The 72,089-nt window shown below is 39.4% G+C and overlaps 1 protein-coding gene and 1 long non-coding RNA gene across 8 annotated transcripts; one reads left to right on the plus strand and one right to left on the minus strand.

The window, feature by feature from the left end:
• Window positions 1-2,500: 2,500 nt before the first annotated feature.
• On the minus strand, window positions 2,501-26,515 carry LOC108496134. 6 transcript variants are annotated; one of them, XR_001874332.1, is made up of 6 exons: window positions 26,352-26,515; window positions 25,364-25,423; window positions 19,577-19,680; window positions 13,439-13,477; window positions 3,654-3,713; window positions 2,501-2,730 (listed from the first exon to the last, which is right to left on the minus strand). It is a non-coding gene; the product is annotated as an uncharacterized LOC108496134 (long non-coding RNA). The 6 variants fall into 6 exon arrangements; XR_001874331.1 differs by lacking the exon at window positions 2,501-2,730 and having other exon boundaries at window positions 3,578-3,713; XR_001874335.1 differs by lacking the exons at window positions 2,501-2,730; window positions 3,654-3,713 and adding an exon at window positions 6,501-6,546.
• Window positions 26,516-26,535: 20 nt separating this feature from the next.
• Window positions 26,536-35,969, plus strand: LOC108496133 (fas-binding factor 1 homolog). Of its 2 annotated transcripts, none has more exons than XM_017812563.1 (19): window positions 26,536-26,718; window positions 27,035-27,059; window positions 28,219-28,312; window positions 28,448-28,807; window positions 29,466-29,543; window positions 29,844-29,938; window positions 30,262-30,349; window positions 30,779-30,836; window positions 31,306-31,398; window positions 31,602-31,702; window positions 32,008-32,189; window positions 32,468-32,586; window positions 32,704-32,826; window positions 33,205-33,378; window positions 34,111-34,287; window positions 34,466-34,603; window positions 34,696-34,795; window positions 35,124-35,227; window positions 35,803-35,969. In XM_017812563.1, exons 1-19 carry the CDS (start codon window positions 26,716-26,718, stop codon window positions 35,869-35,871), a joined length of 2,181 nt encoding a protein of 726 aa, XP_017668052.1. In that variant the 5' UTR covers window positions 26,536-26,715; the 3' UTR covers window positions 35,872-35,969. The 2 variants fall into 2 exon arrangements, with proteins under 2 accessions (XP_017668052.1, XP_017668051.1); XM_017812562.1 differs by having other exon boundaries at window positions 26,537-26,718; window positions 30,259-30,349.
• The last annotated feature ends 36,120 nt before the right edge of the window (window positions 35,970-72,089 follow it).

Raw genomic sequence — 72,089 nt, forward strand, 5'->3', positions numbered from 1 at the left:
GGAAAGAGGAGTTATGGAAGAAGTCTTATCATCTCTTGTTGGAGGGTCATAGAGACTTAAGAGGTCTGACATCTCACAGGATGACACAAAGGTCAGCACATTGACTTTTTGTTGTTGTTGTTTTAAATATTTACCTAATAAAGGACTCTATTGATCTCTGTGTTTCAGGGAATACTCTGTACCAATAGCCTGGAAAGAGAGAGACAGAATGAGAGAGAGAGAAAGAGAGAGAAATGGAAAATATAACTGTTTTCAGCAATGACCACGATTCCAGAGTAGCACTCAGATTCCACTCTTTGCTCAAGTAAATGCATCACATAAATTTTAATTGAAATAGCACAAAAATCCAGCATGCTTCAGATCATTACACAATTATTCAAGATACATTTTACTTTTCACCAATTCTGTACACCAGTCAGTATTTATTGTAAAGAAGCAGTGAGCCTTATCTGGACTACTATGCACCAAAATGATGGACAGGTTCCACATATTCTATCAAAACAGGGAAGTCCTGTCAAAGGATGAGTAATTTTGAGCAACCCAGAAACAGTCCTTTATGGAATTTTATCAGAAAGACTATGGGCTCTTGCAGAGTCTGGATCTAAATTTTGGTTGTTGATACCTATACACGTAACTAATTTGGGTGAAGCAAAAGTTACCCATTTCCTAATAAATCTACTATAAACCTTAACTTGTTCTTTGCACTGAGAGAGACTTACAACTGAGGATGTATTTATGGAGGTATTCAGGCATTTTAGAATGCAGATGGACACTTAGGGAAGCCAGTCCTGTATTCAAAAGCTCCTAGATACCAAACTTCCATTGCAATTACATGTCTCAAAATCACTTCTCCAACTGAACTTTTACTGAGCTTCATTTAAAATATGTACTTTTTTGCTGTTGTTGCAGTAAAAATCACTATACTGCAAACAATACTTTTCTGATAACCATTCCAGAAGATGGAAAATAATATATGCAACATTGCCTAGCCAGCTGAGCTTGTAAGATTCTTATTTGGGAAAGAGCGAAAAGAGCGAACTATCCTTATTTTCTCCAAAAAATGGTCTCTTGTCATTTTTGCACTCTTATAGAAAATGGCTTTACCTGTTTATGACTCCTGCCTGAAAGTGAGGTAGGAAGAGAGCATAATTTTCTATTTATGAATACTCCTGTAAATGATATCACTATAATACCCACAGAATTTGATACAGTCATTCAAGGTTTTCCTGCCACTCTTTTACTTCTTCGATGGTTATTTATGCAGGTAACTTCCATTGTATATAAAAAATAGAATCTATTATAATTCCAAGTTGTTTGGGAGGTAAACAGAAAAGCGACAGCCGGAAAAGACAACACATAATATTTTGATTTTTATTAGAGATTAAATTTATTTGCAAATATAGATTCCCCTCAAGAAATGATAGTTATTTTCTTGCTTGTGTTTTTATGTAAATCTGAAATAATCAATCATCTTTAAGCAGCTTGCATTTAGGGACATTTGTTGTCATGTTGCTTTTACATTAAATCTTCATATATTGTTTTACAAATATGACTTTCAGGATATAAGATTCATTGTAATAATATGACTATTTTTCAAAGGCATTTTAGATTCTAATATGAAGGTAGTATGTCAGGATTGACTAGGAATCTGCCCAAATTTGAAGGAATAATTTTTCACTGTGTAAACTTAAAGAATGTTTTCCTAAAGAGTCTCTTTTTCACAGGCTTGACGAGCAGCATTTTGCATCTTTTACCACCAAAACTGAATAGAATTTTGCTAATAATATGTGATTGATCTTACTTTTACTTGATGCTTTAATTCTGCCAGAAGGAGGGACATTAGGGGAGAAGAGATATTCTCCAAGTGTATTTCCTTCATGTTGCAGCTGGCAGTGTGGAAAGAAGAAAGCCTTATTCCTACTGACATACTACAGTCACTGTTCAAGAAAGGAGAAATGTTTTTCCCTTCAGTTAACACTGTCCTTAATAAATTAATCTGCAAAGCTAAAGACATAGTTTTGGCAGACTGGTGGTCCATCCCTATTCTCTGAAATCACAGACAAGACATTTTTAAAATTCTGAGGTCCTGGGTACTTCAGTCAAGAGGTGAGTGAAAAAACCACCAAAACACCAAAACATAAAAACATTGATAAGGAACCTGTATATCTCAGAGTTGAATATTTCTTTCAGATGAAAGGTAGTATGGACATAAGACCTTTTTTTTAACTATAATAACATATTTAATTAGGCAAGTATTCTTGACAAAGATTATTACAAATCCACCTACTAATTTATCTGATGAAAATGTTCTTAATGTCTTTATTTAATTTCATTACATAGCTTATTTCCTGGCCAAGCAAACTAATATGCTTGCACAATGAGCTATTTTTTTGAAACCTTTCCCAAAGGAGTTCAAAATCAGCCCAAGCATATCTTGCTTGTATCCAGAAATTGAAGAACTCTACCTAAGAATTCATTTATTCAGGAAAATCTGCTCTTTTCTAATTACAAACAGGTGCCAGACTTCATAAATTTGGTCATTATTCAGAATTCAATTTCTGGGATTTTGGATCACTCCAGTCCTCCACCATTTGTTGCAACATTAAAATCTGCTTTGGCAGCAATGGAACAGGGCCAAGTCTAAAGTACAATTGATGTGTACTTCAGATTGCTCACTGAAGTGTTGGGAGTTGGTTATCCTTCACACCTCCCTAAGTCAGATGATTGTTCCTGTGGATTAAGTGAAAGGGGATAAGTATTACATAGGAAGGATATACAGAATGGTGCAAAACAACATTTTTTTTTCATTTCTTATCCAGACAATGAGGACCTGTTTTGAGGACTAGCTGTGTTGCGACCTGCCTCTGAGGCGGGGTAACTGAGGTTCTCCTTAATAAATTCCTTGGGGTGAATTACTGTGAAACAACACTGTGGGTTGTGGGTCTCAGTATCGCTCTTACTCTCCTAACATCAGTCCATAGTTTTGTAGTTGTTTGGTGGTATTGGGAGTTCCCAGTTGTTGTCCAGAGGTTGTTAAGTCCTGCACTACTTCCAGGCAAATCAATTCACATGCATTCTGGTTGCAGGATCTGGGACCAGACCATATTTGCTTTTGTAATTATTTGGTGTGGATTTTCAATGCATCGAGTAAACTCCAGATTAAAAACAGAAACTGAAGATAATCAGCTTCAATTTCCTTAGGAGAGTTATTTTGAGTTTCCCATAACTCTGTATGCATTCACTGGAAACATGCCACCTTATGCACACTTTTCAATATATGACCAGTTGTGGGGGTTCTAAGCATATGGCATTCTCCCCTCTCCATAGGATCCTAGCCTCCTGCCCAGTATGCTGCCTTCTGGGTCAGGGATCATGGCTCTCAATTATCACATATGGTCAGGAAAACTCCTGCTCCCCAATATCCCAGATAAAACAAGATTAGATACCTTTTTGGATCAACCTGAGTGGTCACATTTCTTTTAAATTAGTCATTAGCTCTCAGAGAGACAGTGTCTGTCTACCCACCCTCCTTTGAAAACAGGCAAATTTTTCTCTGGAGGAAGACCTCGTACATATGTAGGTGCTCTGCACCACCAAAGGATCCTGTCCAGGATGTCAGGAAAATGTTGTGACCCATCTCTGGGGTTCTTTACCACTTAGGTTCTTTACTAAAGCATCCCTTGGAGTGGATTCATATCTTCATATATGTGGTCCTGTAGGCATGAGCACATAGATGAAAAAGAAATCAAAACCAAACAGAGCAAAACAAAACAACAAAAAAACCCCACTCAAAACACAAAACATCTTAGGTATACGTAAAACCAATCACTTTCTGGGCTAAAGGTTATTGAATGCAATTTGCAAATAAGATACAAGGAAGAAAGTAAGACATTCAAATTTGTCCTGTGTTTATATTTCTGATGCAGATGCATATAGGGGCACACCTGGTGTATTTGCCAGTTCTCTAAGCTGGGAGACAATGGGCTTTCTGAAGACAACAGAGTTGAGATGAGGATTGCCTGACCTCACAGCAACCTTCACTGCAAAGCATTGACTGATTACTGCAGAAGCTGCCCAGGTGGGAGCATTCTCAGAGGAACCCTGGTCTCAATGTTGAGCCCCAAAGCTATTTATTTGTGTGACTTCATTGAATAACACCCTAAGTGGAAAGTCTGGAAAGTCCAACAACTATCCCAAGGAAATCCTGCTGCAAAACTAGCCAGTGTGTTTAAAGAAAATGCTCAGTGAATATGGCAATGGTACATAGACAGCCCTTGGTACATCTGATTGACTATGGCCAGTCTTCGCGAGCGAAGATTTGGGAAAGGTCATTGACCCTTCGAGCCTGCGCAGTGGATTTTTTAGGTGAGACACAGCGTGCGCTGAACTGAGCCCACCCTTTAATCCTGAGGTTCATCTGCCGGGGCCGAGCAAACTTGGACAGTGGCAGTGAGGTCCCCAGGACGTAGGTTTGTTTAGAGTGACCTTCTCTTAGATGGATTGCCTTACAAGGCTGACGAGCTCCAGATACTTAGGAGAGATCTTGCACCTAATTTAAGGCAATTAACATTATAAAAAGACCCAAAAGAATTAGCTGTTTCATTTTGCTTATTTTGTTTCATTATTTGTTTTATTGTTTTTTTGCTTTTTTTAATTTTTATTTTGCCAGTCTATGAGTGTATATGTAACAATATGTAATGAACATAAGAGTTTCTGGCCTACAGCGAAGAACATAGCCAAGAAGGCAAAATTAAAAATAAGAGTTTCTGGTTGAGTAATTTTGTCTATTATTTATTTTACCCAGGTAGACACAGAAAGAAAAAATCTGAAGATTTAATGAACGAATCTAAGGAATCACCAAGCAATCACTATGTATGAAGTGTGAAAGACTGAAATTATTTCTTACTATCTCTAGTACAAATAGAACAAAAAAAAAAAAAGAAAAAGAAGTGAAATTATATTAATTGACAGTAGAGTCTGGAGAGCAGCATTTAGAATATCTCCAGGTTATCACTTCACTTCACTGGGGAAATGGGGAGTTCCCAAATTCCTTCTGATTCTAGTAGCTTAAGATTCAGAGAAATGTCATGTATTATCAAGTTCAAATACTATTTATAATTCATTATAAATTTGATATTAGTATAGCCAAGCCTGAAATGTTTCTCTCACATTTTACAAATCCTTTAAGTTTAGCCTTCTTTTTAGAAGGAAATACATCTCAGAAGGTAGCATACTATTTGCATAGTATTTCAGAATAAAAAGTGTCTCAGAAGCTGTTCTAGAGAGCCATTGAACTCATTGCAGTAAAAGAACGGCAGTAATTACACTGAAAGCTGGAACATTTATTCAGAATGCAATCAAACTAGCAAACAAAAAGCATGCAAACTTCAAAATGAAGTAAACTTGAGTGAGTTCAGGACAGAAATCTCTTCTTTTCTTCACTTAACATCCAGTTGAAAACCAACACTACAACCTCAATAAAGTGAATGTAATTGGACGTGATTTCTTATTTCTGGCTGAAATAAATGGAATACATGTATGTTTATGCCCTTTCACATCTCACCCAGCCTCTTCCCAATAACACAAATGTCCATTGAGGTAACCATTTTAATGGTTAGCCAGTGATACTTTATTACACTGATACTTAACAGTGATGTTTTAGCTTCCAGCTAAATTAGAACAACTAAAAATTTAGTGGATAACAGCAAGAAAAAATATATATTAAAAAAAATATCCCAGAGCAAACATTATCTCATCCATTCTAAACAGATAATGGACAATCTTTTCCTTTTTTTTTCTTTTTTTTTTCTCCTTTTTTTTTCTTTTTTTTTTTTGATCCAGGCTCCACACATGTACAGAACACTTCTGAGGGGTTTTGCTCTGTGTAAACAGTGCCATCTAACAAGTCACATTTCCTCTGCTGAGAATGCTCATTCTCTTTCCATGCAGAACTGAAGGCAGCATCTCCCACATGGGCTAGTAAAAATGTTTGCAGAATTACGATGTGTGTTTTGTACACATCAGCTTACAGAACAGGAAAGATGCATCCCTGACATCAGCTTGTATTTTTCTGCCATCCACCTGAAGTTTCAACAAATTTCTGCTCTCCCTCCATATCTTCTCCATCTCTCCCCTTGGTGATGACTCTATAGATACACGTGTATTTAGTCCCTGCAATTGTGCGTTACTACCACTTCTTGATAAAGCTAATTGGCATTACTCCTGTGACCTTTAGTAATGACAGATAATGACAACGGAAAAGATTTTGGAAAGTAGTTAGGCACTGAAGGAATTAGTTATTTTTCTCTTTCCCCAATCATTAAGATCAGTGAAGAACAACAAATTTGGTAGCAGAAAACTGTGCAAATAGCAGACAACAGTGCTTGAGTTACTATAAGGGAAGGCTCTTTGCCCATAATTTATTTCCCCATACCAAATGAAACACAAAGGGAGCAGCACATGGAAAGGAACCATTGAGGTATTACTCTAAATAATGTCACCTGAGTGAAAATCTGTCCCTAGGATCTCCGATGCCATGGCTAGAAACTGAAAGTACAATAGTATTATGTCATTTCAGTTACTTGGAAGGGAAATAATAGTCAGCAGGACACTTTTTTATTTTTTGGTATCTCAATGAGTCTGCTTCTAGTGAGTGGAGGTTAGAAAAAACATATTCTGGGGTTCTTTTTCCTTCTCATGAGAAAATAGGTAAAATTTTTAAGGGAAAGTACAGCATTTAGAGAAGACTGAGATGTAGATGAGAAGCTTTGTGATTTGTTTTCTAAAGCTACATAGTAGTTTTCCAGAAGGAAGGATAATATCTAAGTAAGCAACAGTGAGAGAGAGGAATAATGTATTTGTAATAACTGGAAAGATTGCATGTTGTCTGTTTATGGAGATAGCCAAGATTATCTGTTAGGATTTTGAGAAAGTTCTTCCAATATGATACAAGTCATATCTTTAGAACCTCCCAGGCATATTTTGTTCCTCAGAAGTAAAAGTTACAAAAGACAAATATGCCTTTAATTGTGTTGAAAAGTGGAATTATGTTAAATTTGTAGGTCTTCTAGTTTTTAAAATGCATTATTTACATAGTAGAGAAAAAATTAATAATTGTTGAGACTATCAGGATTCAGTTCTAAGTAGTTCATGGAATCTAAAATATAATTGTAAATTTTATACAATTTATGGTCTGAGAATTAGTTACTAAATGATCTGAAGGAGAGTCCAGATTCTAGAAAACAGAGGAATTACATTGTACATTTCCAAGAAACAAAAAACCCTAATTATTTAACATTTTGGAAAAGAATGATGAAACCAATTTCAGAAATCAAATATTTTCATTATCAAAGTGATGCATTACAACCAGCTGCATGAATGGAATAAGTTATGTGTGTATTTATAAAACTCAGTTGGAATATGGATGATGAAGTCAACACACAAAAAATTCAACTTTCCAATAAAAGAATATTGTGGCTTTATTAATATAATAAATAAACCACATGACCTGGTTGGTTGGGGTTCCAGCAACCAAATACCTTTTTTGGAAGCGAACATCACCTTTTAGATGCACTTTAAACAACATGTGATTTGCTTAGCCAACCACCACGGGACTTGCCACTGCCCACGTGTGTTAGAGTATATTTTGGGGACTACCTCTCCCAAGATGCATCATCCAACATCCCTAAAACACGTTCCCCACAGAATATTGTCAAAACTCTTAAAATCAAGTTTTTCAAGTAAAAATATTTTTTATACTAGTTTACGTGCAATTCACACCTTATTAGGGCAGAATGTGGTACATCAATGGTTTTGAAGGTAAGTGCACCACTTTCTTCCTCATAATACATAATGTTATTTCAGTACTACAGAAAACTGAAGATCTGAAATATTAGATGAGGAATACAGTAAAACCTTGTATGTTTTAGGAGTGATTTAGATTCTTTAACTTCCTGCTGCTCCTTGGCCCACAGATCTATAGCCAAAAAAAGTTCAGCACCTGTGAGAGGTTTAATGTGCAGTTTGTAGATATCTACTTCATTTGACTACCCTGCAATAACATCTTAATTCTTCTGTACAGTACAGATTCATAAAATACAGAGAGGGCTGTTGAAACAGGTATTGGTCAGTTCCCCCACTTGTAACTCCTGTCTCCCTCCAAGACCTGGAAGACTGTGGCTTGTACCTTCTCCAGTCTCGAGAGGCAATGTCTGTGACCAAACTTACACAGGAGACAGCAACTTTCCTCCATCCACTTGTGCTGTGCTTCACATTCCCAGAAAGCAAATTTCTTGAATTTGTGAACTAAATAAGCTGGATTCTCAGCACAAGCTGCATGTGGTTAAGCAAAATAGCTGCCGGGCAATTGGTTTTACATGTGTAAAAAAAATTTTGAGAATGTAAGGATTCGATTCAAATTAATGAAATTATTTCCCTTTCCTTCACAGGGAACTTAGCAGCTTTCTAAAGCCCTTCCACGTGTAGGGCCAAAGAATTTTGACATATAAATAAACATATATGCATGCATGCATGCATAATAATTTAACTAGAATAAAACTATAATTTTGAATTAAGTTAGTATTAAGAGAAGTAATCAACAGTTAAATTTTTTTACCGAATGTGAACTGTTTTGTTTACAGGTTTTTTAAAGCCCTTAAAGTGAACAGTGGTCAAAATTCAAAGTGAAGGTCTTTCATCAGTCTATTTACTTTTTTTTTTTTCCTAACAAGGTATAATTTATTTCAGTGCAATATATTTTATGTTATAGTAAATAACATTTACTTCATTTGTGAAACCCTTTTTTGTTCTAATTACACAAATAGTCTCCACTACTAAACTTAACTAATGAAATTGAGTAAGATAGAAAGCACTGTTGGATATTTTGCTGAAAATCTGAGACATGGTTCCTTATCACTTTTTTTTAATTAGTATTTTTAGTGTATGTCTCTGTAAAGATAGAGATCTGAAACTTTACATCTTTTAATGAGGTGAGTAGCAAAAGCTATCTATCCAGGTCCATAAAAGTAGATATGCATGCAAACTGTACATCTACAGAAGTTGATTAAAAAATATTCTGTTTACTGCAGGGGCTTAAAAAGTGATCAAAAGCCAAAAGCAGTGGTTTGAGCATATCAGACTTTAAACAAGTTTAAAGTCATAAGAGAGCACCATTTAAAATGGTCCGAAGTGAATAAGAAATGTAATTTGTAGCAGTAATTAAGTAGGCAGTGTTTTAAAGAGAAGATAATATCTCAGCATATAACTGTACTTAGTAGATATATCAACACGTGGCTTTTGCCATGTGGTAGTAGAATAAGCTAAGTACTTCCCAAGTACAGAAGAACAAAACATATGGAAAAACCAAACCAAACCAAACAAAAAAAAACCTACCAAACACCCAACATCCCCAAAAAGAACCCCACAAAATCCCAGAACCTAGTTCCAGAAACAAAACCTTGGTATTTTGGGATTTACTCGTAATGAACAGGAAGGAATATTATTCTCTATACAATGGGGAGAACATTAGAAACAAAAACACCAAACTATATAAAAAAGTATTTCAGTCCTTCTTCCCTCACTGGTTAATGAGACATGTGGAAGAGTTCTGGTGTTGCAAAGGAGCTGTGTAAAGATTTTCTCAAAGGGACATCTTGGGAACTAGCTTGAAACAGTGGAATGAGAAATTTGCTGTGAAATAAAGTTTAAAATTGTTTTCAAAGGTTTTCCTTTCAATCTCTTGATATTATTGTCAAATTCATAGGAATAAGAATAAAGATAACCATTAGAAGGATGGTGACTAATCTGATTGCTTTCAACTCTAGCCAAGATTTCATGTTCCTCAGCAGCATATCACAGCATAAAAATATATAGTTCTCTATATCTCAGTGATTTTGTGCACAGACATAAGTATTCCAGAAATGTCTAAGAAGTAGTGTTTTGCTGCAGCCTACAACTAGCAGATCTAGTGTCTCACTCAACAAAATTTTTAATCTATTATTTTGAAAAGCAGCATTTACCATGCCTTATAACATTTTTGAAGGTGTTAGTGTTGAAAGCATATAGATCCAATGTCTCTGCTGATTACAGTTCTTCTGTCTCAAAGTCTTGCTTTCATTCTTAATTATGTGAGCAATAACAACCTCATTTTCTACTATTTCAATTGTTAATCTCTCTCAAATCATGCTGAAACATAAGATCACAGCAACATTACCCTCCTATATGTTCACCATACGTGCTTTTACACATAATGCTTCTGCTGGGTTAGGAACTAGCTGGATGGCCAGGCCCAGAGAGTGGTGGTGAACCGTGCTGCATCCAGTTGGTGGTCAGTCACTAGTGGTGTCCCCCAGGGATCAGTGTTGGGCCCAGTTCTGCTTAATATCTTTATCAATGATTTAGATGAAGTGCACCATCAGCAAATTTGAAGATGACACTAAGCTGGGGGGAGTGTTGATCAGCTGGAAGGTAGGAGGGCTTTGCAGAGGGATCTGGATAGGTTGGAGAGTTGGGCTGATTCCAACGGGATGAGGTTCAACAAGGCCAAGTGCCGGGTCCTGCACTTTGGCCACAGCAACCCCCTGCAGCTCTACAGGCTGGGCACAGAGTGGCTGGAGAGCAGCCAGGCAGAAAGGGACCTGGGAGGTTGGATTGACAGGAAGCTGAACATGAGCCAGCAGTGTTCCTGATCCTGGCCTGGATCAGGAACAGTGTGGCCAATGGGACCAGGGAAGTGACTCTTCCCCTGTACTCAGTGCTGGTGAGGCCATACCTGGAGTCCTGTGTCCAGCTCTGGGCCCCTCAGTTCAGGAAGGATATTGAGGGGCTGGAGCAGGTCCAGAGAAGAGCAACAAGGCTGGTGAAGGGACTCAAGCACAAGTCCTATGAGGAGAGGCTGAGGGAGCTGGGGTTGTTTATCCTGGAGGAGAGGAGGCTCAGGGGAGACCTCATCACTCTCTACAACTCCCTGACAGGAGGTTGTAGCCAGGTGGGGGTTGATCTCTTCTCCCAGGCAACTATCAGTAAGACAAGAGGGTATGGTGCTAAGCTCTACCAGAGGAGGTTTAGGTTAGATATTAGGAAGAAATTCTTTACAGAGAGAGTAATCAAGCATTGGAACAGGCTGCCCAGGGAAGGGGTGGATTCTCCATCCCTGGAGGTTTTTAAGGTGAGACTGGATGTGGCATTTAGTGCCATGGTCTAATAACCACCGTGGTGTTGGATCAAGGGTTGGACTTGATGATCTCAGAGGTCCTTTGCAACCTGGCTGACTCTATGACTCTGCGAAATACAATTAAAAAAACTGCAGATGTCATTTTAAGGTGCCTTTAGTAGGAAATAACAAATCTTTCAGTTTCTAAAGGTCCTCTAGCACCCCAGGATTCCTTTGGTCAAATTTTATTTACATGTCTCATTACCAATAGCTTTAGATTTCAAGCTATACTACTCATTCTAATAATTTCGCAGTGTTGTTTCTTCTTTTTAATTCTTTTATAATGTGAATTATGTTTTATAAGTAATATGTCCATTTCATGATGTTTTTAGAATATTACTTTCCTATGAGTCTTTTTATAGCTTTCATAATACAAGTTAAAATATTTTCAATGGTCACAAATCTTTGTAGAGCTGTCAACACAGACAATATTTTCCTACCTTTCAACGATAGACATAAATGCAGAAACTTATATATTACAAGAGAATTAAAACTGAGGGTAGGATTAGAGTATTTAATGTACTAAAATGAGACTTCTGCAAGTCCATTACACATTCTACTATAAATTCCTCTTAGATGTCATCTAAGTGACAATGCATTTAAAAATGTCAGATTTATTTCTTATGGACTTTTCATTCCAAACCTGAAGACAAAATACCTCATTTGTGACACTGGGTATATAATAATTGCAGTAATCAATTCTTGTGTATTCATTACATCAAAGTACAAGAAGTTACTTGTGCAGTGCAAGATTCCTGCTTGTGTTAATGTAACAGTCATGCCAAAGAAGAACTAGCAATACAGAAAAATAAACTGAAAACAGGATCCAAAATTGGTTTAGTCTGAATGTTTGAGATAAAGGAAATGTTGATTTACAGAATCAAATGTCTCTAGGGCATATGAATTACCTTGCAAGAATACTGCATGCATCTGAAGATTGCTACTCTATTATGCTGGGTATTTTAACATTCAGAAATGAATAGGAATCATACTCACTACATATAAAATAAAAATGATTTCATGCCAATGAGGTGTATTATTCTAGTTCACTATTCATTCAAAATGCTGATAAAACCTATTACCCAGAGGACTGAAAGAGCTCAAGAAATTGATATTGGTAAAAAGAAAATAAAATTGAAGATAAAGAAACTCATTTTTGTTTGTAGTTCAACAAGAAATTGCACTGCTTTCAAAATGAACCTAGGAGAAAAAGGTGGTGGATTTCAGATGCTTCCTGAAATGTTCACCATGCAAACCACTTTCCTTATTATGTAACAGAGAATTCATAGTTGTTTTTATTATCCACGGCCATTGCTGCTGAGACCTATGTTTAGTTTACCACCTCTTCATCTATAAATATGTGTGTACTCTGAATGCACATTCAAAGAAGAGCTTCGGTAGTTTAGTTTAGTATTTGACATACGTACTTTTTCAATGAAATTAATGTTATTCCTAAATTGCTTAAAGGACAAACGCTGAGAATTTATGCTATTTTCAATGATGTGGTAATAGTTTGCCAAGTTCTGCTTTAGTACATTAGTGTGAAAGTAACAATAAATGCATTCTTTGTGGAATTTGACTAGGATTTAAGGGGAGCACACAGTTTCTTCTATCTGAAGACAACCCCTTCCAGTTCAATTCAGAAATTAAAAATTTCTGTTACATCCCTAGCTTTTACTAAATGAACATCTGGGCTCTCACACATTTTGTGTTGACAATTGTTGTCCATTCACAGCTCAGGCATCAAGTCATATGGCTATTTTTGCAAATTTTTAATTTCCAAAATTGAGATTTTAATGACACTACAAATTTGGACAGGGATAAAATGTTTCATAGGAAAATCTGGAAACAGAAAGTCATTTAATAGGTTATGTAGATGTGCACTTCCAAGTTGAAAATACATGTGGGGTTTTTTTTCCATATATGCCTAAGAGAGTTGAGTAAGTGAGTTCGTTAATTAGGACAAATTATTTCTCAGTCTTAAAGACTTCTTGCAGTTTTCAGTTATATGTCCTTTTTGCTACTTACTCATGCTAATTTTATTCTAATGAGAATTCTATTTTCATGAAAATAATTTCTTCTATATTACACGAATGTGAAAAAGAATTTTCTTTATAGAGGTGTAGAGAGGGTTTTATCTGAATGTATAGGGCTATGATTCTGTTTTCATGCAAAAGAGAGGCATATAGAGATACAACTGGACTTGCGTTTCACTTTTATGTAACTTACCATTTAATGCCCAGTAGTCTTCCCTTGAACGTCTTGTACCTAGGAAGCAGCAAGAGGTCACTAGGTTACTACTTGAAATCCGAATTTCTTCTAGGTTTTCTGTGCTCAAGCACAATTTATTACTCAAGATTTAAGCCAAAGACAGCCTTCTGTCTTTGAAAGATGTATATTTTTTTTGTGTGTTGAAAAAGGAAGTGTTCAGTGGTATGCTCTGATTTTATGGCTAAGTAGCATTTGGAGTTTGGGCTGGTTTTGGGTCCAAGTGATGTTTAGAAAATCAAGACAATAGATGCTAGAGGCATATGATTTGCTGTAACGTTTTGCAGTTGACTATGAAACTGATATATGGCATGCTACACAAGTTTTAAAATATACTCTTTCTCTAAAAAGAATTGTTTTCAGGTTTCTCATTGTCTTCCAAAGTACAGGTCTTTGTACAAATTTTTATAAACATAATGGCCAGTCTTCGCGAGCGAAGATTTGGGAAAGGTCATTAACCCTTCGAGCCTGCGCAGTGGATTTTTTAGGTGAGACACAGCGTGCGCTGAACTGAGCTCACCCTTTAATCCTGAGGTTCATCTGCCGGGGCCAAGCAAACTTGGACAGTAGCAGTGAGGTCCTCAGGACGTAGGTTTGTTTAGAGTGACCTTCTCTTAGATGGATGGCCTTACAGGGCTGACGAGCTCCATCTGCCCCAGGGGGCCGGGAATCAAACCCGGGTCGCAGCGGTGAGAGTCCTGCACCCTAACCACTAGACCACCAGAGGCCCCTTTTATAAACATAGAACATAGCAAAACAAGCTGCAGTACCAATTAAGTATGTTCTGTGTGTGAAATTACTCATTACAACTCACTAGAACCCTTGAGACAAACCAAGACAACTATAGACAAAAGCGTATCTATTCTGTAATGGTAAATTTGCGTCTTATTTTATTTGCATAAGGAAGTGTTGTATGAGTAAAGACAGTCCTCATTTTTCCATGGTTATCTTGAGCTCTTTTCAGGGTTTTTTGCTTGCTGGGAGAGTTTTACTGAGGGCAAATTTAACTAGGCTGAGCATATGCCTGGGCTGAAACATGTGCTACCGAGAAATATCTTTGGTATTTTAGAATTACTATATTTCTTCAGTTAACAGCTAAGATAAAATACATATGTTATAAATGTAAGATAAGTAAATGAGTTCAGAATTCCTATTGACATTATTCTATCCTCATTTTTAACTATTAAAAATAGTCAAGTTCAAAACACTATTTAAAAATGTTCTGAAAAAAATATGAAGTTATATTACTATGTCTCAGGTAGGATTTGTTTTCTGAAGCAGTAACTTATTTCTCATAAACTGTTAAATGGAAATAAAGGCTGAAAATGAACACAGTAAAATGAAGCAATGAAAGAAATGTGCCTTGGGAATGACAAAATTTGTAAATACTTAGGGAAATGTTTTGATTATATAGAACAGAACTGAAAAGTCAAACACATTTTCACCTTTATAGGTATTCAACAGATATCTATTACCTCTACTAGATAAAAGAGAAGGTTGCAATTTAGAAAAACAGAATAAATCAGTCCCTCAACTCCTTATTCAAGTCTGAACTGGAAGATTGGAATGAGCATGAACAAATCCATTTATTTGGATCCATGCTTTCTATTATTTGTTACAACCTTTCCTGATCACACACACTACACTTCTTTTGTTAAATCTGCAGCTATCTGATTTTTCTTAATCTTGATCTCTCTCTTCTGCCCTTCCCGGTCACGTGTATTTGTTCTGCTCATTGTCAGGAGTCAGGTTTTGTTTGAATAATCTCTCTCTCCCTGTCCCTGCCTTGATCCCATACATCCCATACTACATGTTCCAGCCACATCCTCTCTTGTCTCATGCCTTTTATCCTCCAAGTTTCCTCTACCTTTTTGTATTTGAAAATCTTTAATTCAATTTTTTAGTAGTTTTTCTGCAACACAATAGTAGTGTCTATGTAAAGGCCACACAAAGCTACGTTGTCATTTGAGCTACTACGCTGATAATTTTTTTTAACTTTGTACCACTCCGTCTGTACCCTGGAGTGTCTTTGATGTTTCTGTTTAGTTATCTTCCTTCTATTTGCCTATCATGTTCTGACTAACAGATTGAGCGGGGGTGAACAGCTATTCACTATTTCACTGACTGACATAAAATTACCTCAGACTTTAAATAAAAGAGTGGGTGCAGATTTCTAAGAGCTTCTGATTGGATAAACTCTTTCCATAACTTTTCAACTATAAAGCTTACTAAACTGGTAATAGACATAAAAGCATTATATATCTGATGACTTATGGCATTTTATGCTGAAACATCTCTGATAAAATGACTGTTTCAAAGGGCAAGAGCAGTTGGACTAAAGGCCTAATATCAGTAATCAATTTGTTTATTTTTTTTTTATTTAAAGGAATGGACACTGTAGGAACCAGAGGATAATGATGAGTATAAATGAATCAGAAAGGGAAATAAGGACTATGGTGTGTGGATACTTAGGGGGAAAACTTTAGATTTGGCAGATTTACTTGAGATTGGATGTCATAAGGCCTTCATCTGTTATATATGCTGAGGCTTGACCTCCTGAACATGATTGAATATTGCAAAGACAATAAAGTAATAATAGAATATTAGAAGATGTGGATTTCATTGTAAAGTGTTTTAGAAGGACAGTTATGTGAAGATACCATCGCAGTTAAAGAAGGAACTGAAGTTGTAAGAGCTGTATAAACAGGAGGTGAGTTCAGCATCAAAGATGAAGCCAAAGGAATGTAGAAATGAGACAGGTGCACTCCAGAATGTCCTCATTGCTCAGTAGGACGATTGCTGTTTCTGAGGCATTTATGCGTAAGAATATGAGAAGGAAAATTTCCATGAGAAACCAGCAAGAGAGGTGAAACAAGCTGTATATATACACAGCAGAATTCATTCTCCACAGATATGGAACAAAGGTCATATCAATGTTTAAAATTGTAATTAGATAACATCTACAAAGGTATTTATATTGTGATATGTGTGATAGCAAAGTCATAATCTGAAAGGAGCCAGAAAGAAGAATGGATATAGAACAAAGACACATAAAAAGTTGGCAATTGCTAAAATCAAAAACACCCCTCTTCCTTCAAAAATAGTTCAGCATACTGGTAAGAATTTGGGTTCTGCTACTGCTATACCTGCAATAATAATCAGGACTTATTAAGTATATTTATTTACTTCTGAAAATGTCATTTTTTCAATTTAATTAGAATTGAACAGTGTGAACAAAGAGACATCTTTGAATGTGCAGGATCAAAAGTCAGTGAAGATCTGGAGTTTATACAACCTGAGGATTCTCCAGCCATTTATTTAATTTTTTCTGCTTGAAATTAATTTTCACTAGCCCATGATTGACATTCCCAGATCACTTCAGAGATCTCCACTAGACAAACTGTTACAAGGAAGAGAAGCTTGGTCTTAGTTTTCCTCACTATGACAGCGCTTTGCTTAGCTGTAACACAGTTAAAGTGTCCAAGAGCCATTTGTAGACTTTTTGCATGGAAAGGCCAGTTTAAAATGGATTTGGGCATTTTGATACCCTTGTCTTTGAAAAACTAATATATTTTTACAGGGAAAGGTCTGGATAACATCAGCATTTTATCTTATGTATTTAATTGGGGAAATCACAACAAGACTGCCTTAAAAAAAACGTAAAGGGGGATGTTGAAAACCAGATGGTTCCTTTGAAAGGTTGACAGTTTGGATTCTATCAGTCATATTTACTTCCATTCTACTAGACAATGAATAAATTTGTACAGATTATGCTGGAAATGTCATAGCTACACACTGTTTTATTTTTGTTGGCTGTAGGCTTTGTATTAATTACACCAGGATGGAGGGTAAAAATAAGTAACAACATTACAAAACCTAATAATAATATAATGGCCAGTCTTCGCGAGCGAAGATTTGGGAAAGGTCATTAACCCTTCCAGCCTGCGCAGTGGATTTTTTAGGTGAGACCCAGCTTGCGCTGAACTGAGCCCACCCTTTAATCCTGAGGTTCATCTGCTGGGGCCAAGCACGCTTGGACAGTGGCAGTGAGGTCCCCAGGACGTAGGTTTGTTTAGAGTGACCTTCTCTTAGATGGATTGCCTCACAGGGCTGATGAGCTCCATCTGCCCNTACAGATGTATATTTTGAAACTAATGCTGTGCAAACAAACAAATGAATCTTTATGCTTTCTGTTGAAAAGCCTCTTGCTCAGTAGAAGCACTGATGTTAATGAATAAGGCAAAGTTCTTTGCCGTTCTGAGCATTTCTTATGCTATGGTTGCTGGCCATAGTTAATCTCACCTCAGTAATTTCTCAGGTGCTCTGACTTAAATGTAATATAGAAGAGGAAATGGTAGTAATTCTTAAGGATTAGGTCTTTTTCAAGAGGTGAAATACCTGTGTAGCACAACCCTTGGTCATGTCAATATGGAATCAGTGACTGGAAGCACCTTAAAGTGATTACACTGATCCCTGTCAGATCAGACAGGTGCACCTTGGGATTCATTGCATCTGAGGGGAAAGGGATTAAAGAAGAGCAGTAGCATGGCCTGAATGATAGGTGAGGGAGTAAATGCTGGCAGTCGGGAACTATGTTATCAGCCACTTGAAGAAAATTAAAATTATATCAGGAGGAACAGTTGTGTTTAGCTTTCACAACTGTAGCAGGCCTTATTGCATAAACTACAAACTTTTAGAGAATGACAAGATAGAATCTAAGTTTTCTAATTTTTTTTTCCTTTTGGAGGCAAAGCAACAAAATATTCAACACTACTCTCAGACTGATATTTCTGCTGTATTCTGCTGCGGGGTGGGTATGACTTGAATCCAACTACTACTGAAGGATTTACTGCTCTTTTTTAAAATGACATGTTGACTGTTGTGCTGATGGGCAAACTATGCAATTCTTCAGTTATTTTAGCAGATATGAGAATGTAAATCAATAAAGTCCATCTTGGGTTTGGTTTTATAATCCAGTATAAAAACATCAGGGAGGAAAGAAAAAAAAATGAAAGTATGCTATTGCGATGTGGTCATGGCTTTCTATCAGCTTGCCATTGCTCTGAAACTTAGTATTACATTTATTTTGGCTCCTAAGATTATTTGTCTAAGAAAGAGAAATAAAGTCTGGCAAACCTTACAAAGCTTGTCTTGAACAGTACCAGAAGTAAGTGCAATTGCTCATAATTACAGATCAGAATATATAAGACATTAAGAGTTCTCATTGATCACTTCAAAACACATCTGCCCCTGCCTTAGATGACTGTATAATAAATATATCTGAAATGTAACTTATGGATAAAGCTGTATTCTCTTTCTTATTTTTTATTACAGTAATTTTATAATGTATTCTAGAGTTTCTTGGAAACAGAACTGTTAAGATTTTATTGGAATTTTCTCCTGTATCTTGTTAATATACAGAAGTACCTTAATACTGTATTTTAACTAAATTGCAATTCCCTTTAACATAAGGAAAGTTTGATTTGCCAGGAATTATAAAAATAATTCCATGTATATTTATACATGTATATCTATACATGTATATCTATAACAATATATTCAGAATGCTACAGCTGCACATTAATGTGCATGTGTAGATTCTTATGAATCTACACATGAGCAGACAGCACGATGCAGGTGATTTGACACTTCAGTTTTCCTTTGCTAAGCAAGAAAATGCTGTGCTGAGCTTATGATGTTTGAGGAAAGAAATAGATAATTGCATATTTACATATAGATTCACCAGGTCAGCATACTTACTAGCATCATTACAACTTCAGCAAAAGCACGTTATCTTTTATGTTGTCTGAGAATATGGCTCAGTACTGGGCTGAAGTCTGTGGTGTCAGTATAGAGACACATAAATAGGATTCCCAAAAAAAAAAAGTAATTTTTGAAAGTACACTTGACAAACTTTGTGTGCATGTTGCATCCATATCTGGCTTCTCTGTGAGACAGAATGAGCTCAGAGCTGTTATCCCCTTCAGAATCTCCAAATCAGTCCGAAAAGTGTTACTTTTACGAGAACGACATAAAGTAATGGCAAATATAGCATAAGTGGTAGCCAGATACAGGGAGGGTTAATATGGTCTTTTTTACCTCTGTGAAAGTAAATGACACTAAACTGTCAGATTTGTCAGCACAACTGTGAAGCTTCATTCTGAAGGTTGCATAGTAGAAGGAGTATAGAGGCAGAAGTTAATCTGTTTGAAGAATAACCAATTACAAATGCATTAATTTTAAGTGTATATTAAATAAAGCAAATAGAATGATTATGGTGTGAACGTTCATTAACTGTAGTTTTGTTTTGATTTTGTTATGAATATATTATAGATATGTGCATGAATAGTCTGTAAAGATTTAATTACATGTTTGATAAACAGAAAAATTGCACTACAGTTATTTGTGTGACTTTAGGATAAAGAGAGATAAATAATAATTTTCTGTGTTCATGAGAATCACATGTTCCATAATTAAACACTTATTTTCATCTTGAAATTAATGACTAAAACAGTAAAACCAATTTGATACATAAACTAAACAAAGCTAGCTATCTAGAGAATTTTCCACTTAGGAAATACCAAATAAGGCAATGAAGTACAGTACTCCAACAAACTAATCTGGAATCATATTTAACACTTAATTTATATTTAATACAGATATTAATACTTATTTAATATCTAATAGATGTGCTGAACTACAACATGTTTGGGGGGGTGGAGAGGAAATGAAACAAAAAAACCCTTAATACTGATTTATAAATTTCTAATAATGGAAAATCTGTTCAGTTCTGCTAAATTGTCCCAGTATTTAATTACTACGTAGTGTGAAAATCTGTGTCTTATTTCCGGACTGAATTCACACAGGTAGATGATCTACCCATTGTTTCTTCTCCCTTAGATTGAAGAACTAATTAGATTAATCAGATTTCTGTACCTCAGTAGGCACCTATAGCCTGTGATTGTGTCACTATTAGCCTCTTCCTTGATTAGCTAAACAGAGGGTGCTCCTTTCAAATCTGTCGTTATGTGCATGACAAAAGCGGAAAAGGAGATGTTGCTGGTCACGAGTTAGAGGGTAGGAACTAGGGTTAGGAAAGAAAACACAGAGGAAATGTGCAAATCTACATGGAAGTCCATATTGACAATTACTTATAAAAATGTGAAAGGGATACTACAAACAAGCAATTTGGGAAGACTACCAGAATGTGATAATTTGCAGTTTTGAATAACACCTTCAACTTTTCTTTGAACTTGAGATTTTTAATATTATTTCGGGGGGGGGGGGTGTGTGGAAATGAAGTACAGACACCATAACTGGACTCAGTATTCCAGTCATATCCATGTCAGGCCTAGATATATGTATGAATCAGGGGTAATAAAAATTCTACTGCAATTAGAATGTTTCTCCATTGAAAAAGTTTTATTTATTTGTTCATTCATTTTTTCACTCACAGTCAAAGTGAGTGATACACATATTTACTATGTATTTTACTTTAATAACTATGGTTTTGGGGGTTTTTTTGGTCAGAATTACGACAGTAGCATTGTAAGAGGAGAAAGACTTGGGAGAGTTGGTTTTTGAAAGGCTGGACATGAGCAAGAAATGTGTGCTTGCAGCCATGCATAACAAACACATCCTGGGCTTCATCAAAAGCAGCGTGGCCAGCAAGCTGAGGAAGGTGATTCTGCCCCTCTATTTTGCCCTCATGAGACCCTACTTGGGGTACTGCATCGAGCTCTGGTGTCCTCAGCACAAGAAGGATTTTGACTGGCTTGAGTGGGTCTAGCAGACCACAAACATTGTCCAAGGGATGGAACACCTCTTCGATGAGGAAAGGCTAAGAGAGTTGGAGTTGTTCAGCTTGGAAAAGAGAAGGCTCTAGGGAGAGCTTATAAGCAGTCTCCCAGTACTTGATGGGGCCTAGATATTTGGAAGAATTTCATTACTGTGAGTGTGATGAGACACTGTAATAAGTTGCCCAGAGAAATTGCAGATGCCCCATCCTTGAAACTATTCAAGTCCAGGTTGGATGGGGCTTTGAGGCATCTGTTCTAGTGAAAGGTGTCTCTGCCCATGTTAGATGAGTTTTAAGGTCCCTTCCAATCCAAACCATTCTATAATTCTTCAGATTGTCAGAATATCCTACATTTTTCTGCTTGAATAATTCTCTTTACACCTATTATATTGTAAGTCAGTGTACGAGTGACTTTATGTGAGCAATCATCATTATTTATGATTTAATGAACCAGTATTTATTATGTACAATATTTGCCAGTAAAAAAAATTTATTAATGCTTTTTTATTAGTGATGGACCAAGAAGCAAATTCTACCAAGTCCTTCAAGATATATGGCTAACCAGACTTTATTCCATATAATATACACCAAGGGGATTTTGTATTGTTCCGCTCACTGCATCAGAATGGAAAGATTCAAAGTCAAAGGAAGAGATCAAGTGCATCCCCCAAATTTACAGTTATATTCAAAGGGGATACTAAGTTGGAGTGATTAGACTTAGTTTTCATAAGTGCATAATGTCAATTAATGACATTAATTATATTAACTCCTCTTAATTCTTTTTTAATCAAACCCTGTAGTGGCTGCTCCATTATTTTCTTCAGGATCGATAGCAGGCTGACAGGCCTATAATTAACCATATCTATTACCCAGTTTAATTTACCCTTTCTAGATATTGACATAACATTAACTTTCTACTAGTATTCAAGAATTTTCACAGTCTTCCAAAACTTAACATAAAACTGGTATAAATAAGTGTGCCAATTAAAAAATGTTACACGCTAATAAATGTCACTTAACATGCTTGAGAGTTAGCAGCAGAATTAGAGTGTTTATTGTCATTACAACACATATACTGACTCTAGGTATCCCTGAAATACAAATATACTAGCTAAACACTGTCTTCCCTGCATTGTTGCTGGTGATACTAGGATGTCCTGCTATAACAGTTCATTGTCATGCAGATGATTCTTTAGTGCATATCAACTAGTCAGTGAAGACCAGAGACTCTTGCACATAAGTGCAGCAAATTCTCATGACAAGAAGTGATGTTAAATTACTATATTGAGTCTAGAAGCCATGTAATACTATTAAATTATTATCTTGCTTTACCTGGGCACTAGTAATAAAAAATAGTGAGCAGTGAAGTTAAAACACAAGAAAAATTTTGATAGTAAATGCTGAACTGTGAAAGAAAATTTAACCCCCTTCTGAACCTGGAAGTAGGTATTTGTCTGTGTTTGCCCTCCACCACTGCCAGTAAGGCTTATTAACTAAGAAATCATAGTGTTTGCCCTCCACCACTGCCAGTAAGGCTTATTAACTAAGAAATCATAGAATCATAGACTATCCTGAGTTGGAAGAAACGCACAAAGACCAGAGTTAAATTCCTGGAGGTCTGTAGTGTTTCTGTATTCAGATTGACTTGTGATTAAGCATACTGACCCCTGAGGGGGTCAAAAAACAAAACAAACAAAAAAAAAGCAGATGCCATCTCTAGTGGTAGCAATTACGAACAATAACAAGGTATTATTCACCAAGCCTCAATTTTACCTGGCATTTAACAAAGTGGACTTATTGTATTCTTTGTTTGGTATAAATCTGCAAAATCTCAACTGTTGTCAAACAGAATTTAAAGAAACAGAGAACATAGTGTTATTGCTTCCTATTTGAGTGCTGTCAAAACTTTGAAGTGGGAAAGTCTAATCAAATGTCATTGCTACAACATCCAATAGCCTTTCTTATATCTTTGCAAGACATGTGGTGTAGGCCACTTGGTTAAATAATCTGTCCTGTTAACCTTCAATTACCTGACGCAGGCAAGGCATAGTTGAATAAACTATAGAAGAGAGTAACTAACAGGCAGTACTGCATCTGTATTGAAAGGGATTTGAGCTGCAAATGAATCTTCTTCCTTGAATTACACCTAACCTCTTTAAAGATTTTGAAACTATGAAGAGTTCTGATAAGAGTCCTTCCTGTAAATATATTTTTTAAAATTTTAAGTCACAGATGTAACAGGACTTGGCCAGGGATGTAAAAAACAATAAGAGATTCTATTGGGGCATAGGTCAGAAAAGAAAGGCCAAGGAGAGCATACCTACCCCATAAATGAGAAGGGAGAACTAGTGTCAACAGATGTGGCAGAAGGGGCTGAGGCTGTGGCATGAGAAGAAGCAGCCAGCACCTTAGCTCCTGTCATACAACCAGGATAAAGCCCTAGTGGCACAGAAGCATCTCATGTCCCAGGAGCAGGACGAGCAACTCGAAAGTACGTTTCATTAAAGTGACATTCGTTCCAATGGGACGTATAGGTTCCACCTCTGGAATAATAGACAAGCACAGTCACAGTGTAGACCCTCACCTCTGCTAATGAGTTCATTAGAACTTAGTCCAGCTGAGGCTGGCAAAGCCTTGCTTGCCTTGGCCACCCAACATCTCAGGGCCTCCCCTTGACGAAACAGAGTCCTGTGGATATGCAGAAGTGGTGAGCACAAGTATGTGCAGTTTTTCTGTGAATTCTGTTTCTCTGCACTCACTGGAGAAGCAGCAACAATTCATGAAGCAGCAGCTCTCCATGGAGTGAGAAGAGCTGGAGTGAGTGAGTGTAAGGGCAGGTGCACATGGCCAGGTACTTTTCACATGTGTTGTCAGTCTGTGCAGTGCTGCACTGCAGCGTGTGATGACAGAAAGAGCTGGGTGCTGGGTGCTGCAGCCTCCTTCATCTAACCTCTGTTTTCTTCATTCCACACCTGCTCATATGGGGAATTGCAATCCTTCTAGCGCACAGAAAAATACCCTGGCACATGGGACTTAGGGCTTTCTCTCTGCCTCTCTTGCCATGCTCTCCAGAACATTTTGCTGGAAGAGCAGGAGGCGATGTTGTAGAAGTGCTCAGAGGAGCAAGGGAAGCTGAAGGCTGAGTGGGCAGAATTCCACACACAAGAGAAGCTGAGGGAGGAGTGACTGGAGCAGAAGAGGGAGCAATCCCAGCAGATAGACCGCACCAAGATGAGATTGGCCAAGGTACTATTGTGGAGCCCCTTCCCATGGCCTCCAACACCACCTGGCAGTCTCCAGGGATGGGTCCTGCCTGCAGGGAAGCCATTCAGCGCTGCCTCCAGGTGTAAAGTCAGAGACATCACTCGGTGTGGTGAGAACCTGGCTGTTGAGGAACAGCCTCCACCAGTGTGTCTTAGATGAGCCATGTAACAGCATGCTTTTTTAGCTTAAGTTCCTATATCTCAGTTCTAGCCTCAAACAAAGTAAAAAAAACCTGAATTAACCTTAAAGGTTTATCAGCTCTAGTTATTCATCTTCTTCCCTGCTATGTGCAATCTTAAAAACCAGACTCCTCCATCTTAATTTTCATTAACTCCTCGGGTTCTTCTGAATTCACACTTTTTCATGCATGTTCTTCTGGGTTTGGAATGTGCTTTTAGCATTCCTTCTAACATTGTACATTCTGGCAAGATTCACTGGTCTCTGACTGCATATAGATGTGTAGAGTACTTGGTGTATACTGCACTCAGCACACATTCAGTAGTCATCGCCATTTCACTGCAAGTGTTCCACACTGAGCAGTGCAACCCTGAGGAAACCTGCAGAAGAGTTCATTAGTAGTTCAGACCAACAGGCAGTGTAATTCCTGTTGTAATTCCACTGGGAATATTGATCTCTATTGCTCTGACTATTAAGGCTTAATTTACACTTTTGAAAGCAATTAGACTAATATTTTAAAACCTTTTTTAGAGTGGCAGCATTTAAGTTTATTGTTCCGCTCTGCTGTGCTGTCTTTTGTAAGAATGAAATTTTTCTGATGGATTTCAAATGATTATGTAGATAAAGGAATTTGTGATAAAAATTACCTAGAAAATCTAGAACTTCCAGGTCCTCCAGTAAGACCGGAAATTGTTTCCTCACTGTTTCTGAAATGAAAGGGAATTGCCATTAAATGAACATGACTTGTCATTTGATCAAAGCAATGAACAAGACTGAAGGTAAAAAATGTAAAAGAGAAAAAGATATGAAGACACAAGGGGTTTCTTAGTTTTGGCAGGCTTAACTAAAGAGTCACCTTCCCTTTAGTTCATAGTTGTCATAATTTGTTTAGAACTTGTAATTTGCCCAAACATTAAAAAAATCCAACAGTGGTAGCGGAAAAAAAAATATATGGAAAAACACTGATATAGAAATTAGTTAAGTTAGCATTTGCAAACACTGTTATCGATGAGACCTCAGGAATACTCTTTCAGAGAAAGTATGTTCAGAGATGAAGATTTTTCTTTTCCGGATGTGAGAAATTGCCTAAGTATACCCCACAAAACCTATTCAAATGTTGCTGCAACAGCTGTTTTTCGCTTTCCGATCAGGCCAGCTAAAGTTAAAATGTTGGCAAAAAGAAAAAGTTGCAAATGTTTCTTCAGGGAGCGGTAAAGAGTTTTGCCTTCTGAATAAAAGTTTAATAGTGCTACCACTTATTTTGTATTAGCTAGATGTTCATGAAGTAATACAAATACCACTTGAGCCCAAGCAGTCCTATTTTCTCTGCCAGCTCCAGGGAGAGCAGAGCCACTGGGCTGGGACTGTAGTTTCATGGGCAATAGAGGAGTGATAGCAGAAGCAAGGACAGGTGGACAGGTGTCTCCTTACAGCTTGTCTCATATTCATGGATAACATCCTCAGCCCACTGGGGTAGTCCCTCTCCCATCCCATCACTGTGTGGGAGAAGCCAGACTCTGGCTCAGTGATGTCCCCATCCTTTCCTATCAGCTCCTGCTTCCCAGATGTGCCCTTTGTCTGTGGGTGCCTTCGCAATGTGAGGTCATGGGCTACAGGGAGGCCCACCATACACACCAAGGGGTACCATGGATGAGTGCCAGACTGTGGTTCGCTGCACGAAGTAGGGTTGGGGATACTTCCCTCAGCCCGGGGAGGGAGGGTGGTCCCAGGGCTAGGGAAGAGCCTGTGGTGCAGGGGCTGTGGAGATGTCTCTGATGATCCTCTGGGAGCGGCAGCATCATCTCCATGGCAACCTGGAACTTCGAGAACACACGCGAGGAACCGCATGTGGCACCGCCGTGGTGGATGCGGCGGGAGCTCCACGCCGCGGGACCGGCGGGCTCCATCCTGACCCCGAGGGCTCCATCTCGCCCCACTGGCCATCGGAACAAGCCATAAACCGAGTTGCTGGATCACGGGAAGGCTGGGACAGACTGCCATGGTGAGTGTTATACGGCCTGAAGGCAAGAATGTCATCTCCAAAACAAACGGATGCGCCGTCTCCTCTGTTGGAAGGTAGGAGGGATCCCAGGGGCTGGAGGCTCTACAGGCCCAGTGCTCAGAGGGGCTATGCTCACTGCTGTTTCTAAAGTTGGAAATATCCTTGTGGTTTCTCTGTATTTCACATGCCAATTCCCAAAGAGCACGAGGAGGGCTGTACTGTTGTTTATGGGATACCTCTGGCCTTAGTGTGTTTTGGGAAGGTGTGGGTCAGACCTGCTTTATATTCTAATGAGGGAACTTGTCTTTCTCCACAGGCTGAAAATAGCAAGAGTTTTGGAGGTATGTACACTCCAGTGCATTCATGTATGTAAGTGCCTTATCTCCTGGAAATGCAAGGGACAGAGGATGGGGCACATTGGGCACAGGTAGCATCCCTGGCTGCTTTAATGTTCCAGAATCCTTATCTGAAAGCTGCAGTTGAGTGCATTGCATCTTTCCTGAACCAGAGATGCTCACCTGCCTCTCCCATCAAGGCAATTTGCTTACTGAGGCCCTGTATTCCTCTCTTGGGGTCATTCCCAAATCTAGGGGATAATTTACGCTTTTATTTCTGTTCTTCTCCTCCCTAACTGCTTGGTTGGAGGCCTCTTGCAGCTGTGATGCTGAAACAGTGCTTTTGGGGTTGCCCAGGACTCTGAGACACTGCAGGGTGAGAGCTCACAGATCAAGGGCTGCTTGTGGCCAGGGACTAACTGAATAGGAAGCAGCAGGCTCACTTGATAAAGATGTCTCATTGCTGGCTAAGTGAAGCTAAATGTTTTATTCTTCTAATACTGGCTTAAGTCCTGGGAGTTCTCTTTAGCCCGGCAAGGAGGGCATTATGCTGATGAGGCTGGAGAGCAGCCTTCTTGGAGGGTTTCAAAAGAGTAAGGCTTATTGAGATTGGGAGCTTTCCTACCCCTGCTTTGCGAGCTTGGTAGCTGCAAGAGCAGTATCCTTATACTCTTCCTGGAAGATACAAGCAAGAGAGAGCACAGGGAGTTAGAACTGGATAAGAAGAACAAAAAGCAGCTGGATAAGAAGAACAAAAAGCAGCTGGGCGAGCCCAGCCAGGGACACTGGGAAGGTCATCAGATGTGACAGCATTATCTTGGGAGAGCGAGCTTGGTTTCTAATGCCCTCGTAGAGGAATTGCCATTTCTGTAGTAGTGAGGAGGGAAGGTGGCTGATGCAAAAGTGTCATACTCTGCCCTAGAGGCAACCTGGTAGCATTTGCACTGCAGCCATGACTCAGTTGCATTTGGATGTAGGCTGATTCCAAATGAAGAAGGTGTTCCCATCCACACTTAGATTTTCCAGTGAAGATGTTTCCAGCTGTGTTTTCCCAGAGACAGCAATCCCAAGAGGAACTGCAGGGAAGGAGGAAGAGGAGGAGGGCCGGTGTCTTTGCAGACAGCTGCTCCTCTGGGTACTTACTCAAGGCTGGTTGTCTGAACAGAGAAGGAAGAGGATCAAGACAAGAAAAAATGTGTCTTTGGAGAGCATGACCATTCTGAGTTCAAAGACCAGACGACAAATACACAACTTGTGAGGTATTGTGCTCTGTGTGTGTCTGTAGCTCCAGTTACCAGCCATTCTGCCCTTGCAGTGGGGTGGGCAGGGTTCCCAGTGTCCCCTCACATGCAGAGTCCCCTTGCAGGCAGGTATGTGACTGCTTCTCTTTGCAGCCGGCGTGCATCCCAGAACAGTGTCAAACTGAAAGAGGAGGCTCACTCCAAATCTCCTCCACCAGCCAGTCACAGCCTTGTCAGGGAGGCCAAAAGGACTAGCTGTGACTGGCGGAGCTCAAAAGATGAGAAGTTTATAGATTTGGAGCCACAGCCTCCAGCAAAGACCAGCCCTGCTGCAGACAGCCAGCCTGTCCCTGCCAGCCAGCTCCTGGCCACAGAGAAGGCAGGAGCTAAAGCTGACCCACTGAAGGAGGAGGAGGGCTGGCTGAGTGCTGCCTTGGCTCTCAAGAAATCTCAAGCCCAGGTGAAAGCCTTGGACGCTCCGGGTGAAGAGCTGGACGTCCACACTCCTGCCAGGTAAAGGCACGGTCAATGGCTGCAGGTCTCCCATCTGCTCCACATGTAGCTGCTCCAGCAGGACTTTTCAGAAATCTTTGTCTTAGATTTAGGAAATTAATTCTAAGTACTGTCTTCTCTCAGACGAGGGTAATAACATGGGGCTTTCTACTACTGACCCAGCCCACTGCCTCATCCCAGCTCTGGGCTCTCTTTCCATCTGTGGTCAAGATTGCACACGTGGCCCCAGATCCCATGGAGCTGTCCTGGATCAGCACACCCCAAAAAGCTCCCCCATCCTCCTCGCTCCTACCTCCATTTCCCTTCATTCCCGCTAGTTGCAAGCAAAGGAGTACTGAGTTCACTTGGAATCAGGTTCAGACTTGTGCCACCCAGATGGAACCCAGAAGTGAATTGCAGACAAACTGCCATGTGTCATGGGCAGAGGTGTATTAGCTGGGGCTGCTTCTGCCAGAGGCAGGAGATGGATGCAGCAAGAAGGAACACCAGTGATGGAGGTTTTGAGGTGCTTGTGCTCCTTCTGAAATCAAAAGCTGAATCCTGCCACAGCCAACTGGGACAGGCTGTCAGCTGTGAGGCAGGAATGGGTGTCAGGGGCAAGGGTCTCATCTTTCATCCTCTCCTTGGCTGTCTCCCATTGGATGGTTTGTGCTTGAAGCCAGGTGGATGCCTCCGCAAGAGCACCACAACAGACAACTACCCCACAGGACAAGGCACAGAGCACAGATGGCTCCAGGTAAGGTCTCGTTTGTCTCTCTCTCACCTCTCCCATGGAGAGGTGTCCTGCAGAAAACAACTGTGTGTGTGAGGAGAGGGGGAATGGGAAGAGTGGGTACCTATCAGTGATCCCTTTGCTGTGGGACCTCTGTATCTGAGAGGGAAGGCAGCTCTGAAGAATCATCAGGCCCTTGCCTATTTGATCTCAGGGGACAGCAAAGATTTAAACTGACAAAAATGGCAATCAGGCAAATGCCTGTGCACCTCTCCCTGAACTGTGACACTGCTGAGCATTACTTGTGTCTCTGTACCCATGCAGTCAGCCAGTCCCTCAGCTCAGCACCATGAAAGAAGCCTCAGCAGAACTGTTGCAGTCTGCAAAGCCAGATCCCTCCCAGAAGGTCAGAGCCCCGGGTGCGTATCATGTGGTTATATGGTTTGGACAGTCATAGGCAGAGAGGGTCCCCCTCCCCTTCAAAAAGAACCCAGCAAAAGGCAGGAGCCACAGCATCACCGTTGGCCATGGGAATGCTGCTCAGGCTATGACCAGCCATCCTTAGAGCAGGTTTTCAATCTGCAGGATCATGCCATCCCCATTTTGTGGCATGGCAGGGACATGGGGTGCACTGAGCTCAGCAGTGGCCCATGGAGACACAGCAGATTCCCCTTTGGAGAGACAGAGTCAGGAATATGTCTATGTCCATTGTCCTAATCACTCCATGTCTGGTTTCCAGAAGAATATACTGCTAAATGTGCCAGAGCTTTTCAGCCGACTGATGGTAGCAATTTGAGAGCCCGGGACACCTGCTCACAGGCCAGTGAGAAGTGAGTGCTTTTCAGACACATCACTCTTGGGGATCTCTCTGTAGCCTCCAAGTTCTTCTGATCTGCCTGTCCTTGACTTCTCCACCTCATTCTCTGACCCAATAGCCATTGCATGGGAAGGTGAATTATCTGTGATGCCTTTGGGAACTGGGACCCCAGAGCCTGAAGCTTTCCAGCAAGAGCTGGGTGCTCCTCAGCCCTGTACATCTGTAAATCTCTCTTATAACAGTTACTTGTTAAACAGAGCAATTCCCCAACACTGCTTTTATCCCAGTGCTATTTTCGCTTCATTTTTCTGTGTTGTACGATGTGGCTGCTGCACTGTTCCTGTCTGGTCACCTGCACCTCCCCCTGCCTGGCCTGGCTGTCCCCAAGGTACATTCGCCCATCTCACGTGGGGTGCTGCTAACGCCCAGGCTTGTGTCACAGGTCTGTGCTAGAGGACGATCTCTTCAACAGACTGGAGGAGGAATTGGAATTTCTAGAGGTGAGCCCAAATTTCAGGAGAGAGCCTGAGAGTCCTAAGAGCTGGGGCTGAGGCAGGCCAATACTGCCCCTAGTCTCACTCCATTCAAGTCAGCAGTGGGGATCAGAGATGAGCTGTGAAGTTGTTTCTAAACAACTGAAAGGGAATTAGAGCTTTGACTGCAGAGGCAGCTCTTGCTTGGTCTTGGAATCCTACATTTCTCATCTAGATGAATCTCCTCACCCTGCCCAGGTGGCAGGATACACACTGTCTCCCAGAGGAATCACACTCTTCTTGAATCTGTCCCCCTACAACAAAGCCCAGTATCCTTGTGTTTGGAGTAGGGGCTGCTTCTGGGGAGAAAGGACCCACCAGCAGTGGGGTTGGGCAGGAGAAGAATAGAGGAAGGGCTGCAGTGGGCTAGGGATAGATTGTTGTTCCAGGGTGAGGAGGAAATGGTCTGCCTGACAGCATCCCTGTGTCCCCTCAGGTTAATGCAGCTGAGTCACATCTCCAGTGTGCATCAAGCTGCTTATTAGCACTGCTCCACATCCAAGCTCATGTGTCACAGCTGGAGGGCCAGGTGAGCCTCATTGCCTGCTGGGTGGGGGGACAACAGGTAATGCAGAGGGAGGAGAAGGGGCCATGTTCGCTCCAAGTAGCATCAGAGCGACAGGGCAGATAGAAGAAATCTTGCTGTCCAGAGATGCCTACAGCCTCAAAGTGCTGCTGTAGGAACTCTGTCCCTGGGGTCGCACAAGGACCTTCTCTCTGGGTGTCCGGCAGGTCCGGACACTGGAGATGGAGCAGGCACAGCTAAGGCAGTTACTACAGCTTCTCCAGCAGCGGCACCAGGAGGACTTGGATCTCATTGCATGTGCCCACAGGTAGCAGGCTCTGGCCTGTTCTCATCTCCTCTGTCAGGTGCTTGCCTACAGCCCTGTCCATCTCCCCTGAGGTGGGAATGCTGGGATGCTTCCCCAGTCCATCCCCGGTGGGGGCAGGGCCACATCAGTGTGTACCTGGTGGTGGCAGAGAGCAGCCCCACGGGGGGCCAAGGTAGTGGCTCATTCTCATCAACACTGCTATGGGTGACAAGGAGGAGGGGCCAGCCCCACTGCCAGCACATCCCCAGCATGCCGGGTATAGCCAAGAAAGCAACACTCTGTTCTTTCTGTGACCTCTTGGGCAGGAGCCATATGAAGGTAGTGGAGAAGAACAATGGGCAGCAGGAGGAGTGGCTGCAGCAGGAGGAGCAGCCAGCAGCTCAGCTCCCACTGCAGAGGCAGGGCACAGCCCCAACACAGCAACATCCCATGTCCCAGGAGCAGGAAAAGTGTCCCATGTCCCAGAAGCCGGACAAGCAGCTCAAGGGTATGTATCATCAAAGTGGGATTCATTCCTATGGAACCTACACCTGTAGACCCTCACCTCTGCTAATGAGTTGAGCTAAGTCCAGCTAAGGCTGGCAAAGCCTTGCTTGCCTTGGCTGCCCAACATCTCAGGGTCTCCCCTTGACAAAAGAGAGTCTTGGGGATGTGCAGCAGGTGGTGAGCGCACGTAAGGTGCAGTTTTTCTGTGAATATGGTGTGGATAGAGTGGGGGTATCCCAGCTCATGCTGCTCATGGCCCTGCTGCTGCCTCTCCTCCAGAGCTCCAGGACAGGCTGTCGCAGCAGCAGAGGGACATGGCGAAGGAGCGGAGCCAATTCCAGGAGGTGATTGCAAAACTGGAGGCCAGGCTGAGTGAGCAGACTCAGGTGCTGGAGCAGGTGAGCCCAGTCTGTGTCCTCTGCCCACTTCAGCCTTCCTGTGTGGGTACGGGTCATGTGCCTCACCCACTGGAGTCTGGGAAGGGCATCTGTCTCTCCTCCTGTGTCCGAACCCAGGAGCGCGGCAAGGCCATGGTGGAGGAAGCGAAAGCAAAATCACTGCAGTGTTCACTGGAGAAGCAGCAACAATTCATGAAGGAGCAGCTCTCCATGGAGCGAGAAGAGCTGAAGAGGGTGAAGGTGAGGGCAGGTGCACAGGGCCAGGTGCTTTTCACATGTGCCGTCAGGCTGTGCAGCGCTGCACTGATGACAGAAAGAGCTGGGTTCTGGGTGCTTCAGCCTCCTTCATCTGATCTCTGTTTTCTTCGTTCCACACCTGCTCACGTGGGGAATTGCCATCCAAAACAGCCTCCTAGTGTGCAGATGCCAGAGGCTGCTGTGTGCCTGCATGACTCATGCTGGTTCTTGTGGAGCAGAAGCCAGAGCTCTCCTTGCAGAGTTCTGGACACAGACCAGATATTGTGTGGGGTTTAATGGGAATGATGTGTCAAATGTGAAAAATACCCTGGCACATGGGACTTAGGGCTTCTTCTCTGCCCCTCTTGCCATGCTCTCCAGAACACTTTGCTGGAGGAGCAGAAGTCAATGCTGCAGAAATGTTCAGAGGAGCGAGGGAAGCTGGAGGCTGAGTGGGCAGAATTCCACACACAAGAGAAGCTGAGGGAGGAGTGGCTGGAGCAGAAGAGGGAGCAGTCCCGGCAGATAGACCGCACCAGGATGAGATTGGCCAAGGTACTATTGTGGAGCCCCTTCCCATGGCCTCCAACACCACCTGGCAGTCTCCAGGGATGGGTCCTGCCTGCAGGGAAGCCATTCAGCGCTGCCTCCAGGTGTAAAGTCAGAGACATCACTCGGTGTGGTGAGAACCTGGCTGTTGAGGAACAGATGTCTTAGATGTTGACTGAAGCATCAGTCCTCTCTGTCTCTTTCCTGTGCCTGTGAGGAGCCTGGACGGTCAGAGCAGAAGCAGCAGACCTCCATTTTAAGTCTGCTGAGAAGAAACCTCCAAGGTGGCTTAGGCAAAACCTCCGTGTGCTGTGGGCACGTGTCCAGCTGCATTCTGCTCCTGCCTGGGGCTGCCAAGAGTGGATATATGGCACAGTGCGGCAGAGCTGCCTTTTTAAGCACTAGTGGGGTGGAAAATAACCATTCAGGCCAAGTCTTTCCACTGCTGACAAACTGCCATGCCTTGAGCACACCTTAGGATGTGCAATGTGGTGAGGTGCTCTCTTCTTTCCGGGAAAAGAATGTGAGTATGTCTGTACAACCAGACCTCTGCCAGTCTTTACTCCCAACGGTGGGTGAATGAGGGCACTGCTTGAGTACCTGGTGATGTTGCTCTGCACTCCAAAGTGGCCCACAGAAGATCAGCAAAAGCTGATCTCCCTCATCTACTTGGGAAGACATGAGACAGTATCCAGAACAGGTCAGGTAATGCAACTCTTTCTCCCGTGCCCATCCTAGGAGCAGGAAGAGCTGAGTTTCAAGGGCCATAGGCTGAGAGCCAAGGAGGAGCAGCTGGAGAGGGACAGGGAGCAGCTAGATGAATCCTGGCATGAGCTGCAGCTAGAGAGGGAGAAGGTGAACAGTATTACACAGACCATCCAGAAGCAGAAGAAGGAAATTAAAAGCATGATTCAAGTAAGTGTAGCATCTGCACTGCAATTCACAGCTGTACAGAGGCCGGGAGCAAATCTGGGGCTTCACGCTCCCAAAGTCCTGTATCCTAATCCTGACCTGGGAATAAGGGGATGTGCAAAGAAGCCCTACCCCTGGGCACCAAGGGGCCCTGTGTCTTATCTTCCACTCCACTTTGCAGCGCTCATCCCAGAAATATAGAGTAGGTAAGCGAGCCCTGCGTGAGGCACACCGAATAGAGTCCCTACACCAGGACAGGCTCCAGGCCATGCAGAGACAGTTGGAGCAGCTGAGGCAGCATCAAGAGCTTCTGCACCAGGCAAATAAACCCTCTCCTTCCTGGCCTGTGGCCACTGTGTCAAGGGCCCGCACATTTGCCAACAGCTTCTCTTTCTTGTGGGAATGGAGCAGGATTGGCTGAGCAAAATTCAGCAGAGGAGACAGCTCGAACAGCTGTGCAACTCAGCCCAGAACCTCTGTGCCCCTATGGAAAACCTCTCCAGCACACCGTGTAAGACTTCATGATGCTGATAGGAAGGGATGTGTGGAGAGCAGCTGCATTTGTAGTCCATTCATCAAGAGGCTTGTGATGTTCTTGGAAGTGGTTTTAATGTCTAAAGGTCATCTGTGAGTGAGTTTGCCTCCTCATCCTCTGCAGGAGCTCAGCTAAACTCTCTGAGACAGGGCAGTGCTCTGGGGGGTTGGTGGATTAAAGCCCTTTTGCACTGGGAATTTGGGGAGAATACTGCTACAGGTGCATGTGGTCAGCAAAAAAAAAAAAGGTTTGCTCTGTGAAGCCTCCAACAGCAATGCACCATCCAGTAAGGTATCTTTTGCAGGCAGGATCCACCCTCAGTATGGCCTGTGGTATTGCAGGGACAGCACAGACAGCTCCACTGCACTCTATGCTACACTGCAGATGCTGAGACACAGGGCCCAGATGGTGAGGCAGTGGGATACAGGGACTGGAATGGGCTTGGAACAGCTGAGTGGGAGCAAGGCTGGGTAAAATGTGATTTGAGCCTGATATACACAGAATGGGGTGTCTCCTAAGATCACTACTGAGCTGCTGGGTTGGGCAGGGTTGCAGAAACCAGAGGCAGTTAGAGGAGCAATAGCAAAAGCAAGGACAGGTGTCTCCTCACAGCTTGTCTCATGTTCATGGATAACATCCTTAGCTCACCAGGATTGTCCTCCTTCCACCCCATCCCGGCATGGGTGAAGCCAGCTCTGCCAGACTCTGGCTCAGCCCCCACTATCTCCTATCAGCTCCTGCTTCCCAGATGTGCCCTTGCCCAAGCAGGGGTGCTCTTGGAGTCTTTATTGGTGGGTTCTACTCATAGTTATAGATTATAAGGAGGCCCCCCCATGCACCCCAAGGGGTACCATGGATGAGTGCCAGCCTGTGGCTCCCTGCATGAAGGAGGGTTTGGGATCCTTCCCTCTGTCATGAGCATCACCCTGGAATGTGCCCCTGTCACTCTCTCATACTCATCGCATCCATCCCTCTCTTCTCAGGAGCTTGATTTCTTGGAAGGTGAGCGTGTCTTCCTGGAGTCCCTGAAGAAAACACCCAACTCCGCATGACGCCTGTCCACCAGAGGAGGTGACATCCCCCCACACGCTACCAAGGGATAATGTGCCCTCCGACCTGGGGAGAAAAGTAAACAATAAATACTCCAAGTTGTCAGCTTCTTCTCTTTCCAAATATTGTCAGAGTGTTCGATAATTCACCGCTAATAATTCAATGTTGTACAGCTGGTCCTGAATGCCATCCAGATGAACCTGGACAAGCTTGAGATGTGGACCAGACAAGATCATAAGATTTAGCAAGACCAAATGGGAGATGTTACATCTGGATTGGGGCAACCCCTGCCCAGCATCAATCCAAACTGGGGGATGAATAGATTGAGAGCAGCCCTGCTGAGAAGGGCTTGGGAGTGCTGGTGGGTGACAGGCTGGACGTGAGCTGGCAAGGTGTACTTGCAGCCCAGAAAGCCAAATGTGTCCTATGTGGGCAGCAGGGTGAGAGAAGGGATTCTCCCCATCTACTTTGCCCTTGTGAGACCCCACTTGAAGTACTGCATCCAGGTATGGGATCCTCAGCACAAGAAAGACATGGACCTGTTGGAGTGAGTCTAGAGGAGGCCACAAAGATGGAGGAGGCTGGAGCACCTCTGCTGTGAAGACGGGCTGAGAGAGCTGATATTCAGCCTGGAGAAGAGAAGGCTTCTGTGAAACCTCATTATGGCCTTTCAGTACTTAAAAAGAAGGGGGAATGATTTTAAACTAAAATAGGACAGATTAGATTAAATCTTAGGAGGAAATTATTTACTGTGAGGATTGTGAGGCACTGGAACAGGTTGCCTGGAGAACTTGTGGGTACTCATCACTGGAAGTGTTCGAGGCTGGGTTTGTGATGTTGTGGAATGTTTCCCTGCCCATGGGAGAAGGTTTGGAAGTAGATGATCTTTAAGGTCCTTTCCAACCCAAGCCTTTCCATAACTCTATAATGTCACTTGTGCCCTTGGCATTGAAAGTCTGAAAGCAAACTAAAATGCAGACTTTAGAGGGATGAGAGCAATATTAAATTGTGCTTGCTTATTTGACTTTTTTGAGTGGTGCATTTTATATCCTGTAAGCTAACGCTTTAACACTGTTCTGTCTAGTCTAGTTAATACATATTGAAGACTAATATATATGGATTTTATGTGCTTTAGTACCTTTCTTATTGACTGGTGCAATCAAATACATTACTTTCATTAGTGATTATTATGAATAAAGGAATTCTTAATGTTCAGTTGCAGTTTCATTGACACTACTTGCTTACCTTAAGAAAACAAGATTAATTCTCAGACACTTACAAAAATGTGATTCATTGTGGGAAATAATGGACACAAAATTGCACATTCTTACCAGTCTTGTCATTTAGTCATACTAATCATAAACCTTTCCTGACTTTTCTGACACACATTTGAAGTCATTTTTTAAATTTGAAACTAAATATGCACCTTGCAATATTTTTACATTTTTATTTTTAATGACTATACATTTTGTCCTCTCAGTAAAAGGAGCAAAAGCTTCCAAAGTGACACTTTGCATTTTGTTATGACTCAGGCAACCTGTGACAGCTAGCTTCTTTTTTCCCATCCTCTACAAGTATATTTCAGCTATACTGACCTCCAAAGAGGACAGTCTTTGTTTCCCAAAGGTCAATCACATTCAGAAGTTTGTTCATCTGATTGTAAATTATTCATTTCTAGAAATTCCACTGTCCTGTGAAGACATTAATCACATAAATGCATGTCATCACTCATGTATAGTTCAAAACTTTTTGTCACTTTCTTAATAAAAGAAGTGAATGACCTGCTTTCAGATATGTTTCTTTGTCAGTAACTGTACATGTGCTGTTTCCATTTCTTTAATATTTTAGTGTGCTTTCTGTTACTGTTCACATAGTGTTTAGAAAAAATGTAGTATTTCAAACACCTTAGAATTTATGCCATTTCCATCAGGGATGTCAATAGTCTCTACTTCCAATGCAGAGTTTTCCAGGAGCTTTTCCCTGTTATGTGTGTCTGTTTGTCAGCACCTTTACATATGCTCACAGCTTTCATCATTCCAAAGATTATGAGACTCAAAGATTGGCTGGTCAACTGGAAGCACAGCTATGGCATGTGAAAACGAAGCGACTAATCAGAAAGTGTGTGAAAAACAGCAAAAAAAAGAACTTTTGAAGGAAGCAAGAGTAAGAGAGCAAAGCTTAGCTTAGATCAGCTTAGTTTTGGTTCAATTCTGTTACCTTCTCTTAGCTTCTCTTTTCTGCATTTAAAGTAAGTAGGATACACTGCTCAAGCCAGTGACATGCGGTGACAGCAATGTGATGTCTTAAGCAATGCAGGGACAATTTTTATTAAGCTTTGGAAGCTCTGACAAATGGTCAAAGATTGATGGGAAAGACCAGCACAAAACAAAGGCTACTTCAAGAGCAGAGGAGTAGAGGAAGCTGGCAAGAAGAGTAAGGCAATCTTCCACATGTGCATTTGTGCTAGTGCATAGTAGCAGGTGATTTATCTGTCAGTCTTGACTATTTAGCAATCTATCTTTCAAATACAAGTGATTCTTTAAACTTCTTTTTCTACCATTTCTGTAAGGCCTCTTTATGGCCCCACTCTATAAAATTTCTTGGCATGAGCTTTAGCTTTTGCTATATGACTAGTCTTATTTCCCTGTCAAAATGGTTGATTGATGAACTTCAGTATGCTCATTGACGAAAATATATACAAGTATGTCTAAACTGAAATCAATTTGCAGTAGACAAACAAGACAAAACCCCAGAACTGTGTGAAAGACACCTTCCCTGACTTTTCTCAAATGAAATTAACAGTGTTGACATTTCAATTAGCATCAGTAGAAATATGTATGAATTCTTTTGCCTGAAACAAATAGAAAATTTCACACATTTCATAGCTAGTTTTTCATAACTGGGCTTCATGCCTCCCTGCAAGTTTAAGCAGATGCCTCATCAGTATTGTGCTGAGATCTCCTTCACAATCATAAATTTTAGACACATTTTTTAAATAGAAGGTCAGAACCTGAATGAAAGGACAGAACTGGATTTCTCTGTTTCTTAGCAGACAGTGTACAGCTTCGAAAAGCCATAAACACATAATTATACCATTTGCACTCTTTTCAAAAGCATCGAAGTTACATATTTAAAGTGTTTGGGAAATGAACTATTCTTTCTTTCTGGAAGTGATTTTATGACTTAAAGTTAAATTTTTGTCCCAGTAAGAAAACAAGATTTCCAAAATTTGTTATTTGCCTCTCTGCTGAAGTTGCAGTTCTGCAAAATTATCTTAAAAATATTTTTTTATGGTAGTGGCAGCTTACTGCTTTGTAACTCTCCTGTTTACTAGGGTGCATACTCCCTATATAAGAAAGTCTGGTTCACTGTTAGGCGCCTACATTGAAAAAGAGAAGTTCTGGGCACAGTTGCACATTGAATGCTTGTATTTTATTAGATGCACTAACATAAAAAATGTAAACACAGTTATATGTAAATTCCAAAAACATGAATCTGTTTGGATTTTGCATCTTGTTCTTGCTCTCTTTGCACTACAAAGTAACAAAACTCTCTACCTTTTCTTGTAAATAGCCTTCTGGAGGAGGCTGACTAACTGTGGTCAGCAGCTGTCTGAATAACTTGAGTACAAATGGCAAGACATTTATATATGAAAACATGGTACATGTAAATGTTAAGTTTCAAGACTCTTTGGGTTTGGTATGGCAAGACTTCTTGGGAAAAGCCATACACAAAGTTACATGCTGTCTATTTGCGCTGGTTTAAAAGTTAACCAGCAGGGGAAATGGACTCAACTCAAAAGAGAGATTATAAATCAGAATAACAATTTATTAAAATAATACAATAAGTACAATTATACAGACAAACAATTGGTCTTAACCCACAAACCCAAATGTATAACCCAGCACCCTGGGGCATGAACAAGTGGTGTTCCTTGCCCCCCCCCCCCCCCGAGTCCAAAGTAAAGGGAGAGGGGGGAAAAGCCTGCTGGTGGGAGAGGTGTTGCAGTCTGGTCAAAAGTGGTGATTGCAGTCCAGTTGAGGGTGGTGGTCTCAGTCTGTTTGAGAGCGATGAGCTGCAGTCTTCCTCTGGATCCCACGAGTGGTAGGAAAGTTCTGAAACTCCAGGTTTATACATTCTCCAGTTCAGGCAGGAATGCTCAGTATTTCCCTCAGAGCGGGGAATTCCATAAAAGGGTATGAGGACAGGAACATCCCCCCACAGGCAGCACACCCTTCCCCCCCTCCCCCCCCCAACAGTTTCTGGGAAATGGCATGGAGGGCCATAGAATACACAGTTTTGGGCTATACCCATCCAGTGATGAATCGGTCCCAGTTGTTCTAACTAGGACACTATTTCACACATTTTCACACATTTTCAAATGCAAGAATGGTAAAAATTGCTAATAAAATCTATTTTGTTTATTCAAAATCATAGTTTTCCATTTAGAGGGAAAATGTGTCTTGTTCTATGGTCCTTGCAATCCATGTATTCATTCTATGACAAATGTAAAAATTCACATGGCATATGAATGCAAGTGCATTTTCTGTTTGTTAGGAATGGAACATAAATTTCATTTGAAGCTTAGTGACTCAGGTAACAATGTTATTAGTGAGTTTGGTAGCATGGTGCAGCAAAGAATGGTTCAAAATATGCAAATGATCTACATGTCAATTACTCTTTTGTTTTCCATTTCTAAATGCATGAAAGTCCTGATCATTATCCTATCCTCTTTTAGCAACTGAAGAAAACATAATGTAGCATTAAGACATCACAATCCTTGGTGACTATTTATAGTAAGTACTGAAAAAAAAGAATGAATGAAGAAATAAGTCTGAATGATGGCGATAAAAGTTCTTTTTCTTTCTTTATTTTTCCCCCTTCTTATTTTTCTCCTTCCTTACCCTGCTTAATGAAGTAAAAGTACCCAAATAAAGGATTTTGATTTTGTTTGCCAGTTCCCTTTGAGCTATTATTTGGTGATGTCACAGCTGGTTGCTACAGAAATTAATTTCATTTCTAGAAAACTGTGGCTACTAGGGAATTTGGATTTGGGAATAAGTTATAGAAAACTATGAATTTTTTAATAATTTATTTTTTTAATAATTTATCTTTTTTTGTTATTTAAAAAAAAGTAGACTAAAAATAAACTATGGTAGTCTTTTTTCTGTAATAGCCCTTAATTTGGGGAGACTTAATACCCTTATGTCTCGCTGTTTGGAAATATTGTCTAACAAAATGGGGATGTAATATATCGTAATGCTCTTTCAGTGATTTAAGGTTGATATGAAAATATATTTCTGACAATCATTAAAAAACAAACAATAGAACCCAAAAAACCTTTCTTTTTTATAACCCATAGTGTTTGTCCAGGAGTAGAATATATAAATTGTCTTTATAAAGAGTTGTTAGCATTGAGGAAGTTGTGAGTGACTTTCAGTTACTTCATTTAATATTACACATTGCTGTATGTTAAGATACTAATTTCCTCTAGAGATAATTATATTTTAGAACATCAGTGTACTAATTAGACTTTCCTTATGCTGTCCTATTTTTTTTAAAGGTTGAATGAACATCTCTTAATGTCTGCATATTGACACAGGATTTACGATAAAATTCATTATATCAAAAATATTTTATGAACATTCTAGGCACAGGACACTTATTAGTATCCTGATCAGCAATCTTATATTAATATCGGAAAATTTATAGCAACAAAAATACCTAGAGGAAAACATTAGCTACCTATTTTTTATGGTGTAGGCAAATATTAAAACATGCTAGTTTCTATGTTCACAGCATAAAAAGTCATACATTTAACACAATTTATTTGTTGCAGTGTTCCCCTCCACAGGAGCTACACAGGCACTTGTACAGATCTTGGTCTGTCACAATCCCATATGAGTTTCAGTGCAGTAGTGCAAGTCTTTACACCTTGTTTCTGTGGCTCTCTTCAGATCCAAGCCTTAAACCTGGAACTGATGTGTTCCATTGCTATTTCACTATTTCAACCACCACTTATGAGACTACACTGTCAAGGAGGCAAGTATTAGTTCAATTTGAGCTAATACTCCCTAGTTGGATCAATAAGAGGTTTAAACAACGTGCAGGTCGCAAGCAGAGGAGAGCGTGTGTCTGTTATCTGGTGTACCTATGGGAGACAACTTTTATAACAGAGCTGGGTGGTACCGACAGGAGTAAACTTCACACAAGAGTATGGATTTCTAGATTAACCTGTCAGACACAAACATACTTTTTCTTTAATAAAACGGTCTCTTACTGGGCTATAATGAAGAGCTCCTGAATTGATTTCGGGAAAAAAAATATTAACTGAAAATTGAAATGTTCCAGCTATCTGAGAATAATAGACTTAATATTTATAGCAGTGTATTTTATATTACAAAAAAACTCTAGATATTCAGGCATTTGATTTTTATGATGGTTAAGTATTACGATTTATAATGGTTAGATTTGACATTTTATATCACAGATTAAGACATAACAACACAAGGAAAGAAAAGTTTAAGGACTATGAAAAAACACATGGTTTCCTACATGTGTGTATCTGCAGTTGTAAAACTGGGTTACTAGGAAAGGCAGAAATGTTAAAACCACTGAAACACAAAAGGAAGACATTCAACATATTTCCCTGCCTGTACCTTTAAATGAGATAATAGCAGTAAAACAGAAGCATTCTTTTTTTCAGTGAGGAACCAAATTGCTTGTTTCTTGCTAAGTGAAGCACATTCTGCAAGTAAAAATAAACACAAGCTTTGCAGTGGGAGTGTAATCACCAGGTGACTGCACATCATCTTTCAACAGTTGTTCTGCATTTATAAGAAATGAGATGCAAATTCTCAATAGAAACTTTAGGGTGAGTTGGAATAAGACATTTCTTTTTTTAAATGAGTGGGGGAAAATGCTCCAATTTCTGTTTGTTTAGGGGTTTGTTGTGTTTGTTTTGATTTTTCTTTTTTATTTCTCACTTATGTAACTCTTCTGTTGTGTTACTGGTTTGGAACCAAATTTCCTTCAGAAATTATAGCCAATGCTAAACTGGCAAGTCTACTTACAGAGAGAGAGGAAAGTATGTTACTGCTAATTTCTCAAGTTTAGTGGTCTGATACCTCTCAGTTTTGGATGACTAGTCAACTTTATGAAGTGTCATTACTTTCTTTCACGCTTTCTGACCCTCTGTCAAAATTGTACTTTTCCCTGCATCCTGACATTACATCTCCTTAATTGGTCAGGTATATTTCTGTGGCATTGTAGAAGGATAAGAGAAAATTGTAATTTATTTTCTGGCCTTATGACGGGAGTATTCTAAGTTATGACATGTCTACCAGTTGCAGAACAACTTGTGTAGGTGCAAGAAAAATGAGCTCCATGGTCAATAGTAAGCATTTATTTATACTTAGGAAGCATATTAATATTCTATGTATTAATTAAAAAACATTTACCTGTATTTCTGTAGTCCTTTTCCTTTGGTTTAATATTATGTATTATAAGAAGACATTTGGAGGCACAAGCTGAGATCAAGGACTTGGTATCAGTCAACCTCAGCTAAAGATAATGTGCAAACTTTTTAAGATAATGTCTTAATAAAGACAGAGTAAAAATGGAAGTAGATTCAGGCTCATAATTTGATTTACGGGACAGTAGGAGAGAAAGATATAACTTTCTAGCTTCTCCCAGTTCTGACCACTCTACCAATACTCTGATCCCCTGATTTATAAAACTGCAAGAATTCATCTAACTGCAGAGTTTATTTTTATAATTCACACACAAGATCCCCGCAATACATCACTTACAGTCATGAATAATAGCATCATGCTTAATTTTTAGACTGCAAAGTATACTTTTCATGTGCCTCTGTGGTGCCTGTCTCCGTTTGCTGGCACTCCCCCCCTCACTGCCTCACAGCTCTGGGCTCTCCATGCACATGGAGATTAACCTCCTACCACAGAACCTAATGCCTTCTTCCTCCATCAACTTGCATCAGAGAAGGTCTGAGCTGTCATAAACAATATATTAAAAAGATGCAATATTTCCTACAATATATTTTCATTGCGGAACTGAATAAAGGGACAAAAAGAGTCAAGTGAATTACTCTATGGCTTGTGAATAATACTCACTTTCATTTCAAATATAATTTTAACTGTCCCTAAATGGAATCATTGACATTTATGAAGTGCTAGAACATGTTGGAAAAAAATTCTGTTATGGCATTCCAGAAATGCTAACATACGCATTATTTACTGTCACCAAGGGTGCTGAAAAGTTCTTAAATCCAAAGTACAATTCCCTGGCTGCAGGAGTAGTAGTGTGCCTCAATGGATTTAAGACACCCTTGAATTATTTTGTTGCTCTGTCCTGTGAGTGTGCTGCTCTGCCTAGCTTATGTCCAGGTATTATTGTCCATAGTGGAAGCAGAGAGTTGTGTGTTCCTGAGTTGGACATAGACTCTTCCATACTTATAGTATGGAATATGAAATGCATAACCTATAGTACAACATATGTTACTTTTGAGTTTCTTCTGTTAAAATATTAGTATTTTAATAATTCCTATTTTAAGGAAGAAAGAAACAAGAGAACAAGAACACATTAAAGAATGTTAGAATTTTCCCATCAAAGATTTTCCGTAGTTAGAAGGTAACACAAAAATTTTATGAAATACATTGATAATTCTCAGAGCTATCGAAAAGCTGCAAAGCTGAAAAGCTGTTGCACCAAAGGAATATATTGGAAACAAAATAATTTTTTAAAACCCTGTATTTGAAAAGCAAAAGTTCTCTTTCATTCAAAAAATTTTAAGATTATTTTCTAGAGTAACATTATTCTTTTAAGTGCAGGGCTTATATGACTTATTTTTGAACAGCTTTAGTAACATTTTCTAATTATTTCTCGTTATATGCATTTTGATATAAATCAAAAACTACTGTTTTTCTATTAAATTACTTCCATATAGATTGAAGTAAATAGATTGAAATAAATTCCAACTCTATTTTGGCACTACATTATGAATAGCCCTCAAATTGTAGAGGAACAAATCTAGTACATTTTAGATTTTTTCTGGATTTTATAGACTTTAGAAAACACTTCAGTCTTTTCCTTTTAGTATCATGTCTTAGTCTTTGGAATTCTACTTGTTTGCTTGGAAGATATGCTCCTTTTTCCGTAGAGCCTCAAAGATTTATCAAAGATCCACCCTCATACTGTGCATCACAGAAAGCAATATTAAGAACATAAAACAACCAGGTTGCTAAGGTCATCAAGAAAATAATGAAAACATTCTGAGCACATGACTTAGAATCAAAGAAATGTGGGAAATTTAGGTGGGAAAAGACCCATCATTGAGTCTAAATGTAAACCAGTGCTGCAAATGCATCACTAAACCATGTATCTGCATGTCACATCTACATGTCTTTTAAATACCTTCAGGGATGATAACTTAGCCACTTCCCTGGGCAACCTGTTCCAGTGCCTGAGCAGCCTTTCAGTGAAGAAAGGTAGCTCCCAACCATCACATCACCCACAAGTTTTCTCTGTTCACAAACAGCAGGTCCAGTTGGGTGCCTTCCCTAATTAGCTCCCTCTCCAGCTATGTCAGGAAGTTATCTTTCACACATTCCAGGAACGTCCTAGACTGTTTTGTCTCCAGCAGACATCTGTTAAGTAGAAATCCTCAATGAGAACAAAGAGTAGTGATCATGAGGCTTCTTCCAACTGCTTATGTTTCACGTCCCTCTTCATCCTGGTTGAGTAATCTACAACAGATTCACACCATGATATCTGCCTTGTTGGCCTTTATCCTGATTCTTATCCATAGACACTCAATATTTCCACTGCCATTGTCAAGCTGTAGACAATCAAAAACCTCCCTAACATACAGGGTTACCCCCTGCACCCATCCTTTGCCTATCCTTTCTGAAAAGTTTATAGCCATGCATTGCAGCTCTCCAGTTGTGTGAGCTATTTCACCATGTTTTAATTACTGTAATTGCATCATTGTTTTCCAGCTGCACAACAGCTTCCAACTCCTGCTGTTTGTTGTTCACACTGTGTTCGTTCTTCTAGATGCATTTCGGCTGTGCTATTAATCCTGCCACATTTTTGGCAGCAGAAACCCTCATTCCTATGGAACCGTTCTCCGGTCTTTCTATGGTTTCAAATAGGTCAACAACACTTGTGTCTTTGCTGCTGTGTGTATCTTCATCCCCTGAAGATCCCCTGAAGATCCCCTGTGTATCTTCATCCCCTGCCTTCCCTGAGATAGCCAAGCTGTTGTGTGTGTTAGTAAGGGGACATTTCAAATGTGCTCCAGTATACTCAGCACACTGTGGAGCACACCAAGGGACCATAACAGCAGACCTCAAACACTGATGTGCCACCCCCAGGCTTATCTCTAATGAGATTGCTTTTATCCCTTTCAAATCTACTTTAAAGCTCTTTCAATGAGCCCTGACACATCCTGCACAAAGAGCCTTTATTCCTTCAAGACAGGTATACCCTGTCTGTCACCAGCAAGCCTGGTGTTGTGTAGACTGACCCATGATCAAAAAACTCAAAATTTTGCCTCTGACAACAGTCATGGAGGCAGGTATTGATCTGCTTGGTCTCCATGTTTCTTCCAAATCATTCCTTGCAACTGACAGTTTAGAGAACACTGTTGTACTCCTGATCCCTTAACCAATTGTTCCAAGGCCCTGAAGTCTCTCTTGATTGCCCTTGGATTTCTTACTGCAACTTTCTCTGCCCACAAGAGAAATCAATAATAGATAATAATCCAAGAGCTGTATAAGGTTAGGAAGCTTTTTTGTCATGTCTTTCAACTGGGCCCCAGGGATGTAGCAGACTTTCCTAAGAAGTGGGTCCAGTCATTATCTTCTGTTATTTCAAAGAACATTTTTGTAGTTTCCAGGCTTCCTGAGTGAATGGAATAGGATTTTTCTACTCCTTATACTACCTTCTGTCACTTTAATATCTCTTTAATTCCTGCATTCATTGTTCTAACTTTCTTCCATGCTTTGGAATAATTTCCCTTTGATTGATTTATTCTGTCTGCTTGTTTCTTCTATCACATTATCTCCTGATAAAAAATGAACCTGTAGTCTGCTTTTTTCAACTGAAAATGACTTCTTCAATTGATTTTATAATGTGCTTTATAAAAACTGAAACAAATGGAACATTTAAGCAAAATGTACTTTAATTTAAGAGCTGTACTTTAAATGCATTGTGGATATTTTAAAAGCTTTCAAGCACTCAATTGCTGTGTAGTTAACTCTGAATTGTGACCAAAGGAAAGAAAAAAAAAACGGAAAAAAACCATCTACTTTGATGAAAGCTACTTCTGTTCATTAAGAAAGTCTATGATGGTTTCTTCTTCAGTGCCAGGATAATCCTGACAGTGTTGTTAAGAAATTGTACACTCTTCTCCATTTATTTCCATGAACTTAATTGACCAATTTAAGAAAGAACTGGCCTTTTATGATAACAGCAAGATAAAAGCCAGTAATTGACTGAAATATATGGGTCCAGCTGTCTAAACCCACTTTCAACTAACGGAAAACCGAATAGAAGGTATTAAAGCTTCAGACAATAGCAAAAGAGGTCACATAATTTTTTTAAAATTTTTTTTTAAGGAAGAGTGAAGACAAAATGTCTTGAATATCAATTATGAACACTACAACTTAGAAAAGATGGAGAAAAGAAATGGCAATACTAAAAAATAATCATAGTATCATGGCATTATTTACATTGGACCATAGAGTTCAACCTCTGACTAAACAGTACCACAGCAACTGGATCATAGCCCAAGTGTCACATCCAGTTGTTTCTTGAACACCTCCAGGGATGGTAACTCCACCACCTCAGTGGGCAGCCAGTTCCAAAGCTTGACAATCCATTCCATGAAGAAATTCTTCCTGTTGTCCAACCTGAACCTCCCCTGCCATGTCTTGAGATCCTTTCCTCTTGTCCTTTTTAATTTAAGCAGAATTCTTTGTCCCTGTCCCTTGCTTTCATCTCTGTTGCAGACAAAGTCTGACGGAATTATTCTTACCTTTAACCTCTCTTTTGAATGTAAAAAATGCTATGGAGTGTGTTAAGCAGATGTTGCTCAAAGTTTATGGGAATCTTTTGTACTTTACAATCTGCTTTGCAATTGTCTGAGAAGATGTCACACCGAGTTACAGATCACATATTCTTTGGCACTCAACCTGGAGTTCTGCATTTCCTGAACTGAACTTTGCTTAAAACTGGATAGGGGGCACCTCCCCAAACTGCCATCAGAGAACACCAGAGACCCCAGAAGAGGTCCACATAGGTATAGTGACATTTCTTATATAAGGTTGTGCAAGCTAAACAATTATACAATAACAATTCCTGTGTTATTATTTTGCTGTCAGCAAAATAAGGCTGCATTCAGGAAAGTTCTTTTCAAGAGTCACTACCTACAGATGTAAGAGTATGCAAGCAACATTTTGATAAGTTTAATGCAACAGACAAACCAAGTTCCTGAGAAAAAGTATGTCTTCTGAACAATAAGAGAGTTTAATTTGCAAACAATTCTAAAAGTATTGTTTAAAGAAATAGGCTTGCATAACTAAAGCAAAGGAATCATCTGTACCAGTCCCACTTTTTTTTTATTCTAGTCCTAGCAATAAAAAGAAAAATCTTGAGGAAAACAAATGATCTTTGTTCTTTTACAATTGCCTCTGTCATTTGGGATTTGGCAGACTTGTGGAAAGAGCAGAAAAGAATAGGTCAACTTCTATTCTACATAAAGCATGAATGGATCATCCCAGGAATTTATTAGTGCCTTATATGTGGTGTCCTCTTTTTTGTTTGGTGTTCTATCTGCACTCTCCATTAATATACACCTAAGTTCATCTCTGCAAGCATAAAGCTACAAACGTTGCAATAATATCTAATACAGTGTAAGAGTGTTCAGAAAAAAAAAAAACAAACCAGAGCTCTCATTATGTGATCCTTTCTCTCATAAAAATGAAACATAGTCCAGAATTTTACACTATTTTTTTAATGGAAAGTTCACTAACATGCAACAGATAACAGTACAAAATAAGGCAGTTCAAGATAGCCATACTGCATATTATGAAGATAGTGAGATTCATTTATCTCAGAGCAATAAGAAATTAATACCACGACCCTCAACTCACGCTGTACATACACGTAGGAAGAAAGAGTTGTGATACTGTGGGCAAAGGGAATGAAAACTGTTAAGTATTCCATTCATGTTAAACTAGTACAGCTAAAAACAAGTGTAGTAGTCAAAAAGCATAACAATGAAAGCATTTAAAGTAACTATATACATATGATGGGGCCAAATCTGCATTTTTATTTGTTGGGGAAATAAAAGTGCTGAAGAGAAACATAAAAGGTGAAAGGAGTATGATTTCAGTAACACATTTTCTTTGGGATTGTGACTAATGCTACTGAGCTTCAGATATTTCCCTTCAGATGTCTACTCATTTTGGCAGCTCTAATAAGGGGAATAAAGAAGCAGGCTGACAAATGCATTCTAAGATCTGCCTATAATAATCAGCTGGCATTCAAGTAAGAATTTACGCTTCTTGAAATTCTTGAAATCCTTGGTACACAGAGGTAAAAATGTAACCACTGATGTTGTTTGGAGAAGCTAGTGAGCTATGAAAAATGTGAATCTATTGTCCATTCTACTGGCATTCAAGAAAACCTATTTCCATGTCAAAACATGGATGAGATGGTGTGCTAATAGTGCTTCTATGTAAACATTTCAGCTTAGCCCAGGATTGTGCATTTGCCATGATTCTCCTGCTTATGTGCAGTCATACTTCTGCTTCACATCGCAAATGGGGCTGGGAGGACAGGACCTGGTTTAAACCTGTAAGCAAATAAACTGCAAGATCTGGTGCTCCCTCATGACTAACAAGTATTTGGTCCAGAATAGCAAAATAAAGAAGCTACAAAAAAACCCCAACCATGCAACCAAAAGCCCTACATATCCAAAATGCACACAGTGTGAACAATTAGCATGAATTCTCTCACTTTCAGATGCACTCCTACCAGGTCATGTTCCTCATTACTGTAGACAACATTTTTATCTCACAGATTTCAAATACTTTATGAAAATAACTCTTAAATACAATCATGGACAATGTGGATGAAATAAATTCAGGATATAATTTTGTCTATGTAACCATCTCTCTGAAAGGAGAAAAAAAGTGCCTTTAAGTATTCTTAATAAGAATTGCATTAAGATTCAGCCTGTATTTTGTAAGAGCATGCCCAAATCTACTTTGTATGAACCTAATTCTTCATTATGTTTCTTAACCACACTATAGTAATTGTACAGGAAATATTAATCTCACAAAAGACTTTTTTTCTTAATTTACAGGCTGATAAAACCATATATATAGTCTGACTATTACAAAAGAAACACACAGCTTCTTTTGCCATTGTTTTGAAGACACATGGCGTATCTTTTTCAACTGTTGGATTACAGGTATTATATTTGGTTCTCAATACTTCAGCCAACTTTAAAAAACATGTATTGGAGATATGACTTTTTGTGATTTAACTCGTATTGTTCTCATTGATAAATGCAAATTAAGTATTCTAAAATAAGCTCTTTAAAGACTGAACTATTAGAAATTAATTCACCCTAATATCAATATTTAATTTCCATGTGGCTTATGGAATATTAAATTTAGCACACAGACATTAGGTCTGTATTTATTTGGCAGTCTTTATCTTCCACCCTTCCATTTACTCTCTGAATCAAAAATGTAAGTGAGGTGAAGGAAGGGGATTATTTTCGGTTAGTACTTTAGCTGATGATATGGAAATCAATGTTTTTTTCTCCCTGACTCCATTCACATATATCTTATAATAGACAAGTTCAGTATCCATAGGCCTATCCTGCTGTATTGGGATGAAGTTGGGATGATATTTTTGGTCTGTGTTTGGCCTTAGCCACCTGCAGTAGTTTATAGTTCTTCCTGCCAAGTTCACTGATAAAACAGTAAATTTGGCCTTGGAGGGAGAACTTCTGTATAAACTGTTTTAATTGGTCTCCTGTGATTGGCTAATGACTCGTCAAGGGCATTTGGAGGAGAAAGTGATGATGAGGTGAGGAAGGCTCACCCCCAGACTCAGTTGGGAAAGACCCCCAGGACACACTGGGGGGGGATTCATGGGAGGATTTCCAATGTTCTCACGCATGCGCAGAAGGGGTGCACTTACATAACCAAGAGGGTGGGATGGAGAACCCCTGACAGGGCGGTACTGGCCACACCTCCCTGGACAGGTGTACTCAATGAACTGTATAAAAGCAGACACACTTTCCATGTTGGGGAGCTAGCTTACTTCAAGGACAACGTTGCCTTTTGGCGGGGACACTTGCCAGCTTGTTAACTTACTGACTCTCCGAGGATGTCGCTTCTGCTATGGGTAATTATAGGCATGCTAGGTCGGTAAGATAACGTTATAGGCAACAGCTGGGTAACTGGGGAGATCGTACTGGGGGCTTATTCCTCTCCTCGTTCCTCCCTTTTGAGTTTGTTCATTTTCTTGGCCACCTTTTGTAATAAATATTGGGTTTTTTGTTGATCTAGCAACGGTGTCTGTTTTTTGTGTTTGTATGTCTCGGACCTTCCCTGATACAGTAACCCTCCCCGATACACCTGCGTTCAGACATTACTCACAAATATCCAGATTATTCTGGTCAGTTATGTATTACCGAGGTAGTAATAGAAAAAAAAGATCTAAAAATGAGCTCAATTACATAGCTATGCCTGAGGTTTCATATGGGAAAAACTGTACCAGGCTAAGATACCCTTAAATGCTGTTAAGAGGAGTATTATTCTAACTGCATATGTGAATTGGCTTCACATACTTTAACTGTTCAGATCAGGCTTTCCAGATCCATTAAAAAATCTAAATGTCTTCTGACATTCGGGGCGATTAGAAGACTGCTTGATGATTTATGTATTTTTACTAACTATCACATTCACTTCCTAAGTCTGTAACAGCACTGGTCCAATCATAAACATATTTTGAGAATTTAATTTCAAAATACGGTGAGTGTTCAGACATGTATATGCCTCACTCAAGAAACAGGGACCATGTTCTGTTCTCTTCAGAGCTTTCTTCAGAGCTTCATTGCATAAACTGTCCTGGATGGGAATTTCGCTTTTCTCTCTAACTTCTTTGAAGAACACAAGAGAGTCAAACCAAGACATGCTGGTAATAAATAGATATTTTTATCATTCATCATCATGGCTAGGCTTTGTGAACAAAGATTTGAGAAGGATTCTATCCACGCTTGCTACAAGTGCGCTGATGGCTAAAAAGGCCAATGCACGATAGACAAGTCTGGTTGCAAAAGGCACAGCGGAAAGTTTCCTTAGGTGGTATTGGCAAGACATGATTCTTTCTGCGTTGTCTTTTCTCCTCAAGAATGATTCTGCGTGTTCTCAAAAGAAGCAGCAGAGTTACGTATAGTGTGTCTCCATGTCTCCCTATTGGAGGCCAGAGTAGACCAGTTATGTTGATCAATATGGCCAAGGCTGAGATGTTGTTTCAGGGAGTCCTTGTATCTTCTCGTCAGGGCTCCTCTCTTGCGGCAGCCAGTGGCAAGTTCACCATAAAGCAAGATCTTAGGGAGGCAGTGGTCCTTCATCCTGGAGACGTGCCCTGCCCAGCGCAGCTGTGTTCTCAGCAACATGGCCTCAATACTTGTGACAGCTGCTTGTTCTAGAATAGACGTATTGGTCACATAATCTGACCAGTGGATGTTTAGGATTGTACGGAGGCAACGTTGATGGAAGCGTTCTAGGAGTCACAGGTGGTGGCGGTAGATGACCCATGATTCAGATCCATATAAGAGAGTAGACAGCAATATGACTCTGTAAACACTGATCATTGTTCTCTATTAATACAAACCACAAATAAAACTGGAAAATATTTGAGAGTTAGAAGAAATAAAATGTTCAAACACAGGAAATTATGTTTGCCACTATTTGTTTTTTCCATATGTTAGATGTAGATTAATAAAAACTAAATAATAGAGAATTTTATATCTCTCACTGTTATAGACAGATTGTTTTAAATTCTTTTACATAATTTATTAAAACAAGTAGACTAGTTATGTAAATTATGTTAAAACCAGAGAAATTGTGTGTCATGATTTCTACAGTTCTGTGAAATACTAATGGGCATTTGGAAAATAGGTACATATTACAGGAGAAAAGGTGAGGTATCTCTTTATCTAGAAAGGGGTGCAAAGGTTGCTTTCATTTATAAAAAGGGGAGAAAAGAGGATCCTGGAAATTACTGACCTGTCGGCCTTGCCTCTGTGCTTGGGAAGTTCATGGAACAGATCCTCCTAAAAGCTGTGCTATGGCACATAGAGGGCAGGGAGATGATCAAAGACAGCCAGCATGGCTTCAACAGGGGTAAATCCTGCCTGACCAATGTAGTGGCTTTCTCTGATGGAGTGACTACATCAGTGGACAAGGGAAAGGCTGTGTATGTTATCTATTTGGCCATCTGTAAGTGCAAGTCCCCACAACATCCTTATCTCCAAATTGAGGAGACATGGATTTGATGGGTAGACTCTTCAGTGGATAAAGAATTGGTTGGATGGTCACATCCAGAGGGTAGTGATCAGTAGCTTGGTGTTCAGATGAAGATCAGTGACATGTGGTGTTCCTCATGGATCTGTACTCAGATGAGTACTATTTATTAACTTCATTAATGCCACAGGCAGTGGAATTGAGTGCAGTCTCAACAAATTTGCAGATGACACCAAGCTGAGTGGTGAGGTTCACACACCTGAAGGATGAAATGCCATCCAAAGGGACCTGGAAAAGCTCAAGAACTGGATCCATACTAATCTGATGAGATTCAACAAGGCCAAGTGCAAGAGATCAAGGCAACTGATGGTTTCAGTACAGGCCGGGGGATGTAGAGGTTGAGAGCAAGAAGAACTTGGGGGTATGGGAAGATGACAAACTGGACATGAGCTGGAAATATGCGCTCACACCCTAAGAAGTCAACCGCATCTTGTACTGCATCCAAAGCAGTGTGGCAGCAGGTCAATAGAAGGGATTCTGCTTCTCTACTCTGCTCTCGTGAGACCCCACTTGCAGTGCTGCATGCACCTATGGAGTCCTCAGAAGAAAAAATATATGGACCTGTTGGATCAAGTCCAGAGGAGTACGACAGAAATAATCTCTCCTATCAAGAAAGGCTCAGGGTGCTGGGATTGCCCAGCCTGGAAAACAGAATTCCGCAAGGATACTTTTTTGCATCTTTTCCATATTTAAAGGGGGTTTATAAGAAAGATCACAGAATCACAGAATAATTTAGTTTGGAAAAGACCTCTGAGATCACAGAGTTCAACTTTTGACTGATCATCACTTTGTCAGCTACACCAGAGCACTGAGTGCCATCTGCAGTCATTTCTTGAACACTTACAGGGACAGTGACTCCATCATCTTCCTTGGGAAAAGCCCTTTTCAATGTTTAAAAACCCTCTCTGTGAAGAAATTCCTCATGCTGTCCCACCTGAACCTCCCCTCACACAGCTTGAGGGTATATCCTTTTGTCCTGTCATTAGTTGTCTGGGAGAAAAGACCAACCCCCACCTACCTTTCAGGTAGTTGTAGAGAGTGATAAAGTCCACCTTGAACCTCCTTTTTTCCAAACTAAACACTCTAGCTTGCTCAGCTGCTCCTCATAGTACTTACTCTCCAGAGCCTTCTCCACCTCCATTGCCCTTCTCTGGACTCACTCCAGCTGGGAACATTTTCATAGGGAATGGAGTAATTCAAGGAGTAATGGATTTAAACTGAAAGAGGGTAGACTCAAAAGATATAATGAACTTCATTACTGTGTGGGTGCTAAAACACTGACATCAGTTGCCTAGAGAAATTGTCAATGCCTCATCCCTGGAAACATTCAAAGTCATGTCGGGTTGGTTTCCAAGCAATCCGTTCTAGTGGAAGGTGTCCTTGCCAACAGCAGAGTTGTTAGACTAGATGACTTTTTAACATCCCTTCTAACCCAAGCCATTCTATGACTGTATGATTCTATGAAATCTATGAACATTTTCATGCAACAAAAATCCAAGAAACACTATTAAATTCTTGATTTTTAAAACATAAACACAATGTTTTTCAGAAAAAAATGGAAAAATCACTATTAAGAGCATACTAATAGCATATATGTCAATTTCATGGCAACATGGCAGAAAGCTGAAGCCAAAGAGATCAGAACTGTAGGGGAATTGTGGAAGGTGAATTTAAATGTTTCTAGGTATACTTGTAGCAAAACTAACAACGAACCCAAACGTCCCCTGATTTACTCATGTGAAAATATGAGATAAGCACCTGAGAAACTATAGAAATTACTGAACCTTAAAACACTGCTGTAGTAGATGAAGAAAAGTGATATGTGTTAATCTCAATGGAGGTGGTGACAGAGTTTTGGGAAGTCCATTGGATTGCCAGTGCCTCCCTAATTTCTATAACATTATTTTTAACATATCAATTCACGTTACCAATTCTGCTGAACAAAACATCGTTCCTTCTATTTCTAAATCAGTGTACGTTTATTTATGAATGGTTCATGCAGAATAATTAATGCAAAGAGCACACTGTAGTACTGGCAAAATGATAGATCAGGTTTCTTTTGCTTCACACCACAAGAATGAGGAAGAACAAATATACCTGCATTCTCTTGTGACACAAGTAGGATCATGCACCTGAAATACAGAGGTAAAATATCGGTGATTCTTTTTTTTTCAAATAATATTTTTCACAGTGCTGTGCAAAAACTGCAAAATATCATCAGATGTGCACAAATTTAACTCCATAAATAAGTCCTAATTTTAAGAAATGCTTTGACTGAAAATAGTTGAAGTCATGACTTGTCCTGAATGTTTTCTTTGGTGTTTCTAGAAAGATGCTATTTCAGTTTAAATTTAATTAAGTGCACATCTATAAAAATAAATAAATAAATATTTTAAAAAATCAATTCACATTAGAGCTTTTCTTCTTGGTTAATAGGCAGAAAACATTTACTCCAACCTAAAATATCTATTTTAGGGTTATTGTTACTATTTATTATTAAAAACTTGACTTCCTAATTTGGGAAGTTGGAAAACTGAAACCTGGAAAGTTTTTACATTATTATCTTTTCAAACATTGAAAATATTGAACCATAAAAATTTTAATACTCTATTGCATATAATTACAGCTGTTCTCCTTTTCTATCCACAACCTTAATAAGTGTCACCCAGATAAGTGTTTTTTGGTTTTTTTTTAATAAGTTTTCCCTTAGCTGCAGAACTTGCTGTCATTTAGTCTTCTCTCATTAACATGTAGATTAGAATTTCAGTGGCCAAGTCAAACCTGAAGTATGTTTGTGTAAATTTTCATGCTTAAATTACATCATACCTCTTCTATTTCATGTTGATATTAACCAACATTTCTATCACAAACAGCAGTAGAGAGTATACTACAGATGATGCATGAAATATGTTAATATTGAACTTTTTAATTGTTATTTTTTTTAACTAGTACATAAAAGGGGAATTAAAAATGTAGCCCGATGACTTAGCAATATTTTATCAAATTGTTGCATACAAATGTAGTTAGTTTCTGTGGCTGGGTTTTGGTAGCTGTGGGGCCTACAGAGGTGGCTTCTGTTAGAAGTTTCAGGATGGACTTACTGCCACTGGCCAAGGCCGAGCCAATCAGGGGTAACAGTAATGCCTCTGTGGTAACATATTTAAGAACAGAAGATTGTGGCACAGGAGGAATTCCAGCCAGGGCAGAGTGGAGTGAGAACACGGGAACAACAAGGTACACACCGCGGTCAGTGCAGAAGGAGGGGCAGGAGGTGCTCAGGCACCAGAGCTGAGGTTCCCCTGCAGCCCGTGGTGCAGACCATGGTGGAGCAGCTGTGCCCCTGCAGCCCATGGAGGACCATCGGGGTGTAGAGACCCACCTGCAGGCCATGGAGGAGCCCATGCTGGAGCAGGTGGATGCATGAAGGAGGCTGTGACCCCACGGGAGGCCCAAGATGGAGCAGGATCCTGCTGGAGACCTGCAGCCCGTAGAGAGGGAAGCCCACGCTGGAGCAGGTTTTTCTTGGGTAGGACCTGCGGCCCCTGTGGGGGACCCACGTCGGTACAGCTCATTCATGAAGGACTGCACCCCATGGAGGAGAGACCCACGGGACAGCAGTTTGGGAAGAACTGCTGCCCGACGGATGGACTCGCACCGGAGAGGTGCATCAAGGACTGTCTCCCATGGGAGGGACCCCACGGGAGCAGGGGAAGGACTCCTCTGTCTGAGCAGCGGCAGAAACAACAACTGACTGTAACCCCCATTCCCTGTCCCCCTGTACCACTGCAGGGGAGGAGGGAGAACATGGAAGGAGTGGGGAGGGGAAGGTGTTTTTAAGATTGTTTTATTTCTCACTCTTTGGCTCTTATCCTGTTAGTAATAAATTTCAGTACTATCCCCACTTTGAGTTTTGTTTTGCCAGTGAAGGTAATCAGTAAGTGACCTCTCCCAGCTGTTATCTCAACTCATGAATCCTTAGTTGTTCTTTTTTTCCTCTCCTCTGTCCAGTTGCAGAGGGAGAGTGAGAGAGTGGCTTTAGTGGGTACCTGGCATCTGGTCAGGGTTAACCCACTACAACAACTATTAGTAGTAGAAATTTTATTAAGCAAATTTAAATGGTCCCATTAAAAGCTGACGACTTACCAAATATGCAATACATATTATACTTAAAAGTTTAAGAATGATTTACAAAATTCAAGCAAATGCTTGATGCCTTGTCAGATCCTTTACCATTTAGCTATCTGTCTGTTGACACCTCCTCAAAGTTTGACATCTCACTAAAGTTGAACATCTTTTCAATATTCTACAGATCCTAGCTAGAAATATTTGCAAATGGTTGTAAGATGGAATAAAGTAGAAGTCATTATGGTGGTTATTATTCTTCTATTAGAGGTCAATACAATGTCACTTAAGCAGGCATTCATTCATATTTACTTCTTTTTAATCAAGTGAACTTTCAATATACTGAATTTTTAATCAATTGATTTTTTGTTAACTTGAATTATGTTGCAATGTCTGACTACATTTTTGTTAGTAGTGCTCTAAAATTTTTAATTAATAAACAGTATTTTTAATTACAGAAGGAGGGAAACTAGAAGCAAATTATTTCATCACATCTCTTTTTTTTTATACTTCATTATATTCTATTGAAACAATGCTCTTTCAAATTTCAAATACTCTTATAGTGGAGTTGTGGAATGACATAATATCTACCTAGTTAGACAAGCTAGACATATGAAAAGGGTGTATGTCTCTGCTGTCATATTGAGAAATTCTGTTTCTTCTCAGATTTCTGGTTCTTATTGTGTGCTCAGCTCCAGTCAGTACTGCAACAAACTAATTTACTCCTTTAAAATTTGTACATAGCCTATTATATTTTATGTCTCTCTTTAAGAGCTGTGAGTGTGAGCATTTTGTGCTGCGCTTTTCATCCATTACTGGCATTGAAGAACCTTCTTTTCAAAGAATCAACAAGACAACGTTGTGTTATTTCTTTTGATCTGCCCAAATTCCAGCTTTGTTCTTATATTCAAGAAACAAAATACATGTTTTGCAAACCCTGTTCTGAATTTCTTAGCTAGTCAATTTCAAAGTACTTGGCAAAAAAAAAGCTCTTTATTAATTCCAAAGATCAAATAGTTTTGATACTTCATTATAAAGTTCTTATACTATGACTTTATTTTACAGGATGATAAAAAGAAAAAAAAACCAACAAACGTAATCTAACCTTAGCATGATAATTATTTTTAATTTTCTAAAATTAATTAGTTTTGAAAGTTTTTAATTTTGTCTTCAAAGTGAAACAAAAGAATGGTCATTTTATGTCAACATACTATTCCAGAAGAAGCAAAGTAGATAATCACTAAATAAATGTGTATAATTTCCATGGTCCTAGCGGGGAGGGGAATGGGGCCATGACACAGCATAAACAGATCCGGAGTCAAGGCAGAGGTGCAAATGGAATGCTTTATTGAGATGTGCCCGGGTTTTATGAGTTCAGGCGGGGAAAGGGCTAGAACATGGGGTGGAGCATGAGACAGGCAGCCAGGGAAACAAATCAGAGTAGGGACATAGGAAAAGGGGGAGGAACGTGGGAGGAACTGGGGAAGGAAAGAGTGAATGGTAACTGTCTCCTCTCTGCAGCTTCTTCAGCCTATCAGAGGGGAAAGCAGGGAAGCAGGCTTGCCTGGGCACGCCCGGGAGATACAAATATAGAGGCAACATAGAGTATGCATATTTAAATGCACATAAGAACTGTAAAGTCCATATAATAAAGTCCTGTCAATTGCTGTATGACTTTTTCCACTCCTGAAACCACTCCCATCCTGAATCTTGCTCCTTCACATATAATCTCATAATCTAATGTCTTTACACACTGCATCACCATTTACATACTGTGGAAACTGAATTGTAATGGTCAGGCTAATATAATGTATCTATGCAGAAAACACAAGATTCATTTGTAGTATTTAAATACAACATTTTCATATCAATCACATAGATGAAGTTGTAGTCTTTGTGAAATAAGGATAATTTGCCAGTGATGTCAGTAATTACACTAAGTGATAATTATTATTGCTATAAGACATCAAAACTAAAACTTTACAGAAAAGCATACAAATATCAACAGTACTGAAATTTCCAGGGGAAGCTTACATTCAATTTAGTATTGTCTAACACATTCAGAGCATTTTTTTATGGATAGTTAAAATCCAGACTTACAGTTTTTAGATAAAGAACCTTGATTTTTAACTTCATGTTAACTCCAGACTATTAATTGTCTTTTGCTGACAATTTCATTTTATAACAACACATCTGTTTTCATCTGAGTGTCATTTAGAGTTTCCACATCCCAAGTTCACATTCTTTTCACTGAGCTTATAGGGTTCTTTTGGTTGCTATTTTATTATTATTTATTTCCTTGTGTTCACATAAAGATTTTTCAAAGGCCTATAGGTAACCTTGGCATAAAAGGAAGTCAAAACAAACAAAAAGAAAAGTAGTTCTAGTTTAATAAAAGTGTTCATTCTTATTTCTAACAGAGATTAACAGCTCAATAGTCTATTAAAGAAAACTTTAATTAGAACTGAACAGTAGAAAGCTGTTTCAGTTTGGCCTGGCTCTCCTGCCAAGTCCAAGCTGTCTCCTCCTCCCTCCCACTCTCCCCAAGCGAGGGAATAAAAATGAACCACAGAAAAAAAACCCTGAAAGAAGTCAAAACAAAATGAGATTATATCAAATATATATATATATATAACATGTATTTACAATTACATATCAAATTAAATGTATTATACACAATAAGGAGCTCCAAAGGGGGAAAAAGGGAAAAGGGAGGGGGAAACAGGGATAAAAAAACCCTAAAAACAAATATCCTTCAAATATACCCGTTAATAGAGAGCTAGCGAATAAATACAAAAATTAATTAAATACTTCCCTGAAGGAGACAGCAGAACTAACTCCCCACACCTCCTGAATGGAATGGAGATAATGGCAGGTCTGAACAGGCAGGCCCTGGTCTATACATCTAAGCCCGTCTACGGAGAGACCTGTCGCCTTCAGCCACCGGAAGAGAGAAGGGAGTGAAGGCCTCTTGTCTGTGCCTTTTATGATATGGAATATTTCCTTAGATTTCTGACTCCGTTGATAAGGAAGGCCTAAAAAATCCAAAAAGCAACCTACTACAAAAGCATACAGTTGCAATCAATCTAAAGATCCACCAAATCAAAATACCCATACCTTTCCTAGCAGCCACTAGTGATTTTTTTTCAAAAATCTCCGCATATATATAGTGCAGAAAGCATATACTGTGTGGGCTAGTTTTAGGTGGGGTAGAATTAATTTTTTTCACAGTGTGGGACTGTGCTTTGGATTTGCTCTGAAAACAACATTGTAACATGTTTTGGTAACTGTTGAGCGGGTCTTGAACAGGGACAAGACCTTTTCCTCACTCACCAGTGAGCAGGCTGGGGGTACTCAAGGAGCTGGGAGTGGACACAGCCAGGACAGATGATCCCAACTGACTACAGATATATTCCAGGCCATATGGCTTCATGGTCTGCCCATAAAGCTGGAGAGAGAAGAAGGAAGAAAGAGGAATTTTAAAGTGACAGTGTTTGTCTTCCCAAGTCACTGTTACACGTGAGGGAGCTCTGCTTTCCTAGGAATACCTAAACACCTGCCTGCCCTTGGGAAGCAGTGAATAAATTCCTTGTTTTGCTTTACTTGTGTGTGTGGGTTTTGCCTTACCTATTAAATTGTTTTACCTCAACCCACAACTTCTCTCACTTTAACTCTTTTGATTCTCTCCCCCATCCCATGAGGGTAAAGAGAGTGAGTGGTTGTGTGGAGATTAGTTGATGGCTGGGGTTAAACTGTGAAAACTGCATACATATAAAGAAATCCTGCTTTCACTGGATAAGTGAATAAACCACATTCTTATGCATCATTTTACTGCTACTAAGGGTGTTGAGATCTAAATGAAGGCAGACTCTTTTCAGTGGTGCCCAGAGGCAACTGGCACAACCGGAAGCACAGGAGGTTCCATCTGAGAATCAGTAAACTTTTTTTGCTGTGACCATAACCTGAGCATTGGCACAAGTTGCCCAGAGTGGTGGTAGAGTCTCCCTCCTTGGAGATATAGAAAAGCCATATGGATATGAAAGCCTACCCCAGCCAGCTAACTGGAGGTGGCTGTGCCATATGAGCTCCAGAAATCCAATCCAGCCTCAACCATTCTGTTATTCTGTGAATCCTCTCAGTACATATTTCTATTTTAACCATGGCCTATTGAAAAAATTTGATGAGAAAATCGTTGCAAACAATTTCATGTTTCTCTAACTGTTGTTTCACTTAATCTATGTACTACCACCTCTTTCGTAAAAGAGTTATTTTTCAGGATGTACTCTTAATGAATCTCTTTTGTTGGTGACAGTTTTCTTCTTCTCTTTCTGAGACTGAGATGCAAAACTCCTTTTGGTTTTGCAATTTTTGGTTCTGAATCCTTTCTTTATAGAGCAAAAATAGCTTTTCCAGTTTTCTTCCGCTGTATAGAATTATCACTAGGAATTCTACAGCAGTAAGAAATCTGCTTATATTAGAAGAATCTATGTAAGTGTAGGTGCTCTTGTTTTCTTCTTATGCATAAAACCAAATATTAATGATCATGATTACCAGTTAAAAGGATTTTTCCTTCTCACCTCCAATTATCATCTCTGTATTCTTTGTTATTCAACTGAATATTTCAACTGAATATTCAACTGTTTATTTTCCTCATTCCCTGCTATCCTCATCTACAGTTCGTTATGCTAATCACCTAATGCTTTTATGCACTGAGGGGACATTTATCAGTTGTCTGATGATGTAACTTAAATGACAGTGCAGAAAACAATTGGGAGATTAATCATCCATTTGTGTTTAAAGTTAAAATATGGCTTTTAATATTTGCAAGTTCAGAAACTAAAGGAAAAAATTAAAAATGTATCAGTTGAGCTGATTACTTTGTGTAATCATTGTTTGACAAATTGGTACTAGAAAAGTATACTGTAAAAGTGCAACTATGAATGCATGACATGCAGTTGTACGGTCGCTGGTCCTGAGATTTTGATTAGCTTAACTAATTAACCACTAAAGTCTACTGGAATCAAGTCTACTCATGACACTAGCATCATGCTATCTCAGTCTTACACAGTTCATAAACACAAAAGGAGTAAAGTGTTGCTGACATAACTCAAACATGTTCTAGAACAATTCTAGGAATTAATGTTGTCCATATGAAGGTTTATTTAAGTAAGCTTCTGCTGTACTTAGATTGTCTTTTTATATGCAAGTTAAAATAAATTAGAGATCAATCCTGACTGCTGTGCCAGTAAGTGACTATGATATAGAAAGGAAAGCAGGTCCTTCAGTATCCACAATCAGTATCAGGAAATGAGCTGAGAGCCCTCCTAGAGATTCTGCCTAGTATTGCAAGATTTTGGTTTTATTCTGTATTTATTTGAGATCATAACTCAGAGATATGGAATAAGCAAATGCAACTCCAATTGCATGAAGCTAAGCTTCTGGCATAGTTTCTTTTTCAAAGAAAAAACTCATAAATAACTTTGGAAGGATTATTTGTTCTCTCTTTGCATACATGTTAATAGATGTGCTTCTGTGACTTTTCCCAGAGCAGAAGCATCACCTCGTTAGTCTTCCGTCTGGAAGAACTGTTCAGCTTTGCTTTATCATTCTTCCAAACTTAAATGCCACATATATGATCTGCAAGAAAAAAGCATGTCTATATTGATATATAGTATTTTCCCTCTGTGATAAATTCTCTGGATGAAGATATCAATGGATTTGGATACAGGAGAATCAATTTGAGAGGGGGAAAAAAAGGAGTTTTTTTCTAAACATACCGTTTTACATTTAGTAAAAGGACCAATAATTTGTGAGTGAAACCCTCTCCTAAGGAAAAATGAGCGATAATATAATGATAAGGTCCTGACAGGGACACACAGAGCAGGATGTCTGCTTCAAAAGAAACACAGATTTCAAGTGAGACTGCTTGCTAAATACTGAGTAATTCTCACTTTAAAAATTGCCTAGATAAAGCATTTTTCTGATTTTATTTTTATGAAACAAGTCGGTCACAAGAAAAAAAGACAAAAATCTCCTTCATATAGAGAAATCCCAGATCCTTCTCTTTTGCCTTACTTTTCTTCAAGAAAACTTTAATTTCTGGAAGTTAGTTGTTATCTGCCACTTTGTTAATAAAATAATTAATATATTCTGAGACCACAGCCCTTCTTTTGAGTATGAATCTCTGACTGCAAGAAATTATTAACAGGTAAGAGGAAACTACTTTTCACAAATGCTTATCAGAACAAACCACTTTTAATTTATTAAAAACCTTTCTGTATCCTTATGATTTTTACTATTTCCTGCCAGAACAGCTACTGAATAAGTCCTGCTATTTGTCATGTACATATACTGCTGTAGCAGTACACAAGATTTTCAACGAAAACCAGGGCTCAGTGCTGTTGCCTTACCAGATGCCATTAAGGCATGATAGTACATCTAAGATATCAGCATGGAACTGGCAGAATTCGCCCAGATCTTGTCAAAACATGTCCTTTTGCAATCCAAGAGAAGTACTCTAGGGAGACTAAAATGACTTTTCCTTCAGCAGCTGAAGCTTGCCCAAGTGACAAGAGAAACTGAAGGGAAGGAAAGTGACTTTCAAATTGCAAAGCAGGTCAGCAGCAGACTTGAATCACTTCAAATATAGGTTTCTTGATCCTTCAGACAGTGACCTATTTCCTAGCAAACATTTCCTATCTTTATATGCATCAGCAATAAAATTGATGATTCAAATGCATTACGTATGAATTCATCTGTTCCTTTACAGCTCTTTCCCTCATATCTTTCATAAAGGAATAAAAAAAAAATCCAAACTGTTGATGAAATTACATTACCTTTTTCTAAGGATTTTGCTTGCTGTACTACTGATCTATTTAACCATTATAAAAAAAATCAACAAATGTCACACATACTTTAAAGATCATAATTGTAAGAAAAGCATCATTTAACTTAATTAGGGAGTTGAGAATATGTTAGCTGTACAAATGTGCCATTATTAGAAAATTATTGGTGTGCACAACTGTTTTATTACCAATGGAACATCAAGCAATATAGAACTGAATTCTTTCTTTTGCCACTGTCATGTTTCACTTTTTATTACTATATCACTATATGTTCTTACATATAAAAAAATGCCAGCTGTGAGAGCACAAACCATTTTACTGCAGGTTAAGAAATGTACATATTTATATTGTCTAATATAGCTTAGTCAATACTTAGAAACTGCCTTTATCTCAGAATGATTTTGGTTGACAGTCATTTAGAAGAATCCAATAAAACAAGAAAAATATTATACTAGTGATATTAAAAAATGCGTCTGTGGCATGACTTTCTGACTATAATGAAGTGAAAGAATATCATACAATTAGTTACTCAGATGAAACAGATATTGAGATATGATTGTCATTCTAGTAATAAGCTAGCTCTCCATTTAATTAAAAATTGCATTGTTCTTTTATCTTTTCAAGAAGTGAGTAAATATCATACAATAGGTAAATGCTTATTAAGATACAGATTAGCTTACGTGTGATACCTTAATGGAGTAGTTTGACTTGTAGCCTAAATACTATGGTTTCAGTCAACACAGAGGAACTATTGTGCTAAAGATGTCTACATAAAGGTAGCTTTATTATTTTTGTTAGCTAGAGATGTCAATTTCTTTATTAAACATTTTATATTTTATAAATATATGTATTTGTGATAAAAGTCTATGATTAACTGAGACTTCAGAGTCTACATAAAATTTTCAAAATGACATTATTTGCACCTTTGAAATCTATTGAGTGGCATAATTTCAAATTACCCTTTTAAAAGTGGATTCTATACTCTCTTAAATATTTTTTTGTTCTGTTTTCCCAAACTCCCCTCTTCATTGCACTTTTTGTGAGATTTGTTACTGATACCTTTTTTTCCAATTATTATGATATTCCACTTATCCCTCTTCTTGGAGTTGTTGGACATCAGAAAGCTTTCTATTAAAACAATTACAGCAGGAGCAATTTACATTTCAGATGACTTTGACCTCTCTGGGTCCTCACTATCTGGGTTGGAAGTGCAAATTTCCGTGATCTGACACTTTCCTCTTTTCTGTTCTATTATGTTTTGCAAAGATTTATTCCTTTCTCTCTTTAGATCACAATCCCCTTCTACCACTCAAATCAAACAACAATTGTAAAGCCTTTTTGTGTAAAACCTGTTTTATAAAGTGAGCTGTGATTGCTCCTGAATTATACAAGTTCCTCATCTGAAAGAAAGAGACTAGAATGAAACAATAGAGACAAATTAAAGTTAGTATGTCTAGAACAGATTACCACCTCTTTCCATTAGAGATGCAACAGGCAAGAATTCATGAACCAGAAAACACTGAGTGGAAAGAATTTTCCATACATTTTGAGGTAAAGTAGTTTTATAGAGGATTCTGCCACACCATTAACTCTGCCACTGTCCGTATAACATCATGTGATAACAAAGTATAATCTTTACTATTTTCACTTTTCTGAAATGGCTATATATTTACCACTTTCTGATGTGAATCATTCATATTATCTTTGGAGTCATCAAGATCTTCTGATTTTTTGATTTGCAGACCCATTCTATGCACTTGGGTCACAACTACCCCATTCAGTGCTATGGGCTTTGGGAAGAGTGGCTGGAAATCTACCCATCAGGAAAGGACCTGGAGGTGCTGGTTGACAGCAGCTGAACATGAGCCAGAGCATGCCCAGGTGGCCAAGAAGGCCAATGGCATCCTGGCTTATATCAGAAGCTGTGGCCAGGAGGTCCAGGGCAGTGATCATCCCCCTGTCCTGGGCACTGATGAGGCTGCACTTCAAATCCTGTGTTTAGTTTTGGGTTTTCAGTACAAAAAAGACACTGAGGTGCTGAGCATGTCCAGAGGAGGGCAACAGAGCTGGTGAAGGGGCTGGAGTACAAATGCTATGAAGAGCACCTGAGGGAGATGGGGGTGTTTAGCCTGGAGAAAAGGAGGCTTAGGGGAGACCTTATCACTCTCTACAACTACCTGAAAGGAGGCTGTAGCCAGGTAGGGGTTGGCCTTTTCTCCCAAGAAATTAGTAACAGGACAAGAGGAATGGCCTTAAGTTGCACCAGTGAAAGTTTAGATTAGATATTAGGGAAAAATTCTTCACTGAAAGGCTAGTCAGGCAGTGGAACAGGCTGCTCAGCAAATTGGTGGAATTGCCATCCCTGACAGTATTCAAGAAGCGTGTAGATGTGGCACTTGGAAGACACTGCTTAATGATGAAAACAGTGTTGCTGGGTTAACAGTTTGTGGTGGTTTGACCTGGGCTGGATACCAGCTATCCGCCAAAGCCTCTCTGTCTGACCTCTCTGTCTGACTGATCCTAGAAATGTCTGTGCATGTAAGTGTTTTATTAACATAAGGATCCTCATTGATTTCAAATTAACCACAAAATTAATATTTGCCACACCAAGAGCTCAAGTACAAAATCATCTTTCTCCTCTCTACAAAGTAAAATTAATGTGAATATATCAATAATAACATTTTATTGCAAATTATTTAATGAAAGTGTTAACTTCTTGTTCTTGAGTGACATGTAAATTATAATTACAATTTAGTAAAATTGTTAACATGAATACACTTTCAAGTAAATATTCACTCAGGTTACTGATAGCTTGGTTAGATTAATTTGGTTAACTATTATCACAGGATTCTATAAAACAAAACTATGTTAACTTTTTTCCCTTTGTTTTTTGTGATTTTATTTGTTGTTGTTTGGGTGCTGTTTTGGTTTTTTTTTAATTGAATCTGTTGAATTGGATACATCAGTCACAGTAAGATTTTGTCACAAACCTAGAAAAGTATACAGTAGTTTCTATTGCTATATACTTTGCTTATATGACTGTCAGTTCCCTGTAATGACAGCTGTCAATACACGTAGAGAGACGCACAATCACTTTTACTCAGTAATTTAAGGCTGCAGATTCTGAACTTTATAATAATGAATTAGGAGCAGTACCGGGGATGTAGTGGGATGATAAGTCTTCTGAGGTCCTTCATATTAAAGTCCTCTCCAGAGGATCTGCTCTGCTGTCATATTCTGGTTAGTAACTTTCCTAATTTTAATTACAATCTCCTTGATCTTACTTAAGTATCACACAGTAATAAACAAATACTTTTCAGGACAATCCTCAAATGAATGTAGTTATATAAGTATTCGTTTAATTCATTATTTTATAATAATTCAGTTTATTAATTAATTATCAGAAGCCAGATCTCAAATCTTTTAATGAAAAGCTAAAGTTTTACATTGTTGCAATGATTATATACTAAATTTTTGATGTAGAGTGAGCTTGCACACTTTAGAAGTCCAGATGGGGAAAAAAGTGATAGTGTAGAAATAAGGATGTATCAGCACACAAAATTGGAAGAGATGGACAGCATATGATTCAGGAAATCTTCTTTAATCAGAAAGCTTCCAAACCCATCCGATTTCCAAAGTTGTGCTACATGTTATTCCAGGAGTTGAAGTGGCCTTTTAATTTTGCAGACATTTCTCACCATCCTAAATCTGTTGTTTTTTAAAACTGAAATTTCTGGACAACTATCTTAAAGGCTTAGTATATGTTGTACTGAAAGTTGTGTGTGATCTTATAATAGTAACCATATCATATATTTATACTTCATCCTGTCATATTATTATTATTAAAATTGCTTCTGTTTTTCATGGTATGTTATACAAAATAGGTAGTTGTTTAATAAATCTGCTTCTAATAAAATGGATGAGAAATTGCACAAAAGTGCGCTAAATATTTTTCTGTTGAAAAGCATCCCATACACTGAGTGATAGGCCTAAGGATGTCCCTCTAAATTTTTCAGTGGGCAGACCGGCTAATTTGCTTATGAATGACTAATTGGATTGGTGATTCAAATGACATAACTTATAAGTATGTTGAGAAAAAAAACAAACAAACCCACAACAGAAATCTAAATTATTATGCTGCCATTATCATAATCAAAATTCCAAGGTTTTTTTCAGATTTTATCAAAAAACACAATCTATGTTTTCTGCTATTTTGTGTTATTTAAATATGCCCTTTCTATCCTCTTCATGGACATTTGAGGGAACAGATTAGTTCTGTATGCTAATAATCCTTCATCTGCCATTTCTAATGCTGTGAGAAAGTGAAACAAAATCACCTAACTTTAATCTCTGGTGCCCTAATTTAGATTGACAGTGTAATAGCAGTGATTTGGTATCAGAGCATGCCTGCATGCAGATGAATTTATATATTCGTTCACTTATCACTCTCTTTCAGACTAGGAGAAAAATTACATTAGATTTACATTTGCAAAAGTAATTTTCAGTATGATACCCCAAAATGGAAGATGAAAGATGAAGACCTGTGTCTGTAGTGAGTGCTGCTCTTTTTTGAAGTTTAAATTAGCATTGCAAAAATATCTGGAAATGTTTTCACAGATACAAGTATTTCAGTGTAAAGGAAATCCCAACTGGAATTGAGGTAAAACTCCATGAAGAAATAATTTTCTTAGGGTGATGCTACAGTGTGATCAACAGATGGGACTGGGAGGAGGAAAAGCAAATAAGCATAAGAAAAAGGAAGAAAAGTGAACCAATGCACAAACTCTCTAGGAAATTAAACCATAACATCTACTCTGTTCCATATATCTTAATGAACCTTAATGAAGTTTATGAAAATTTGACGAAGCCTCCAAGATATACCATGAAACAATTAAGGAACAATGTTATCTTAGATATAATGATATATTGATAGTGTAAAGATCTAGTAAAGCAGTTTTGTTGCCCATCAACAATGTGGTTAAGTCTTTATGACTGTTACAGGTTTTCCTAAAGAACAGAAAAGCTTAAACAAAATACTTTTCCTCTTATATTCTCAAGACCTGGAGCAAACTTCTTCATATAATTTTGAGTAATCATGATTTTGAAGTAAACTCTTTTTTTCTAAATTGAAGTGAGCTTTTCATTTGAATTGAAAATACCAAATACAGTGTCTTTTTTTGTGCAACTACATGGCACAGAAAAAATGAACATCTGTATTTCTGTGATAAATGAACTATGCATTTATTAACAATGAATTTTCAATTTTCTCTGCCCATTACACAGCAGAAAACTAGTAATTACAGAACTTTCTCATTACTACCTTGTTCTACATAATTGTCCAGTGCTACGGATAATAAGGAGCATGGAAGTTCTTTCTTAATTGTACTCCTCCGTTCTGCTTTTGGTCTTGTATTTTTTTTCCACTAGTGTTGTTTAGGGCAGTCTAGGTTCTCCAGAGATGTCTTTGCTTTATAGTATTTTCACTTACACAATTAGATCCAAGAAAGTATAGGCATGACCTCTCTGAAATTATAGCCCACTGCATAAATGCATTGTATACACACTTTCATTCATATGAACCTCAATCCTTCAATATATTTCCATTTGGATTTTTTTTCTTTTCAAATTGTAGGCAACTCTGAATGTACAGACAGGGGAATGAGAAGCTGGAGAGCAGCCCTGCAGAAAGGGACCTGTGGGTCGTGGTTGATGGCAAATTGAATATGAGTCAGCAGTGCCCTGGCAACCAGGAGGGCCAACTGTGTGCTGGGTGACATCAGACAAAGCATTGCCAGCTGGGCAAGGGAGAGGATTGTCCCACTTTGCTCTACACTGACGTGGTCTCACCTGGAATATAGTGTGCAGTTTTGGGCACCACAGTATAAGAAGGATATAAAGCTGTTGGAAAGTGTCCAAAGGAGGGCTGTGAAGATAGTGAAGAGTCTAGAGAGAAGACATATGAGAAACAGCTGAGGTCACTTGACTTGTTCAGCTTAGAGGAGACTGAAGGGAGAGGCCACGTCAGTCTGCAGCTTCCTCACAAGGAGAAGAAAAGGGGCAGGCACTGATCTCTTCTCTGTTGTGACCAGTGACAGGACCTGAGGCAATAGCATGAAGCTGTGTCAGCTCAGGTTTCAGTTAGATATTAGGAGAAGTTGCTTCACCCAAAGGGTGGTTGACTACTGGAATAGGCTCCCCAGGGAAGTGGTCACAGCACCAAGCCTGGCAGAGTTCAAGTAACATTTGCACAACACATTCAGTCACATGATGTGACTCTTTGGGCTGTCCTGTGCAGGGCCAGGAGTTGGATTTTGATGATCCTTTTAGCTTCCTTCCAACTCAGGTTATTCTATGATTCTGACATTGGAAGAGGAGTGATGTTGTTACAGAGGAACTCAGTGCTGTTGCTTATGTTTTGATCTGCGGATAGCTGCATGTGCACTTTAGTCATGATGAGCAATTCATAAGGAAGGCATGTTTCCCATGCTGTTTTTAGAACTTCTCACACTTAAACTAGAGAGAAGAGTGGTAGCCGATAAAGGTAGAGCTATCCCCTCCCCACTACTATTTTATTCACAAACTCTAGTTATTTTATTTGAAGACTGATAAGCTTGTGAGCGGTGCAAAATTCATATGTAGCCAATCAACAGAATCAGCTTCTTCATCTATCACAAGAGATCATTTATGTTGCACTGACTCATAGAATCAATTAGGGTTAAAAAAGACCCTTAAGATCATCTAGTCCAACCAAAAACCTAACTTTGCAAAGTCTACAACTAAACCATATCTCTCTCTAAGCGCCATGTCTACATGGTCTACATGTCTAAATACCTCCCAGAAATGGTGACTCAACAACTTGCCCAAGCAGCCTGTTCCAGTATTTGACATTAATGCTTGTTTATTAAGAACAGACAATTTTAACAACAGTACAAATAAATGAATTGCATTACTTCAGATTTTTAGAGTGGCATAAAAATATATATTTCAATATAGGTTTTAGGAGTGAATTTTTGATAACTTCTATAAAATCGCTAGTTTTGCATGTATACTCCTGGAAAAGCTGGTAGCCCATGGCTTGGACAAGTGTACCCTCTCCTGGATTAGGAGCTGGCTGGAGGGTCGGGCCCAGAGAGTGCTGGTGAACAGAGCTGCATCCAGCTGGCAGCCGGTCACTAGTGGTGTTCCCCAGGGATCAGTGTTGGGCCCAGTCCTGTTTAACATCTTTATTGATGATTTAGATGAGGGGATTGAGTGTATCATCAGCAAATTTGCTGATGACACCAAATTGGGAGGGAGTGTCGACCTGCTGGAGGGCAGGAGGGCTCTGCAGAGGGATCTGGATAGGCTTGAGAGATGGGCTGATTCCAATGGGATGAAGTTCAATAAAGCCAAGTGCCGGGTCCTGCACTTTGGCCACAACAACCCCATGCAGCGCTACAGGCTGGGCACAGAGTGGCTGGAGAGCAGCCAGGCAGAAAGGGACCTGGGGGTACTAATTGACAGGAAGCTCAACATGAGCCAACAGTGTGCCCAGGTGGCCAAGAAGGCCAATGGGATCTTGTCCTGTATCAAAAATAGCGTGGCCAGCAGGACCAGGGAAGTGATCCTTCCCCTGTA

This window comes from Lepidothrix coronata, unplaced genomic scaffold (genome assembly GCF_001604755.1).
Source record: "Lepidothrix coronata isolate B3197 unplaced genomic scaffold, Lepidothrix_coronata-1.0 Scaffold37, whole genome shotgun sequence".
Lineage (NCBI taxonomy): Eukaryota > Metazoa > Chordata > Aves > Passeriformes > Pipridae > Lepidothrix > Lepidothrix coronata.

What these genes read in the sequence shown, in the direction of transcription:
- LOC108496133 (XM_017812562.1), top strand. An exon ending in AAATAGCAAGAGTTTTGGAG is followed by an intron (nt 27,060 to 28,218) that starts GTATGTACACTC and finishes TTGTCTGAACAG; the next exon opens with AGAAGGAAGAGGATCAAGAC. An exon ending in AAATTAAAAGCATGATTCAA is followed by an intron (nt 34,288 to 34,465) that starts GTAAGTGTAGCA and finishes TCCACTTTGCAG; the next exon opens with CGCTCATCCCAGAAATATAG.